Raw genomic sequence first — 72,089 nt, forward strand, 5'->3', positions numbered from 1 at the left:
GGATAGGTTTTCCCGTGGGGAATCAGGCCTGCAATGTACCTAGGATGCTATGAGTCTTGCTTTTTGCTAAAACTCTCTCACCCTGAATTGAGGACATTTACTGCAAAGCATCTTCCTGAAAACCATGCTAAACCTTCTAAGGATGAGTGTAACTGGTCCAACCACTTTTGCCTTTTCATTTGCAAATATCCCTCTTCTATGATGTGATTACCAGCATCCTCTCCTTTTTTTTCTGTATAAGGTAACCACCTAAAGCAAGCCTGTGCATAGTTAATGAGGACCTTCTTATAATATGCCCAGTAAGACAATAAAAGCTAATTGGAGCTAGGGCCAAGGCTTTTGCTCCCCTTGAGAGAAAAGCCATGCCGTCCCTTTTCCTCCACTGGATTCAGTAATCCATGTCAATATCTCATATTCATCCATAATGACATGGACCCCACGAGCTGGAGTCCGCATCACTATGGACCTCACTGAGAAAGGCCATCTACAAAAGGAGCATATACCCTTAATGGAAGGTGGGTGAAAATAATGACTGCAGAAAATATTTTTTAAGAAAGAAGATTCAGTGCCCTGGCCAGTGTGGCTCAGTTGGTTGGAGCATTGTCCCATAAACTGAAAGGTTGGGGGTTCAATCCCTGATCAGGGTACATGGCCTGGGTTGAAACTTGGGTCCCCCAGTCAGGACCCTTATGAGAGGCAACTGATCCATGTTTCACATCAATGTTTCTCTCCCTCTCTCTCCTTCCCTTACCCTCTAAAATCAATAGGCATGTCCTCTGGTGAGGATTAAAAAATAAATAAAATAAAATAAATTGAAAGAAGATCCAAATCCCTACTGTTTCCCATCATACTCCCCCAAACCCACATGGGCTACGTCACAATTTGTTCCACATAAAAGACCTGAATGACGACTTTGGAACCTATGGAAGTGTTTGGAGAAACCTGCTGCTGCTGGAAGGCTACAGAGCTTGGAACTGGGGTGGTGCACAGAGAAAGGGTGTCATTTCCCTCGCACTGTTACCGACAGTCCGTGACTCTCAAGTGACAGATCAGGGAGCTCTGGAGCACACACCTCTCTGATGTGAATGTGCTGGCACATGGCATATTTTAACAACACAGTGTGGTGACTATGTGAGTTAATCAAAAAGGAGTATAAATATTTTCTCAAATTATTTAAAGAATGCAAAAATATGTGAAGTTAATTTAGTCCTAGAAATAGTCCTCTGAGGCTTAGCTTTAGGGTAAACAAGTTGAAAAACTATCCTATTGCCAGAAATAGCAAAAATGTAAAAAACAAGGGAGGCCCCTGCTAACAACATACACTGTTAAAACTGTAGCCTATTGTCATTACACCTGCAGACACACTGTGTGGAAGGACAGGTGCAAGAGAAGGGAACTTCAGAGGAAGAAACCAAACCAAAAGAGGTTTGGAAACTCACCCAAGGACTCACATAATGCAGGCTCGCTCTTCATATTTGTTGACTGAATGAGTGAACAAATTTCTTCCTCAAACTTTTCTAATCACCTTTGTGACATATATATTTGCTGACTCTAGACTCCATCTGGCTCAACTCCCCTCAAATGGCAGGTACCCAGGAAATATCTCTAGAGCATGTTGTAATACATATAATATGAAACTGATGCACACAGAAGGTGGTCTGCAAGACAGACATCATTTTCCTTCACTGCTACTACTTTCATCATCCTACACCCCTCTGCAAATCACAAATTCTGTAAAAACTTTGGGAAAATATGGAAAGCATGAAGACAAGTAATACTGCCAGGTTGCAGCTAGACCGTGGAGCATTCTTTTCACCTGAAGCAATGACCTCAGTTAACAAAAACGCAAACGCTCACAACATGAGAGCCAACCCAGAATCATTATTCATGAACCCAAGGGTCACTGCTTAACACAACCACCAAAAAAGAGCATTCAGCTGCTCCCCAGCCTTGTGTTCTACAAAAGGCAATTTTGGTTAGATCTTCCTGAAGAGATCTGTTTTACCAAATGACATCATCACAGAAGGTTTTCAGACAAGGTCTGATAAAAGAGTGGGGACATTCTCTGTGTTTGTCATGCTCTTATCGGGAAAACACTCTGAAACTACTGAGGTGCCAGCATTGGTAGTAAGTGATTAATGAGTAGAAGCAGCCCCAATGGCTGCGACCACTGGCAGAAGTTAATCAGGTTTTTAAATGTGAGTACGAGCAGTTATAGTCACCAGAGACTTCGAGCAACATTTTCCTCTTGGCACCAACAGGAGTCATTTCCAGCTCTGGTAGACCCTTACCTGTGACAGGGAGAAATGCCTGAAGGTCAACTTGGGGATGAAAAAGCAATCTATAACCACTACAGTAAGCACTTATTTTCTTCCTCATTGTAGGTTCAACTCCTGGTTGCATTTATTTTACTTATTAATTACACTCTGCCTACTTTCAGACAAGAATGGTGGTGCACAAACAAAGGGACAAGAGTTAAGTAATTATGGTGATGAAACAGAAGTGGTTATTCTGGCAGGACACTTAGTCTAAGCCAGTGATTTACTGCAATTGAGATAAGAACAGGTCTGAGCATGCTGGCAGCCAGGGTAAAAAGGGAAACACAAATTGCACACTTTTTGTGAACTGATTTAAAAAAAAAAGAATACATATCTGTCCGAGAGAGAAAATATTCCTTTAGCTTTGGATTCCAAATTGGTTAAGTATATCTCTTTCAAAAAAGCCATGGCTGGGGTGGCTCAGTAGATTAAGCACTGGCCTGTGAACCTAAGGGTTGATGGTTTGATTCACAGTCAGGGTATATGCCTGGGTTGCAGGCCAGAGTCCCCAGTAAGTGGCGCATGAGAAGCAACCACACATGGATGCTTCTCTCCCTCTCTTTCTCCCTCCCTTCCCCTTTCTCTAAAAGTAAATAAATAAAATCTTTTTCAAAAAAAGAAACTGAGTGATATATAACATAGATAGTATCTTCCACTGTGTTCCAGTTAAGAATGATAGGTTTCCCAGACTGCATCAGATCCATGACTCCCTTGGCTGAGCCTGGCAGACTGCCTCTGACAGGAGTCCACAGCAGTGTGTCTCCAGGACAGTATGACTGTGCTCTGACCTCAGCAACAAAGTGCAGAGGAAGCTCCTGAGGACCCCACCCTCCCTCTGAAGACAGTGTGGAAGAGGAGAAGGGATGTGGGCTCTGAAGCCAAAGAGACATGACTTCAGGGTCTAAGGACACATCTGCATGTACTTAGGGTTGACAGCAGTGGTCTTTGCAGAGCTGTTGTGGGCGTTAAATATGATTGTATTTGTTTTTTGCTTTTTGGTTTTTTTTTTTGGAGTATCATTGGGTGGATTTATTTTTTCTAAGTACTTTTTATGGATTATGCTATTACACTTTTCCCAACTTTCCCCCCATTATCTCCCCTACACCCTGCCCCCGCAACCCTCCAGCATTCCCTGCCCTTAGTTCATGTCCATGGGTTGTACATATAAGTTCTTTGAGTCCTCCATTTCCTATACCATTTTTAATCTCTCCCCATCTATCTTATGCCTATGCTTCTTCATCCCTGTACCTTCCCCCTTATTCCTCCCTTCCCTCTCCCCACTGAAATCCCTCTGTGTGATCTCCATTTCTCTGATTCTGTTCCTGTTCTGGTTGTTTGCTTAGTTTTTCTTTTTGTTGTTTTTCTTTTCTTTTAGGTTCATTTGTTGATATTTGTGAGTTTGTTGTCATTTTACTGTTCATATTTTTTATCTTCTTTTTCTTAAATAAGTCCCTTTAGTGTTTGATGTCATAATGGCTTGGTGATGATGAACTCCTTTAAATTGACCTTATCTGGGAAGCACTTTATCTGCACTTTCATTCTAAATGATAGCTTTGCTGGAGAGAGTGTTCTTGGATATAGGTCCTTGCCTTTCATGACTTCAAATACTTCTTTCCAGCCCCTTCTTGCCTGTAAGGTTTCTTTTGACAAATCAGCTGATAACCTTATGGACACTCCTTTGTAGGTAACTCTCTCCTTTCCCCTTGCTTCTTTTAGGATTCTCTCTTTACATTGAATCTTTTGTAACTTAATGATGATGTGGCTTGGTGTGTTCCTCTCTGGGTACGACTTCTTTGGGACTCTCTAGGCTTCTTGGACTTCCTGAAAGTCCATTTCCTTCACCAGACTGAGGAGGTTTTCCTTCATTATTTGTTCAAAGAAGTTTTCAGTCTCTTGCTGTTGTTCTCCTCTTTCTGGCACCCCTATAATTCAGATATTGGAACATTTCAGGTTCTCCCAGAGGTTTGTAAGACTCTCTTCATTTTTTGAATTCTTGTTTCTTCATTTTGTTCCAGTTGGATGTTTATTTTTTTCCTTTTGTTCCAAATCATTGCTTTGACTCCTGGTTTCCTTCCTGTCACTGTTGTTTCTCTGAATATGTTGCTTTATTTCACTTTGGGTATCCTTCATTTGTTTTTTTCATTTTTCAACCAATCTCAATCAGTTCTGTGAGCATTTTGATTACCAGGGCTTTAAATTCTCCATCAGATAGGTTGGCTATCTCTTCCTCGCTTAGTTCTCTTTCTGAGGTTTTGCTCTGTTCTTTCATTTGGGCCATATTTCTTTCTCTTGGCACACCTGAGACGTTGTAAGGGGGCAGGGCCTTAAGTATTCACAAAAGCAGGGCAACCATCCTCGCTGTGCTGCAGCACTACTTGTGGGGAAGGGGCCAGAGAGGGAACAGTGCAGCTCACCTGCTCTTCTCTAGCACACTTTCCAAAGGACTCTCATGTGAGACTGGGAGTTTCTCCAACTGGGGCAACTACCATAGTCCACAGTCAGCTCTGAGTCTGTTTCACCATCAGCCAGCCCCACCCATCTGGTCTGCCACTTCGCTGTGGTTTTTCTGAGTCAGGCCATGCTGTCTGCTGCCTAACTGGTCTGGTTGTTCTGGTTGGCTTTTTCTTTAATTCCATGGTTGTTGGAGTTCCATGCAGTATGCTTTTTGGGCACTTTTGGTTGTTTATTGATTTTAGATTGGTTGTTATCCTCCTGTTGGTTGTGGGAGTAAGCAAAGGGTCTTTACCTACACCGCCATCTTGGCTAGAACTCAATATGATTGTAGATACAAAGCAATAGGCTCACCAAAGGGACAGAATAATGGGCAGCTATGGTGAGTAATACTGTATATACACATAACTGGCCAAGCAGCTAAATAAATCTTCAAGCTGTTTAAGATAAATTAAATCTAACAAGGTTACTTAATGGGGGATTCTTGTTAGGTCATATCTTAATATTAGAAAATATTCTAAATAAAGGAACCAGCACCAAATTTCAACACACCTGAAAACAGTAAAATATCCTTCCACTCAAATTATAAGAAATTAATTTAAAATTTTCTGTTTTGACTTAGAAGTTACATCCAGATCTTGAAAACCATTTTGTTTGTCATTTATCATAGTTATCATTTATCATAGGTCTAGAGCTATGTTTTTAGGGATTCTGTTTAATGAGGGCTCTATCTCAGGCATCCCCAGACTCTTCTTAAAGGACCAGACAGTAAATAGTTTAAGCTTTGTGGGCCATATTGTCTCTGTTACAACTACTCAGCTCTGCTCTTTAGCTTGAAAGCAACATAGACAACATGTAAACAAATAAGTGAGGCTGTATCCCAATAAAACTTCATTTACAAAATCAGGTAGCTGGTCTGTAGGCCATAGTTTGCTGACTCCTGCTCTAGCTAATAAATATTTAAGTCTCCCTGGATTCATATTATTATATTTTATTCCTCTTTGAAATATCTGGCTAAGAAGTATCTAAAATAAATTTATTTATATGTTTCCTCAAATAGGAAATAAATATAGATTAAAAAAGAAAGGCAGAATATTACTGAATAGCATCTAATCTCTCACTTAGAGACCTGTTTCTGGACAAGTTAAAATACCTCTTCCCTTGAACTTCTCAATCACCCACCTTTATCTAACCAGCAAGACTAAATAGAAGCAAGAAGATGGTGTTGTGGTAGGAGGGAGGAGATTCCACTTCCCCCTACACACGGGAGAAAATCACAGCTGATCTATGGAGTAAAAAAGCAAACAGTCAACAGTACCTCAGCATAGACGAAAATAAGAGACCAAAAATTGTAGCAGACACCGAAAAACCAGATGTGAGAAAAAAATTAAAAAGCCTGGAACTGTGAAAAGACCAGCACTGGACCCAAAGAAGGGGCATCACAACAGCTGAAACAGTGAGATAAATTTCACTTTGCTATTACAGAGAACCTACAAGTTATTGCATTTGTATTATTAGTATTTTTTTCATTACTCTTACATCTTATATTTTAATATTTTTGTATTCCACTTTGTTCAGTATACTCTGCTTTGCTTGGTTGGTTATATTGTATCATTTGACAGGTTTTCCCTGATCTCTCTTTCATAGTGTATTGCTAACTTACTGTCCTTCACTTCATTTGTGTCCCATTAGCACACTACTCAAGGTCCTATACTCCCTATTCTTATTATCCAGATCATATAAATTGAATCATGTGATTGTTGCTCTAATATTATTGTAAATAATAGCTGTTCCATACCATTGCAAATGCTTCACAACACCCCTCATGGATCTTAGCCCACTTCACAGTTTCCTGAACTCTATTACTGTAGTGGTTAACTCTATTGTCTAACACACAACACCTATTTACTATCCTTTACTCTCACCTTGCCTCAGAATCTGATCTCCCACAACCTCACTGCTTTCTAGATCCAACTCACAATCCTTCCCTCCCCAACAAGAATCTTATCTTCTTTCCATCCTTTCTAAAAATCAGCCACTTGGGTGGAAGATCACAGTTAACACTATACATAGCCAAAGGATCTCCTGTCTCTTCTCTACTGTCTGCTACTGTAAATATCATAGAATATTCTCTTTCTGTCTTAAACCATTTTCCCTTCCCCCTCCAAATGATCACAAAAAAAGAGTAGGTAGAAGTGGTGAACACCAGGATACCCACTGGAAGAGGAAACCCAACAACATAGGAACCACCAACAGATAACAACAGAAGAAGGTGAAGGAGGGAGTGGAAACCACACAAACCTCAATCCAGGACCTATCTGGAAATACAACTAAATAGTGGAGAAAATGCCTAGTACGAACAACTGAACAAGAGCAAGAGAGAATCCTCAAAACCTTGTACACATGAAAGAACCCGCTTCAACACAACCTGTCTTCAGCAGCACAACGAAATACAAGACGTGGTGGACAGAGTGACCCTCAGTTAAGGACCTGGTGGGAATGATCCACCAAAGAAACACCCAACAACAATCAAAACCCAAAGACAAACACAGAGCCAACTTAAATGACAGCCCAAGGCCAGTGAGTTTGGGAGATCAAGGAGACTGCACCGCTAAATCTCATAGGTTTCAACAAATGAACAAGCTCATGGAGCAAGAACAGATAAATTTAAGAAGCTGAGGCTAACAAGAAGAGTCTCACAAACAATGGGAAGACAAAGAAACAATCCCCAAATTAAAGGAAAGGAGGAAGCCTCAGAGAGAGTGCTAAATGGAATAGAGGCAACTCAACTATCAGATACTAAGTTTTCAAAGCAATGGTTACCAGGAAGCTCAATGAGTTCACAATGAGCTACCAGAAACTATAAGGAAACTACAATGAACTCACTGCAAACTACATCAACATGAAAAAGGAAATAGAAACTATCAACAAGGGTCAAGAGGTAATGAAGAATACAATTTCTGAACTGAAGAACACAGTAGAAGGAATCAAAAGCAAGCTCAATGAAGCAGAAGATCGAATCAGTGAGCTAGAGGAAAAAGTAGAAAAAAAACACCCAGAAAGAGCAAGAAAAGGAAAAGAGGGATTCTCAAAAAGAATGAAGAGGGATTAAAAGGAATGCAAGACAATATGAAACGTAATAATATCCATTTAATAGGGATGCTAGAAGGAGAAGAATAAAAGCAAGGGATAGAAAACCTATTTTAAAAAGTAATGATGGAAAACTTCCTTAATTTGATGAGAGAAAAAGCCACACAAATCCAGGAAACACAGAGAGTCCCAATCAAGAGGAACCCAAAGAGGCCCACTTCAAGACATATCATAATTAAAATGGCAAAATACAAAGACAAACAGAGAATCTTACAGGCCACAAAGGGAGTTAGCAGCTAACTTCTCAATGGAAATCCTCCAAGCCAGAAGAGAATGGCAAGAAATATTCCAAGTAATGAGAACCAGAGAGTTGCAACCAAGGGTACTTTACCAGAAAGGCTCTCAATAAAGATAGGAGGCCAAATAAGGAGCTTCCCAGACAAAAGAAGTCTAAAAGAACACACCTCCACCAAATCACCTCTGCAAGAGATACTAAAGGGACTGGTTTAAGGAAAGGAAGTAAGAGAGAAAGAGAGACAGAGAGAGAGAAAAAGAGAGAGGAACACAGGTACAAAAATGGCAATGAATAAGTACTTATCAATAATAACCTTAAACATAAATGGATTAAATGCTCCAATCAAAAGACATAGAATAGCTGAATGGATAAGAAAGCATGACCCACACATATGCTGCCTAGAGGAGACACATCTAAGAACAAAAGACCTACACAGACTGAAAGTGAAGGGCTGGAAACAAATATTCCAATCAAACAGACAGAACAAAAAAGCCAGGGTAGCAATACTCATATCAGAAAAAAATAGACTTCAAAAAAGGGCCATAAAGAGAGACCTAGAAGGTCATTACATAATACTCAAAGGAAGAATCTACCAAAAAGACATAAATATTGTAAATATATATGCACCCAGCATAGGAGCCCCAAAATACATAAAGAAAATCTTAGAGGACTTCAAGAAAGATATTGACAGCAACACAATTATAGTAGGGGATTTTAACACCCCACTGTCAAAAATGGACAGATCTTGCAAACAAAATGTCAACCAAGACATTGTGGCATTGAATAATGCCCTAAATGAAATGGACTTACCTGCTATCTATAGAGCCCTTCATCCCAAAGAAGCTAAATACACATTCTTTTCAAATGCATGTGGAACATTTTCAAAGATAGACCACATGATAGGACACAAAACAAGCCTCAACAAATTCAAGAAATTTTAAATCATATCAAGCATTTTCTCTGACTACAAGGGACTGAAACTAGAAAACAACTCCAAGGGAGGAAACCCAAAACAGTCAAAATCATGGAGATTAAATAGCATGCTATTAAACAATGAATGGGTCAAGAATGAAATTAGGGAAGAAATCAAAAAGTTTCTAGAAACAAAGTAAAATGAACTCATAACAACCCAAAACTTATGGGACACAGCAAAGGCAGTCCTGAGAGGGAAGTTCATAGTGATACAGGCCTATCTAAAAAAGATAGAAATATTTCAAACAAACAACCTAAACTTATGTCTACAAGAACTCAGGGAACAACAACAAAGACAGCCCAAAGCAAGTAGAAGGAAGGAAATAACTAAGGTCAGAGCAGAATTAAACAACATAGAGACTAAAAGCACAATTCTAAGGATCAATGAATCCAGGAGATGGTTTCTCGAAAAGATAAACAAAATCAACAAACATTTGAGCAGGCTCATCAAGAAAAAAAGAGAGAGGACCCAAATACACACAATCAGAAATGAAAGAGGAAAGATTACAACTGACACCACAGAAATACAAAGGATTGTAAGAAATTGCTATGAAAAACTGTATGCCAAGAAATTTGAAAACCTAGGTGAAATGAACAAATTTCTAGAAAAATATAATCTTCCAAAACTCAATGAAGAAGAAGCAGAAAGCCTAAGCAGACCAATAACAGCAGATGATATTGAAGTGGTAATCATAAAACTTCCGACACACAAAAGCCCTGGACCAGATAGTTTCACAGGAGAATTCTACAAAGCATTTAGGGAAGAGCTAACCCCTATCCTTCACACACTATTACAAAAAATCCAAAATGATGAGAGACTCCCAAACTTTTTATGAAGACAGCATCATCCTAATCCCAAAACCAGATAAAGATACAACAAAGAAAGAAAACTTCAGGCCAATACCGCTGATAAACATAGATGCCAAAATCCTCAACAAAATATTAGCAAACTGCATCCAACAATATATTAAAAAGATCATACACCATGATCAAGTGGGATTCACCCCAGGGATGTAAGGATGGTTCAGTATTCGCAAATCAGTAAATGTAATGCATCACATAAACAAAAGCAAAGACAAAAATCACATGATCATATCAATTGATGCAGAAAAAGCATTTGATAAGGTATGGTACTCATTTATGATAAAAACACTCAGCAAAGTGAGAATAGAGAGAACATTCCTCAATGTAATAAAGGCCATATATGAGAGACCTACAGCCAACATCATACTCAATGGGCAAAAATTAAAATCTTTTCCACTAAGATCAGGAACAAGACAAGGTTGTCCACTTTCACCACTTCTATTCAATATAGTACTGGAAGTTTTAGCCACAGTGATCAGACAAGAGAAGGAAATAAAAGGCATGCAAATCAGAAAGGAGGAAACTAAGCTGTCATTGTTTGCAGATGACATGATAGTGTACATAGAAAATCCCAGTCTCCACCCAAAAACTGCTCGACCTAATAAACGAATTTGTCAAAACAGGGATACAAAGTCAATATACAGAAATTAAAAGCATTTTTGTGTACCAACAATGAAACAGCAGAGGCAGAAATCAAGGGGAAAAAATCCCATTTGATATAGCAACAAGAAAAATATAATACCTAGGAATAAACCTAACCAAAGAGGTAAAAGACCTGTATTCAGAAAACTACACAACACTGAAGAAAGAAATCAAGGAAGACACAAACAAATGGAAACATACTGTGTTCATGGATCAGAAGAATTAACATCATCAAAATGTCCATACTACCCAAAGCAATTTACACATTCAATGCAATACCTATTAAAGTACCAATGGCATATTTCACAGACATAGAACAAACACTTCAAAAATTTACATGGAACCATAAATGACCTGGAATAGCTGCTGCAATTTTGAGAAAGAAGAACAAAGTAGGAGGGATCACAATACCTGATACCAAACTTTATTACAAGGCCACTGTAATCAAAACAGCCTGGTACTGGCATAAAAACAGGCACATGGACCAATGGAACAGAACAGAGAGCCCAGAAATAAACCCAAGTCTCTATGGTCAATTAATATTTGACAAAAGGGGCAGCAACATAAAATGGAGTAAAAATAGCCTCTTCAAATGGTGTTGAGAAAACTGGACAGCTACGTGCAAAAAAAAAGAAACTTGACCACCAACTTACACCACATACAAAAATAAATTCAAGATGGATAAAAGATTTAAATGTAAGCCATGACAGCATTTAAGTCCTAGAGGAGAACACAGTCAGGAAAATCTCAGGTATTTCACACAGCAGCATGTTTACTGATATGTTCCCTAGAGCAAGGGACATAAAGGAAAGAATAAACAAATGGGATCTCATCAAAATAAAAAGCTTCTGCACAGCTAAAGAAAATAATATTAAAATAAAAAGAGAACCAACTGTATGGGAAAACATATTTGTCAATGATACCTCAAACAAGGTTTTAATCTCCAAAATATATAAAGAACTTACACAACTCCACTCTAAGAAGACAAGCAACCCAATTAAAAACTGGGCAAAGGACTTGAACAGACACTTCACCAAGGAGGACATACAGAGGATCCAGAGACACGTGAAAAGATGTTCAGTATCACTAGCTATCAGAGAGATACAAATTAAAACCACAATGAGATACTACTTCACACCAGTCAGAATGGCCATCATAAAGCAACAAACAAGTGTTGGAGAGGTTGTAGAGAAAAGGGGAAGCTAGTGCACTGTTGGTGGAACTGCAGACTTGTACAACCACTATGGAAAACAGTATGGAACTTCCTCAGAAAACTAAAAATGGATTTACCTTTTGACCCAGCAATTCCACTGCTGGGATTATATCCTAAGAACTCTAAAACACCAATCCAAAAGAACTTATGCACCCCAGTGTTCATAGCAGCACAATTCACAATAGCCAAGTGTTGGAGGCAACCTAGCTGCCTGTCAGCAAATGAATGGATCCAAAAACTATGGTACATTTACACAATGGAATTCTATGCAGCAGAAAGAAAGAAGGAGTTCCTACCCTTTGGAACAGCATGGATGGAGCTGGAAAGCATTATGCTAAGCGAAATAAGCCAGGTGGTGAAAGACAAATACCGTATGATCTCACCTTTAACAGGAACCTAAACAACAAAACAAAGAAACAAGCAAAATATAGTCAAAGACACTGAAATAGAGAACAGACTGACAGAGTTCAGAGGGGAGAGGAGAGGGAATTTCAGGGGAATTTCAGGGGAAAAGGGGAAGGGTATACAGGAACAAGTATAAAGGGCACATGGATAAAAACTAGCGGGTGTGGAAACGGGAGGGAGGAGAGGAGGGATGGGTGCATGGGTTGGGATGGGAGTAAAAGAGAAAATTGTAGTGCAACAACAATTAAAATAAAATTTTAAAGAAGAAAAAAAGAAAAAAAAACGATGGTACATTTACACAATGGAATTCTATGAAGCAGAAAGAAAGGAAGAGCTCTCACCCTTTGCAACAGCATGGATGGAGCTGGAAAGCATTATGCTAAGCGAAATAAGCCAGGTGGTGAAAGACAAATACCATATGATCTCACCTTTAACAGGAATCTAAAGAACAAAACAAACAAACCAGCAAAATATAACCAAAGACACTGAAATAGAGAACAAGCTGACAGTGACCAGAGGGGAGAGGAGAGGGAATTTCAGGGGAATTTCAGGGGAAAAGGGGAAGGGTATACAGGAACAAGTATAAAGGGCACATGGACAAAAACTGGGGCGGAGGGATGTAGATGGGAGGGAGGGAGGTGGGGAGGACTGGGGGGTGAGCTGGGATGGGAGTAAAAGACAGAAAACTGTACTTGAACAACAATTAAAATAATTTTTAAAAAATAGCTAGTAAAATATACCCCCAAATGCTTCAAAAATGTTTTTTAAAAAAGACTAAATGAAAGACTAAATAAATGCAATTCCTTGATGACTTCATGATGAAAATGTTATTCAACTTACAAAATCCTTGGTTAAATGAACAATAATTTCAATGTGGGGAAAAGGAAACAACATTAATGCCCTAAAATCCAATATATGCATAATAATCTTTTGGGGAGGGCTATAGAAAGAGCAAAACAGTTTAGCAACCAAACTCTAGTAATTTGGCCATGGGAAATACCTTAAGTTTACGGTACAAAGTACCTAATAAAAATTATAGATTCTTTATTCACCGATACATTTCATTGACTTAATCAGATGTTTTCTAAGATAAAATAAAACCAAGGAGCATCAAACTTGCACCAAATAGATATATTTATAGAACTCTTCTGACTTTGTGTTGCACTGGGTTAGCTGTACCCTTTAATGTGACTGCATTCTCAGAAAGAATTGTGCTCTCATCGTTGCGCCAGTGCACAGTGGCTGGGCTGATACGTTGGGCCACAGCTCAGGGTAGTGAAGGCTCAGAAGGTGCCTCAGTTCTGTCTCAGTTTAGGCAAAACCCAGACAGTAAATCCATGAATGAATGAACATGTAAAGAGAGCACATTATTTTCTGTGAGAACAGACTTCAGTAACAGGACTAGAGTGAGGTCAAAAACAACCATAGGTATTTATTTCAGGTGCTGTTATGTACATTAAGTGCCACAAATAAGGATAATAACAGATTAAAGAGTGAAATTATATTAAATACAGACCTATTGCTGACCTTGGGGGGTTATGAACCAAAACGTCCAATGAAGCAACATGCTGATTAAGTCTTTTGGCTAAAACTGTTGAAGGTGTGTTTTTGTGAGTATCAGTCTCTATATTGCTGCTATCCTGTGTTTATTAGTTGCACTAAATAGAAAAATGAGATGATTTTTTGGTAGCAACAAAGTCAAGCTGTGAGGCTTGAATAAGTGCTCAGTGAAAGTCCCATCATAGGTCAATGAGTGATTTCAGTCTGGAAATTATCATACACACAACCCAAGCAAAGAAAAAAAATAAACAAACAGTGCCAGACCTCTTGTTACTAAAGACATCTGTGTATTTGCTCAGGCCCAGTCCACTGAAGGGCTTGGGGAGGTTGGGGTCTTTGAAAGAGCTGTTTGGGTTATAGCCATTGTTTTCTGTTGGCGAGGAAATGCAGTCCACATGCTCACTATGCTGAGAGCATGTCTGCTGAAAAGCAAGGGAGAGACAGGCTTGATGTGCACATGCTCAGAGAGAACAGGGCTTAATTAAAAGTTCTAATCACTCAAATATTTCACCTTCCTCGTTGGGATGGGTAGAACAACAGCTGCACAAATACAGCACTCCTGTATGGAAACACTGGCTCTTCCTTAAGGGATGGCTGGTGATGGATTTCAGAGAGGTTCTTGCCATTTAAAAAGTTGCACTTGGGAGGCAGCAATTCAGCCACAGGGCCTCTGTGGTTCATTATCATTCATAATTTTCTCCTGAAGCATTCAGAAACATTTTCTCCTTATGATTGATTGGATGAGAAGTAAATGAGGAAGCAGGAGGAAGAGTCCTGGGACACAGGAAAGGTGTGGAAATTTGCTGAGAATCCGGGCTCCTTTTGGATGTCAGGGTGCTCTCTGACTCCACACCTGTGCCTACCTGAAGTCAGAGGGGTTCTATGACATTGCACCATAAAAAACTTCTTCCTTAAGAAGTATAATTAGGCAGTGAGCTCACCAAAAAGGGTGCTTCCAAAATTAAAAGTATAAATTAAGCACGTAAATTGATAGGAAGGATGCTGGAATTCCCATATTTAATTTATGGCAGAAACAAATCTGTCTCTTGGAAAAATTTCTAAGACAGCAATGCTGAGCTTCGCCTGGGCTCTGCAACTGATTTGGTGGACAACAATTTCTCCACATTGTGGGTCTTAGACTCAGTGACATGCACAGCTGGGTGATGGACCAATGAGCACACCAAGTACTTAACTAAAAATGTAAACATGCTGCAAGACCTGCCTTAGAGATTGTAGCAGAGCTGTGAAGACATTCCTGCTTCCCTGGCCCACAACTGTCTCCAGTCCACAAGGGAATTCAGTCCTCTTATACCAAATGCACAGCTTTCCAGGGGTTCCCCCAGAAATAAGGGAGCAGGACACTCATCCAGCCAAGCAGGTCCATCTTATCTCCTCCAGGATCAATGTGTTCACCAGATCTAAGAATCATGTTCTTCATCGTGTTGGGTGCTTTAATCTCCCAATTGAGAAGTCCTTTATATATCTCAACTGGAAGGAATTTCTTGATAAGAGTTCTCTCTTGTGGAGAGAATGTACAGAAGATAGGGTCCAGAACCAAGCCCCAAAGGTATAGGGAACTGATCAGCATGGCAGTAGCAAATGTAGCCCAGGACGGAACTGGAAAACTGGTTGAGTGTGAGGCAGCACACAAGACCCAGGTGTGCGGATTGGCTTTCCCGTGGGGAGCCAGGATGGCATTGTACCTAGGCTGCTTTAAGGCTTGCTTTTGCTAAAACTCCCTCACCCTGAGTTAAGACTGCAGATGTTTAATGTATATCTCTGAAGTTACTCCCTAAAGTCTGTGCTAAGCCATCCCAAGGACAGAACGTAACCGGATCAGTCACTTTTATCATTCCCTTGCATTTGCAATGTTTCTTTGTTATCTGTAAGAACTAATCACTTAAAGTAAACCTAAATATAATGAATGAGAACCTTCTTTAATGTAATGCTACTGGAAAGCAATAAAAACCCTTCCAGGCAAGGGTCGTGGCACTCCTCTCTCAGGGAGTGGCCATGCCATCCCTTTTTCTCCACAGGACTTCTGCAGTCTACGTGAACTTGTTCATCGCATCCACAACACACAGACCCTGCGGGCCAGAGTCTGCATCACAAAGCCCTCAGCCCTGGGCCACTCCTCAATTTGAAGATAAATCATCAAAATCATCAAAAAAGATTATGGAGTGACCAGAGAGGTACCAGGTTAAGGCTAATGCAAAGCAGAATATGATGAGCACACTGGAGTGACCACTGGACTTGACAACATGGCAGGTTGGTCATATAATATATTGTCTAAATGAGAAATTTGCTTTTTTGAGAAAAAAAGAGAAAGTTATTGAAAACTAACACTGGAACAACTGGTGTAAATAGAGATGCCTGTGGAAATCCTAGACATTAGTAACATTGACAAAAGTATCAAGAGACTCTGTCTAAAACTGTGCTGTTTAGTACAGTAGCCATCACCATATGTGGCTATGGGGAATTACAGTGTTCTATATGTGTGAGACACAGCAGATTTTAAAGTCTTAGGACAGAAATATGCATAAAACCATCTTTACATAGAATACATAGTTAAATAATAATATTTTGCATATAGTGAGTTAAGCAAATATATTAATAAAAGTTGAAAAATAGAGTTCATAAAATAAAATATTCTTAGGGATAAATATTAATTATGATACACAAGTTTCTTTACATTTCTTTTTATCTTAACTTCTTACAGAATCTCTATTCTCTTTTAAACTCCCTAGTCTCTTAAAACATCTGGCAAAAGTGAAATATCTGGGTTTCTTTAATGATTCTTTTTTTAGTGAATCTCCAATATTTTAACCCTGGTCTTAAATGTCAATGCAGCTAAGTTTTAGGGTCAATTTTAATTATCCAGCATTAATTGAAGGGACAGGAGATAAACATAGAAAAAGAGAGGCACAGAGCTAATTTATAGTGGGCTTCAGGACAGAAATCAGTTCCCCTGGAACTGCACCTTGCTGCAGCTCACCTCTCAGTTCCATTCTCTCGTCACTGATGGGGATCCAAACCCCACTGAGAAGAAGTGTCCAGGCTACTGCAAACAGCATGCTGGGAATGAAAGGGTGGACTGTGCTTCCTTATTCACATGTGGTTTACACCACACTGGTCTTTTCACAGCTCCAACTTCCCACAGCACGGCTGACTTGATTGATGGTGACAACTGACCTACTGAGTGTCTGCTATTCTCATTTACACTGACTTTCTCTAAGCAGTCTTCAAATACTCCAGGTTACATGTTTCAGGATTCCAAATTTGTCAGAAACCCTGAAAAAGGCAGTAGGGGAATTTCTTGTGACTATTCTTATCACTTCTTGCCTGTACCTTTTTATACTGCCTGGAAGTATGGGTGCTGTTACAGACAAAACCACTGAACTCATGCTGAGTCTTAACCATATTTGTTCAAAGCCAGAACTCTTATGCTTTGAAGTTTTTTCTATTTATGTCAATTCAGCTACATCTTGCCAATGTAAAAACCTAGGTGTTGCTCCTTGCCTTCAGCAGCTGCCCACAGGGTAGACTGGCCTCTACCATCCAAGAGGTTAACGTGATCACGTTCTACTCAACAGCTTTTCATTTCTGTCTTTTCTTATTGAGGAAAAGCATTTTATGGATGTTTGTGTGTGCATGACATGCATACATTCACTCAACAAGCATTTACTGAGCACCTACTAGGTGCCATGCACTGTTAGACATTGGGGAAGAAATAGCAAGTAAGGTATAGCCTAACAGAATGCCAGGCATGTGGGCACTTGAGTGTTTACTGAATGAATAAATATGGTCCCTGGCCATGGAGCTCAAATTCTCCAGGAAGAGACAGTTGTGTAAATATGCAATTACACTTCAGCATGACCAAAAAACAAGGAAATCTTCACAGAGGATGCAGCATGTAAGTTACAAGACACACGTCAAAGCCTGGAGTCCAGAACTTGTACTTGAATGAAACCCTCAACCAAACCATTTAAAGCTGATTACATCTAAAAGTATGATTAGAAGTCAAAGCTCACTTGGTCTGTTTTGTACATGCTTGGGCCTGCAAATTCACGATGACTCGCAGGCCCCTAGTCCACTTCGATCTCTTCAGTTATCAGATTACCTTCCACTTCCCAAGTGCTTGCAACTTTTGGACCTTGAGAGGGACATTGATGAGCCCTGTAAACAATCAAAGCCACATAGGGAAATATTTAATAAGGTGGGTTCACCGTGGTGGGAGGGAAAAGAATACCCATTAGACCACCACCATTTACTTGGATCGCTAACCAATGCATGGCCCATGAGTGCTGACTCTCTCGGGAAGAGGCCGTGGTACCTGTCTATATTCTTTGTCCTCCAGCCACCATGGACCCTGGGTAATACACACAGTGAAGTATTTTTTTAATATATTTTATTGATTATGCTATTACAGTTGTCCCATTTCCCCCCTTCACTCCCCTCCACCCTGTACCCCCTCTCCCACCCACATTCCCCCCTTTAGTTCATGTCCATGTGTCATACTTATGAGTTCTTTAGCTTCTACATTTCCTGTACAATTCTTGCCCCCCCTATCTATTTTCAACCTACATTCTATGCTACTTATTCTCTGTACCTTTCCCCCCTCTCTCCTCCTCCCACCCGCCTGTTGCTAACCCTCCATGTGACCTCCGTTTCTAGTGGTTCTGTTCCTGTTCTAGTTGTTTGCTTAGTTTCTTTTGGTTTTGCTTTAGGTGTGGTTGTTAGTAATTGTGAGTTTGCTGTCCTTCTACTATACATGCTTTTTCTTTAACTTCTTTTCTTAGATAAGTCCCTTTAGCATTTCATAAAATAAGGGCTTGGTGATGATGAACTCCTTTAACTTGACCTTATCTAAGAAGCACTTTATCTGCCCTTCTATTCTAAATGAGAGCTTTGCTGGATAGAGCAATCTGGGATGTAGGTCCTTGTCTTTCATGACTTGGAGTATTTCTTTCCAGCCCCTTATTGCCTGCAAGGTCTCTTTTGAGAAATCAGCTGACAGTCTGATGGGAATTCCTTTGTAGGTGACTGTCCCCTTATCTCTTGCTGCTTCTAGGATTCTCTCCTTCATTTTTACCTTGGCTAATGTAATGATGATGTGCCTTGGTGTGTTTCTTCTTGGGTCCAACTTCTTTGGGGCTCTCTGAGCTTCCTGGATTTCTTGGAAGACTATTTCCTTTGCCAGATTGGGGAAGTTCTCCTTTATTATTTGTTCAAATACATGCTCTATCTGTTGCTTTTCCCCTTCCCCTTCTGGTACCCCTATAATTCGGATGTTGGAACGTTTCAAGCTGTCCTGGATGCTCTTAAACTTCTCCTCGTTTTTCTGAATTCTTATTTCTTCATGCTTTTCTGCTTGGTTGATTCTATCTTCCTTCTGGTCCACTGTATTGTTTTGAGACCTAGTTTCCTTCCCTTCACTATCGGCTCTCCTCCGGGTATCTTCCTTCATCCCTTTTATGGTGACCTGCATCTTTTTATCTAATTTGCACCCAAAATCAACCAGTTCCGTGAGCTTTCTGATCACCAGTGTTTTGAACTGTGCATCTGATAGATTGGCTATTTCTTAGTTGCTCAAAAGGATGAGTCCTAGGGGACTGATCTGTTCTTCTGTTGGACACATGTCTCTCCCTGTCTCTCCTTTTTTTTTCTATTTTTTCTGGTCTGGTCGTTCTTGTTACGGTGGGGGGCAGAGCCTTAGGTGTTCACCGGGGCTGGGCACCCCAGTAGCTAGATTATGACGTTATGTGTACGGGTGGAGCGGGGACGGGAGGGAACAATGGCGGTAGTTCCATTCTCCTGGGACCTCAGTCCCTTCTCTGGGATCCTGGGCTGCGAGCTCTGCCCTGGTCCACAATCGCCACCTCACTGGGTGCGCCAGCCACAGTTTGCATACTCAGGGACCACCGCTGCGTTCTTGCACGCCCCAGATGGTCCACGCGCTGAGTTCGCACCAAGTTTTCCCCCGACCTCCGCATGCCACTGACCTGCATGGGCCTGGCTCGTCCTCTTCTACCAGTCTGGATGTACGGGTCTACTTCAACTTCTCGGCTGTCTGACTTCCATTCAGATAAATCCTCTATCAGTTCTGGGTGTTACTCTAGCTGTAAATTGTTGTTCTAATCTTGGTTTTGTGTGTAGGTGCGGTGCGTCCACCTATTCCTCCATCTTGCCGGAAGTCCCGTGAAGTATTTTTTTAAATGTATTTTTAAAAGATTTGTATTTACTTATTTGTAGAGAGAGGGGAAAGAAGAGAGAAAGAGAGAGAGAAAATCAATGTGTGGTTGCCTCTTGCATGCCCCTCACTGGGGACCTGGCCTGCAACCCAGGCATGTGCCCTGACTGGGAATCCAACCAGCAACCCTTTGGTTCGCAGGCCCATACTCAATCCACTGAGCCGCACCAGCCAGGGCCACAGTGAAGTATTTTTCCTTCATTACGAGGGTGCCAAGAAGAGTTCTGAGAGCCACCAGTAGGAGGAGTTACTCCTTTAAGAAACTACAAGAGATTCTCTGCCTTGTATCACAGAAGAGGCACAAGGGGGAAGAGGAGTAGCCAGACCCACTACCTGGCAAAAATCAAGCTCCCAGGCTAATAGAGTCAGAGGGTGAAGAGAGTTCTGGCATTTCCCCTGTGTTTGCTCATCCAAATTGGATCTTCCAACAAATTACAAATACCTGGGAAACTCTAGCTTATGTAATTCCCCCAAATCAAAATAAAAGTAATAATTTAAAAGACCTCAAGGTCTGCACTGGACTTGAATTTATTCATTTACTCCATCACCACATTACAGGCACCCTACTTTGCACTGTGTCTAGAGTACTAAAGTCAAGATTCTCTGATTTTTGTTATTGGGGAGACCCGGATTAGGGGGATCCCCCTCTTCTTGGTTCTTGTCTCACTCATGAGAGATGAATGAATTCAGGTGAGAGACAACACAAACAGTGGAAATGAGGTAGCAAAGTTTCTTTATGAAACACATGAGCAGGAAGCGGCAAGCAGGCACCCAGCTAGTGGGCTTTAGGGGGTTGTATGCTTGCAGCCAGCCTCCAGATTTTCTCTCCTCCTCCCCTCTCCAGACCTTGGAATGAATACAGTTTCAAAAGTTTTCTTTTCCAGATAGTGGAAACATGCACACAGAATTTCAAGAGCTCTCCTCCTCCTGCACTATTATGGTGTTTCTTGTGGATTTTGGAACACCTGGCAATCTTATCTGACCAAGCTCAGACTGCTGAATTAATGAGAGAGATACATCTCCCTGTCCCTCTCTGCCTTGGTTTGCTATCTGTTCTGCCTAACATTTTTCAAAAGTTTCACATTCACTGGGGAATTCCAAAAGAATCCTTTACTATTCACTTCAATAATTTTCACGTAATTCAGTCTCACAGAAGCTGGCCATGCCCTTTCTCCTGCTCCAGGGCATCAGGCACCACCCCACCAGGGTTTCCAGCTACCTCTGGAGCCTGGCAGGATCTTCCTTCCCCTTTCCTCTCCAAAGGTCCCATTGCCCTGGGGCTTGGTCCTAGCATTCCTTCTCACCTCCCTACATTTTTTCATTAAGTAATCTCAACCACTTTTTAAGGTTCAACAACAGCCATGACTCCAAAATTTGTACCTCCAGATTTGATTATTATGTTGAACTTTAGAATCATGGACTTGCCAGCCTGACAGCCTCACAGGCACTTTAAGATTAGAGTGCTTGAAGTGAAACTGTTGTGTACCTGTCCCCACCAGCTCCACAGGAACCTGCTTCTCCTTCAGAATTCCTACATCTCAGTAAGTGACTCTGCCGCACACCCATTAGCTCGAGCCAAACTTCTAAGAGTTGTCCTCATTCCTCTCTCCCTCACCACATCCAGTTGATCAGCAAGTTCTAGCACTGCCATCTCTGAACATACCCCAATTCCACCTGCTCCTCTCCATCTCCGCAAGCATCACCAACAGCCTCTTTAATGGACATTTCTGTTTTTCTTTTGCTTCCCACCTCAATAATCAATTTTCCATAAAACAACTAGGTTGATTTTTAATACAAATTAGAACAAATCATGCCTCTGTACAAAGTCTTCTAATGCTTCTCCAGTACTTTACACTGTGTTGAGTTGCCCCATCATTGAGCCTCTGCCAATCTCGCCAACCTTATCTCTGATGCTCTACCACTCCATCTACCTCTGCTCCATGAACTTATCAGCTGCTTCTGACTTCAGGATGTTCATACCAGCTGATCCCTTGTCCTGATACTCTTTCTCTAGACCTTCACGAGACTGCCCTTCCTTGTCATCTAGGTCTTAGCTTGAATGTCATCTCATGAAGACCAGCTATCACTGCCCATTCTAAAGCAGGCTCAGTTTCATATCTATCAGGAAGTTTTATTAACTAATGTCTTCTTGTTTTCTATCTCTCTCTACCAAGCAAAAAGAAAGCTCTAAAAGCAAGAATCTGGATTAAAGCATTTTATCTCCAATGACTAGAATTGTGTCTGGAACACAGAAGTTGCTTAATAAATATTTGTGGAATTACAGAATCTCATAGATGCCTTTTCCTACATTTATAGGATGCTATTTGCTGAATTCTCAAACAGAATACAGAGAAAGGAAGGCTCCTGAGGCTAGAAAAAAGGCTTTTCAATGAAAACCATCTTTAGCATTCTACTTCAAACAGATAAATCCAATACAGCAAGGGAAATAACAGCATGCTCAAAAGTGATAATTACCAGAAACATTACTGAGATCATTTATATATTTAAAAAATTCTACATCTAAACTCTTCTGACTATAAAAAAATCCACTCACCTAAGATCTAAGCTGATTTAATTCACACACTATGTCACACCTGGCTAAACGTGGTGATTTCTAAAAACACTAAGTAAAATATAATCTTGTAGTATCTACTAGTTTGTTATCTATTAAAGTATCACAAAGAGCAGGTCACCTGCACTCTTAGATTTATAAGACTTAAAATAATTTTTAACTTTCCTCCTTTTCTCCAGACCCTTCTCCATCCTATCTTGTCCCCCATGTCCTAAGCCAAACAACAATGCTCACTTCTGGCCCACTTTTTGATCCCTGTGAGTTTATAGCACAATAAAGGGAAAAGCATCTACCTGCAAAGGGTAACTGCTGCAGAATATTAGACCCTGCTATGTAAGGGGGCCCTTTAGCCCCTTTTAAATGGATTTCTGATGCAAGAGGAAAGGCTCAAGTCCTACACACCAGGGAGAATCTGGAACACCATTCCAAAAGAAAGCTTGATTTTGTCTTTTTCATCAGCAGTGTTTAAAGGGGCCATAAATAAATTCAAGTTACACAGAGAACACCCATGCACTGATCTAGTTGGTCATACCCTCCCCCCACCTTTCAGTGTGAATGGGCCACTAGACATCAGCCAGAAAGGTAGAACAAGGTTTCGTAAGGTGGACAAAGCAAGAAAAGCTACCAGAGGGGGTTTACCAACTGAGTGAGGACCCAGCCCACAGAAAGTGTCCTACATGTCACTGGGCAAGTGCCAGAGCAGAAGGGTCAAACTCTGACATCATTTCAGCATCATCCCCCTTACCACTAGGTCCCTGTAGTGCAGTGTTTCTGGAAGGGGACCTACATTAGAATCACACTAGGCTTCTGCAGAAAATGTAGGGTCCTAGTTTCTGCTCTCTACCTGATGAATGAGACACTGGAGGAGGGATCTGCATTGTTACCAAGTTCTCTAAGTGATCCTTATGTCTGTTAAGCTATGGCAACATGGCTCTTGGTCATTTACATGTCACCTTTCTATGTGCCTCTTGGGTTAAAACATTAGGAAGAGGAGTAAGGAAATCTTCTAAAATAAATTGAAGTCCTTTTTTGACACCTACTTCCATGACCTCAAGTAAGACACTTAACTGTTCCAGGCCCCCTTTCCTCCCTGGGAATTTTTAGAAATTGAATGAGCTTGCAGATGAACCACACAAAGGAATAGATGAATGTGAGTAAGATAATTATCACTAGTACACTATGTATTCATATAATACTCTGAGGCAGTCCTTTGGTTATAAAAAGCATTTCTGGTTTGAATGTGCAGACACACTTCCAGCAATAAGCATTCATACACATAATTGCATCTTCATTAGGCTCTTGGTTTTCTCCAAGGTAAAGTTCTCCAGTGGGAATAACAGGAACCACTAGATATCACTGAGCACTTACCATACTCCTTGCTATGCCCTGGACGTCCTCTCTCTTGTCATCTGAAAGCAACTCAAATAAGAAAATAAGCTCAGAGGACTGAAGTCACTTATCAAAGCTGTACATCTATCAGTGGTGGTTGTCATGTCACCATATGGGGGCCAGGCCAAGGCAGGTCTGCCCCAGCACAATCTGGAATGTGTGGGTTCTTGACTTCATGCAGGAAAGATTTCACAATATGAGTCCAGGTGATTTTGACAGTACATGTATTAAAGCTGGGGACAGTGAGACAAAGGGAGGGCTCAGATAGACAAGGCAAGAACACAGCAACAGGAGTGAGCCTAGGCAGAGCTGTCTTGGCCTCTTAAAAAGAAAGTCACGGAGGCAGAATGAGTGATCAAGCTGAGCCATGTGGACTCAGGAGGCAAGTTATAGAGGGAAAAGGGTGCCTTGGAGACAACCTCAGGAGGTATGCCAGGGATGAGCTGTTACTGCCCGCTGCTCCCCTGGTTGCAAGTCTCATGGGGACCCTTAATGCTTAGGAGAAAGAATGCAAAGATATATGCCTAAGGAAAGAATGGGGGTCACAAGCATCCTCAATGGAGAGCACACACTGGGTCCTTTGTCTTTAATCTGTTTTCTGAAGGAGGGTGTTTCAGGGGAGGTTTCAGGTAAAGGTCCCAACAGAATATTCAACAGCTTTCCAGGTGTGTCCTTTGATGTGCTGATGTATCAGATTGAGCCTACAGGGAGTTTGGGTTGGCTTCACATTTATCTTGGATTTGTCTGGCTCTAATCAGGATGTTTTTGTTATTTATTCCCCTGACTTCATCTGTCTTGGGGTTTGCCTGACACTATGGTACCATCTGGGTCTCTGTTCTCTCTCTCTCTGACCTGGGGGATTTAAGATGCTCACTTGCCAGTTGGGGAGGTGAGATGTGAACCATTTGCTCCTCAGTGTCCTTGGCTAGGGAAGATAACATCTTGTGATTTATCATCTGGCTATGAATTGCTTGGCCACATGGTCAGACATCTGTCTCAGTTTCCCCGTTCCACTAGGGAATGGGGAATGTCCCAGCTCCTTATTAACCTGCCTCAGACCCACCCCACAGCCTCTGCACCTGGCCACTACATTACAATGCTCATCATTTCAAACCACCAGAACTGAACTGAATTGGCATTTCTACAGTAATATAGTTTACATGTCAATCAACTACCTAACATTCACTCTACCAAGGCAAATGTGAGAAGACTGGACAATTGTAGATGAATCAGCTGAAAGAATTAGCACAGCAGTTTGAAGTCCCTGTGAACAAGAGGAGCCATTCCTCTCAGAGCTGTTATGGCAGAGAGCCACAAACCTAGGGCCTCAAAACTTTTCTTAAGGGGCTGCTCAGTGCTCAAGGCATCGGTGCACTGCAGTGTTTGAGTCTTGTCATGAGTGGGCCAGTGTGCACGTGCACCAACATGGCCTCAAACAACTATACCCAACAAGCAAACCTAAGTTATGGGGCCTACCCCACCCAGTCTGATCAGGGTTATTCCCAGCAGAGCAATCAGCCCTGTGGACAGCAGGGTTATGATGACTATAACCTATCAGGAGACACTTCCGGCTGTGGCCAGAGCACCTACAGTTCTTATGGACAGACCCAGAACACAGGCTCTGGCACTCAGCCAGCTCCCCAGGGATATGGCTCAGCTGGTGGTGGCTCTGGTGGTGGCCAGAGTTCTCAGTCATCTTATGCACAGCAGTGCTACCCTGGCTATGGCCAGCAGCCAGCTCCTAGCAGCATCTCTGGAAGTTACAGTAGCAATTCTCAGAGCAGCAACTATGGGCAGCCCCTGAGTGGGGACTATGGTCAGCAGTCTGGCTATGGTAGACAGCAGCCTAGCTATGGACAGCAGAAAAGCTCCTATAATACTCCTCAGGGCTATGAACAGCAGAAACAATACAACAGTAGCAGTGGAGGTGGCAGAGTGGGTGGTGGAGGTAACTATGGTCAAGATTACTCCTCCATGAGTGGTGGCAGCAGTAGTGGAAGTTATGGCAATCAGGACCAGAGTGATGGTGGTGGCAGTGGCTACCGGGGAGACCAGCAGGACCATGGGGGATGAGGCTGGGGCAGTAGCAGTGGTTACAACCACAGCAGTGGTAGCTATGAACCCAAAGGTCATGGAGATGGCTGTGGAGGCAGAGGCGGCATGGGCAGAAGTGACCATGGTAGCTTCAATAAATTTGGTAGCAGTTGGGACCAAGGATCACATCATGACTCTGAACAGGATAATTCAGACAACACCATCTTTATGCAAGGCCTGGGAGAGAATGTTGCAATTGACTCTGTGGATGATTACTTCAAGCAGATTGGTATTATTAAGACAAATAAGAAAATAGGACAGCCCATGATTAATCTGTACAAAGACAGGGAAACGGTCAAGCTGAAGTGAGAAGCAACAGTATCATCTGATGACCCACCTTCTGCTAAAGCAGCTATTGACTGGTTTGATGGTAAAGAATTCTCTGGGAATCCTATTAAGGTCTCATTTGCTACTCAGCAAGCAAATTTCAATTGGGGTGGTGGCAATGGTCGTTGAGACCGAGAGTGAGGAGGACCCATGGGCCATGGAGGCTATGGAGGTGGTGCCAGTAGTGCCAGTGGCTGGGGAGGATTCTCCAGTGGAGGCGGTGGCAATGGAGGACAGCAGCAAGCTGGGGACTGGAAGTGTCCTAATCCTACATGCAAGAACATGAACTTCTCTTGGAGGAATAAATGTAACCAGTGTAAGGCCCCTACCCCAGATGGCCCAGGAGGGAGACCAGGAGGCTCTCATATGGGGGGTGGCTATGGAGATGATCATCACAGTGGCAGAGGAGGCTATGATCGGGGTGGCTACCAAGGCTGAGGCAGAGACCATGGGGGCTTCAGAGGGGGCCAGGGTGGTGGGGACAGAGGTGGCTTTGGCCCTGGAAAGATGGACTCCAGGGGTGACCACAGACAGGATCTCAGGGAGAGACCATATTAGCCTGCCTGCTGAGGTTCTGGAACAGCTTTTCTTCTATACCCAGTGTTACCCTCACTATTTTGTAACCTTTCAACTCCTGATCACCCATGGTTTTTTGTGTCAGACTATGTAATTGTAACCATATCTCTGGTTCCCATTAAAAACCATCATTTTAGTTAAATTTTCTTCCTCTACCCCCTCTTCAGAGGATTGATGTCTGGGTCAGGAATGTGGGGTGTTTTTCTTCAGGTCATCCTGCTTAGCAGGAACTAGAATAAAATGTCTGGTGCTTGGTCTAAGGGAGAAAAGATCAAGCGGTCTCCTTGAAAGTACAGATTAAACTTTTTTTCTCATCACAAAAAACAAACACCTTTTCATAATGGTTTCCACATTCTAGCTGCTGACAGTGACTTCAGTCTTTACATTCAGCCTGCCAGGTTGCTACTGTAGGGCTGACAAACTCACAGGAGTCTGTTCTTTTTAGCATTTCAATAGTATTTTCTTTTCCACTTTCTCAAAAAGGCAAAGAAAAAAACTCCCATGTTTGCTTTTACCCTTTATCAACAGTCTAATTTACTACAAAGAAAATGGGTGGAGGAAAAATGTTACTCTACTATTGCTAGTTATTAGACTAATAATTACGGAGCCCTTCGCCAGTATTTTTTCTGCAGTCTCCAGTATTCTGTTGGAACAGTGTGATCCTTGGATCCATCCTTTTCACCCACATTTGGGTTTGCATGGCACCCCCAGTGTTGGGTGTGCTCTTTCTTACTCCACCCCACCCACAAAAGGCTTGTAGCCAAAATCTGATGCTCTCAAATGAAAGGCCTTTCTGAGTGAGCCCCATGTGGCCTGGCAGGGAAGAGGGGGCTCTGGATCCCTTCCCCATGTGGTGCAGGTGCCACATTCCTGTCCCACCCTGAGCAGTGCAGCCAATATCTGGGAAACATGAAACATGGTAGCTCTTGTTTGTGACACTCCCTGCTGTGTTCCTAGCACATCTGAATACACTGAATTTTTAACTCATTTCTGAACCCTTGATTTTGTTGATTATTTACCTTTTCCCCCGATGATGGGCTTACTAGTGATATTCTTGAATGAAGAGATTCTTTATACATTTTATGGAACATTATACCTGTCTTTTGCTTAACCTCAGCCCTGCTCTAGAATTTATGACACTCGCCCCCTAATAAAAGCACATGTATCTAAAATTCAATCTCTGTAACAGCTGATCAACATATTTGAGAGATGATACATGAAAGACATGTTAGCTTGTGTCAATGTTATAGCAATGTGTTCACAAGAATAGAAATTAAAACCAATTCCCATTAGTGACTTTCCTGTGTAAATTAATGGGAGGGGAGAGATGATTGTTCTCTGTTGCCAAGAGTATAAACAGGAAGCATGGGTCAGGATGACTCTGCAAACCTCAAAAGTGATCATCACTGTGGGCTTATAGGACATGATCAGCCCTTCTCAGCTCCTGAGAGTTTCCACTAGCATGGGTTCAGGAAACTCAAGTCCGTGCCAGGTATTTGCAGGTGTTCTGAACTCTGTCACCCCTCATTTTTTTCACATAGCTTGGAAAACAGAATAAAATAAATGCTTGTTTCTTTTAATATGGTTCTTAAAATATTGATGAGTTTTGCTTCTTTAATATATGTAAAAAAATCATAACTGAAATTATTTCTTAACACAAAATATCTTATTAGATATGTTATATGTTATAAAGATATGTTATAATATGTTATAAAGATATTTTATAAAATATTTTATACAAAGTAATGGTAAATTTTAAAATGCTACATTATTTTATAATTGATCTAATGACAATCCATTCAACAAAACAAACATTCCACCTCAACAAAATTTGTGCAATTTTGAACCTAAATATTATGGGTTTTTTAATGAAGGTCCAATTTCACAATTCAACATGAATACTGAAAAACCTTTTATGAGTCTAGTGAAAAAAAATCAAAGTATAGATCATTGATGTATCATATATCTTTGGTTACCAATAGCTCCTTTGTTCATAGTCAAATGCCTGAAAATAAAACAGAAAAAAAAAACTTCATTGGCAGTTTTTCCAAATCTCATACCAATATTCCATGATTAGAGAAAAAGGATTTTGACTACAGTCCATCAGTCTGCCTGAGACACATGCTAAGCTTTGTACCATAATGTGTCATTAATTCATTGCAAGTCTGATCAATTTAAATGTATTTTAAAAGCTAATTAATTAGAATAATAAATTACTACTTCTGGCTTCATGCCAGTGACAAGAGCTAGAAATTTTCCTTCAAAAGGAAAAAAAAACCTATTTACTATGAATATTTAAAACACCAGGACAAGTATATGCTAACGTATAGTATAACTTAATAGCTATACTAAATTTCAAAATAATGCATTACAAAAATGCTTTCACATTACCTACTGCCCTCCCTTCTTTCTCAAAATCTTCTCTTCAAAGTGTGGTCTGAAGTGGTGTGATGTCCAGACAACTGAAGAAAATATTTAGCCTAATTGGCACAGTCTTTGCTTTTGAAGTGAAATAAATAGTAAATGTTCATCTTTAAGCTATATTGCCATTAAGAAATACAATAAAATCAACCCTAGTTGTCTTTTATTGCAAAAGAGTATAATGGCACTATCCAATCATTCCAGTCACATTGAATAAGTGACTAATTGTAACAGGGTGCAGCCAAAGAGGGGGCCCCAAATAGGGATTTGGAATGGGGCCCAGAACTCAAGGTGTCCAGGAAATATTAGGATGTCCTCACTGCCCCCCCACCACCACAGGTATGAGCTGGGGGAAGGGACACATGGAGCAGGGCCTTTGAGAGCTGTTTTGCATAGCAACAGCTTTGCAGCTAACCTCTGGCATGGTGATTTAACATATCTATAACCTTTGACTGGTTACATAGATATGTTAAATAGCTGTGGCCATGCTCTGAGCCAGGGGAATAGAAGTAACTCCCCCCGCAAGACGTACCTGGGGGCAGGTCTCCCGAGTTACAGTGCTTGCATGGGAGCTTGCAGATGATTGGCTCCATGACATGGGGCCACACCTGCCCAGACTTACAATGGCAGCCCAGTAAAGCTGGAAGGATATGAGAGTGCTGGCAAATGTAGCCAATTGAGGGAGGATCACTTGGCTGTGGCACTGCAGAGGACCATGTGGCTGTGGCAATAGAAAGGAGAGCCACGCAGCTGTGGACATGTGAGAGATCCACTCGGTCTTTAGCAGAGTGGGGACTCCTTCGGCCCTGTGAGATAGAATCACCATGTGGCTTTAGCAGAGAATCAGCACTCGGCTTTGGCAGAGTGGCAACCCCCCCTCCTCACAGCCATTTGAGGGAGAACCACACAGTTTTGGCAGAGTGAAGACTCCAGAAGCCATTGTGCAGGGAGAGAACCACGCGGCTTTGCCAGAGTGGGGACCCCCACAGCTTTAGAAGGGGGAACCACCACCCAGCTTTAGCAATCCCGGCAACACAGCTGATGGTGCCAGGGAACTGAGAGAGGCCTACCAGCCGAGACAGATTACTAGGAAGAACTGGGGGCTGCCTGAGCCACGTACTTCTATTTCTTTTCCTAAGATATGGTACCCCAGACTGGGCAAAGGGGGGAAAGAAGGACTGTGTGTGTTTGTGGGTGTTTTAAGGGACTTTGGGATTTTGATGAAGACATTAGGTCACTACTTGAAGTCTGTATAGCATTAAATAAACATTTCCTTTCCTTTTCATGAATCTCTGGCATTGAGAGACGTCTTTCCTCTGGCGGCAGACATAACAAACCTGGGGGGTTCCTTTCAGTAATAGTATATTGCCCTTTGCCCCCCACCTTGTTGTTCTGTAACATAATAACACAGTCAGGTCTACATACACAGCAAGGAAGGTGGTCATGAAGAAAGTAGTCTGGATGTAGTTGCATCTCAAACACTAACTCAGAGTTCTCAGCACCCCAGCTCAGTGACAAGCTAAGCCTCAATTTAAGAATTTGTTAAAGGCCTACCAGGAGGGTCAAGAACCAATTGGCAGGAGCTCTTTGCCTTTTTCTGAGGAGGACTACATCACCACATGCAAGGGGCATGCCCAGGTTGTTTATATTCTGAGAGTGAATGTGCCCCCAGTATTAATTAGGTCCAGATAATGCAGATCCAGATAATCCTGACCCAGACAAATCAGGATGGGTGAACACAGCAGTCAATCAGCAAAGCCAGATTTTTAGAGAACACAGTTTGATGATATTTTTGAAATCCTAAAATAGCACTGGGATTTAAAATAAACTTTTAATGAGTAATGTCTAAGGGCAAGGTGTGGGAAGATCCTAACTTCGCTTTACTGAGTGCCTCTGATTAAAGAGACTGGCTGCACTTTGGGGAAGAAGATAATGACTCATTGAAAATAACCTATAGCCTCAAAGCAGGTAGAGTCTTAGTAGGCATGCGTAAGAGAAATAAGTACAAAATAAATCAGGAGGTGAGATATGTATGAGGAGAGAACTGGAGACATGGCATTCCAAGAACAGTTAGGAGTCAGAGGTGGCTTTAGCCAGAGGCTCAAGGACATCTCCCATCTTTCTCCCTGTGAGTGCTCTGCGACTATTACCATTGATTTCTCAGTTGTTCTAAAAGTCAGCTCTTTACTAACAGCATAAGTGTAGGAGACCATTCTGTGTGGCATAAACCCAGCTTCCAGTGGAAAGCAAGGTCCAATGCACACGACCCAAGCCCACGGATAGGTTCTCCCATGGGGAATCAGGCCTGCAATGTACCTAGGCCGCTTTGAGATTTGCTTTTGCTAAAACTCCCTCACACTGAATTGAGACAGCAAGTGCTTACTGTAACTTCCTAAAATCCAAGCTAAAACTCCCCAGTATGGAGTGTAACTGATTCAACTACTTTTCCCTTTTCATTTGCAAATATCATTCTTCTGTGATGTGATTAGCAGCATTGGCTCCCTTGTTTTCTGTAAAAGGTAACCACCTAAAGCGAACCTGTGCATAGTAAATGAGGACCATCATACAATGTGCCGAGAAACCCAATAAAGGCTGGTCGTGGCAAGGGCCCAGGCTTTTTGCTCCCCTTGAGAGAAAAAGCCATGTTCGCCCTTTTCCTCCACAGGACTCGGTAGTCCATGTGAATGTCTCTCCCCCATCCACAATGTCACAGACCCCATGAGCCGGGGTCCACATCACATAAGCACATCTATTTAAGTTGAAACCCTATCACTAAGAATATTTCTTATCCATCCTAAAAGAAAAATAAGTGAAGATGGTTCAATTTACATATAAAACTGATAGAAAAGAACCACAAGATGGACAGAAACCATAAAGGGATCATAAAGTGAATTTGACGCTTCTTAGACGAGAGAACTTTAATTTATATTAACTGAAAATACACCAGAGAAAATATAACAAATGTCTTTTTTGTTTAACCTTGACACTTAGAAAGGCCATGGCTTTTGTAAGACCATTCATCTAAAAACTCAAGGAAATGTTCAAATGCAAAGTCTCAAAAAGAAGAGACAAGGAGGATTGAGCTGTAGTGTTTGCTGGAATTATAGAAGTATAACTTAGTTCTATGAATTAATTTCTTCTTCATATCTGTGACAGCTTTATTTCTAGGAGTTTGAGAAAAGTTTTTCCCTTTTTTAGAGGTAGGAAGATGGGGATGATAAATCTCTTACAATGAAGCAAGTAAAGTCTACCCAGTAATTCTGATACTGGAAGCAAATGTTTACAGGAATCTCTAAAAACCCAAAGCACAAAATCCTTATCTTTCATATTGTGATCCATATGGAAATCAGACTTCTGAATTCCATGATTAATAGCCTGCTTTGAGTAATTAGCCTCATACTTTGAAAATGGAAATAGAGAAAATCCCTGCTGATGAAATTGTTTAAAATAATCAGGAAAATCCGTGGTCCAGTATAATCATCAATAATATTTATCATTTACATTCAAAAAACTATAGCTTCATATTAGTTATTTTTATAACTGTCTAAATGACACAAATTTATCATCTCTACTTTACAGAAAGAATAATATCATATATATTAATCCAAGACTATGTCAAAAGGTAGTAACACTTAGAAACAGCAGCTCTGACATTTACCTAAAATTTTCAAAACAACAAATAATGTCATTTGCATAACACACAGTGACATAGACCATTTATGTCATTTTTCATGTTATTTTTTTTAATTTCTCACTTAAGATAAACCCTGCATTTTAAAGTTTGAGGCAAAACCAATTCCTAACTACTGCATGTATATAAATCAATTTTACTTTGACTAGAGTGCAAAAGAAAACCTAATTTCTTCTCTACCGCTAAATGCTCACTGAATTCCTCATTCCCTAACCCGAGTACCCAACACTGGGATGACATTTCCATTTTTTTTGACCACCCACATGGCGACATCTGATGGCTGGGAGACCAGGCAGGCCTTTGCAGAGTCTGGTGGGCAGCTGTGGCCATCTCTGTTGCATGCTCACTCCTTGGAGCCTTCTTGTCAGCCAGAGGGCTTTCTGTAGCACTTAGTTCAGGATCAAGAGTGACCTGTTAGTGCTGCTGTGAAACAGAGTTGAGAATTAACACTCCCCTATTGAATGCAAATGTGCAGAATGCCTCTTATGTGCCACATTTACTGTGTATGTCTACCATTGTTAACAATTTGCATGCATTATCTCATTTGATCCTCACAACACTGCTATGAAGTAGATAGCATTATGATCCCCAATATACAGAGGATGAAAGTATCTTGTCCAAGTTCATACCTCTGGTAAATGATAGAGCTGGAATTTGAACCCAGGCATTCTTATTCTAAGAGCCAAAGGTGAGATCTTTTCATGACATATATTCACACACATTATAGATAATATATATGGTATATTATAAATGGTGCAAATGGAACAGACATACAGACAAGGTTTCTAACTTGTATACATCAAGGAGAGATCAATGACCCATATATACAATATTGAGTTCATCTGAAGGCATGCAGATGATCCAATTCATGTTTGTAAAATGTATGTGATGTTTCTAACAAATATTCTATAGAAAAGGAGGAAGCTAATAAGAAACATTCTCCAATACCTGTTCAGGGTGTATGGGAAGAGCATGAAAATGATTCTTAAAATCAGGAACAATTATCTGAATTATAAGACTTGATAATGCCCTATATGTACATCTCAAGTTCAAATCCAGTTACTCAATTACAAGAGAAATAAGAAAGAGTATTAGTCAAAAAGCTGGTTGATTCATTCTTTCTTTCTTTTATCATTCATTGAAGTGTGCCAGGAAAAACTGGAGGAATTTAGAAAGGGCTATGGGAACACTAAAAGGAAGAGCAAATTTTGCTTGACGAAAGTCCACAGAGGTTTCACAGAGGACATTTAAACTGGAATTTAAAGAACACCTGCAGGTGCACCAGTGCAAAAGACCAGGAGAGCAGAAATGGGGAGGGAACAGCATAATAAAGAAAAGGAAGCACGCGAACCCTGGTGTTTTTGGTGCCAAAGTGTGCTAAGATCAGACTCATGCTTCCATATAATTACTGGAACAAAATAAAGGATTGATTGAGACTGGAGGCAAGGAGACCATTCTGGAGGGTGCAGCTGAGTGACAATGATAAGTTTACAACACCCTTGATGAAAGGAATAGATAATATACTTCAAATGCTTCAAGAGAAGAAAAAGCAAAATCATTTCTCTAACCTATACTAAATAATGCTATTTGGGGTATTAGCACCATGTAAAGAAAAACACAGATAAAGGAGATTTGGACAAAATGGGAACTATGGTAACTAATCAACCAAAGAGTTTATAAAAGCAAATCAGATTTTGGTAAGAAAAAGAAAAAATAAGAATGCATATGCTATATTTGTCTATAGACATTCTGCTCTGTAAGGATGTACAGTTGATCCTTGAACAGCATGAGTGTGAACTACATGGGTTCACTGATTTGCAGACTTTTTTTCAGTAAATATACAGCCAGCCAGCCATATCCCCAGGTTTTACATCTCCACATTCAACCAACTGCAAATTGAAAACAGTATTTTCAATTCATGGTTGGGAATCTGCAGATGCAGATGGCCAACTGGATGCATCATTCTATGTCATTCTATGTCATATAAGGACTTGGGCACTCTTCGATTTTGGGGGGATCCACAGGGACTTCTGGAACCAATCACCTGTAAGTACCAAGGGATAACTGTAATTAAGTTTGGGGGGAGTGAAAGTCATACACAGATTTCTGATTGTGCAGGGAGGGGGTCTGTGCCCCCAATCCCCACACTGTTTGAGAGTCAACTGTACAAGAAAGCTAATAAGGCAGTAGAGGAAACTAGGTAGATGGAGATGGATGGAAGCAAAACCTTTCAACATGGAGGCATTCCATTGTTTTTAATTTTTTTATATTTTAATTTTTTCAATTATAGTTTCAATATTATTTTGTATTAATTTCACATGCCCATCATAGTAATCAGTCATATACTTTACAAAGTGGTCCCCTTAATATTTTCAGTACCCTCTTGACACTCATACCCAGCTATTACATTATTGACTATATTCCCCATGCTGTACTTCAAATCCCCATGACTATTTTATAACTACCAATCTGGACTTCTCAATACCTTCATCTTTGTTTTTCTCTTTAAAATCAAGAATTGCCCACCTGAAACAAGAAAATAAATGGAAAATAAAATAAGGATAACACATGTATAATTATCCAAGGAGTTATATTTAATACAAAGTATGTATTCGTACTCACTGTGATTTGTAATAAATGCAATCATGATACTGTCAAGTACTTATTACCAAAGTTAGCAGTTAACTACTTAGAACAAGGGAGCCATAATTTATGTTAGAAATTCAAAGGTAAATAAAAAGTATTCACAGCAGGAAAGTATCTAACAGCAATAACCAGAGAGTCACAGCTGCCCTGCTGATCACTGAATATTAGAGTGTCAGAGCAACATAGATGGTTTAAACAACCCAGATATAAATTCAACCAGCTGAAGAGGGGAGGGACTATAGATAAGACATAAGGGTGAAAATTACCAGACAGTATTCCTTAATAAAAATTTTACCCACAAAAACATTACTAAGATTGAAATAGAATACTACTCAGCCACAAAAAGATGAAATTCTACCATTTGCAACAACATGGATGGACCTTAGGGTTAGGACAAGTACCAAATCATTCACTTACATATGGAATACTAAGACAAAACCAACAAATAAAATGAAAGACAAAAATCTACTCACAGAGGCAGACAACAGATCAATGGTTATCAGAGGGGAAGTGGGTGGCAGAGGGACAGAATGGGCAAAGGAGGTCGACTGCATGGTGATAGATGAAAACTGAACTTTGCTTGTGAGTGCAATGTGATATACACAGATGTCGAATTATAATGTTGCATACCTGAAACTTACATAACGTTATAAACCAGTATCACATCAATAAAATTTTTAAAGGGAAAAAAGGTAAGTATAAAGAGAAATTTAAAAACTCATGGATAAGATCAACTCATTTGAACCAAAGAGCATTAACTGCTGAATAAATCTTGTTTTGTTCCTCTAACTTAAAACAAATCCAACCTGTACAATTTCTTCCAAAGGATCAAGGGCTTTTCAAGACGAAAGTACCTACTGTAAGGGGGAGTTTTTGTGCCTTGCAGAAGTTCTACTGTCTGCCCCTGGCACAGGAAACTTTGGAGGAACCCAGCATCTGTTTCATGTTACCAGCATTCCCAGAACAGGAAGGGCTTCAACGCATACCTACTTCAACAAAAGCACCATTACAACTCGCATTGAAGGGAAAAAAAGTAAAAATCCAAAATGTCACTTTACCATCAGCAATCATCTGCAATGGAAACACACCAGAATCCAACTCTAGGGAGACACAGACATACCACAGTCAGCTGCAGAGGTGACAGCTTAGCCAGTTCAGGGACCTCAGAAACTCAAGATGAAATCTGAAGAGAAGACCTCATATTTATTTAGAAATTGTTAGGAATGAAAGCGTTATAAAAAGATATATTCTATGTAGGAAATATATATATATATATGGTAAGTGGCTGCTTTCCTGCTACCCAATTACATTCACTTTAGTTTAGGAAGTTTCGATGTAGTAGGAAAGTGATTCTTTCTGTGAAAAGGTTACCTGCTTTTTAGTTGATCATTCACCATGTTCTTTGGAATTTCACTCAAGATGTTGTCTTTCTCCATACTTAAGGCAGGATGAGTCAAACCCAGTTAGCAAAACCAGTTCAAAATCACTGCATGGACTTTCTACAACTCCCTTTATCCAAGTCACAGACCATGCTGAAGGCCAGAAGCAAAGATGCCTTCTGCAGGGCTTCATTTGGGAGATACCTCAAATCCACTCATTTGTCTGGGTGGATCACGGTGAATCACATTCAGCACCTTTTCTCCAAGTGATGAAGTAAATATTACACTCTTTTATATTCAGTACTGGAATAATAACAGAAATTAACATGCAGATATGATCATAATTCTAATTCTGACTTCAGCTGAAGTTTTTACCAGTAGCTTATCTCTTACAAACACCATAGGTCACATTATTCTACCCAAAGGGCATTAACTGTGCATGTCCATTTAGATATTTTTGCCTTCTGTCTACATAGTGTTGATATCAGCTTCAACAGGAGTCCAGCCAGGAGGGGAAATGGTGCTATGTGCCCTTATACAGGCATTCCAGGCAACAAAATATTGGTTAATGTGGCTTGAGTAGAAGAAATCATAAGGTGTATATAGTATAGCAGAAAAACCTAGAACAACATTTCATGAAAACAGATATTAGAAAAAAAACTCAGAATCAACAAGCCTTATATTATTATTTTCAGTAATAATAAAAAAATCATTTTTGCCCTGGCTGGTGTGGCTCAGTGGACTGAGTGCTGGCCTGTGAACCAAATGGTCACCAGTTCAATTCCCAGTCAGGGCGTATGCCTGGGTTGCTGGCCAGGTCCCCAGTGTGGGGTGTGCGAGGGGCAACCACACATGGATGTTTCTCTCCCTCTCTGTCTCTCTCCCTTCCCCTCTCTCTGGAAATAAATAAATAAAATATTTTTTTAAATATCATTTTTTGCTGCAAATTAAAAATTCAATTCTGATGCCTCTCTACAAATAGGTTTACAATCACTAGGTAAAAGCATGTTACAAAGGAACAACACTTTAGAGAATATTTAATCCAAGCTCCTCACTGTACAGATGAAGAAACTAGCTAGACTTAGCAGATGCAAGTCTAATCTCTCCAGCTGGAACCTGCGTTTCCTCACAACCAAGTCAGGACCCTTCATGTGACTTTGCCACTGCCCACTGCCAACTGCTTTGCATTCATGTCACTAGCCAAGATGAACAAAATACTGCTCAAGTGGACACTCAATTTTATTTGTCTGCATTACTCAGTTGTCCTATGCTTTCAAAAAAAACTTTTCAAATACAATAGCAGTGACTAAAGGAATGTTTTTCTTTAATATAATGGCCCCTTGTCTGGCCCCTTGCAGATGGACCTAGCTACCTGCATACATAGTATGGAGTAGTTTTCATACTACTATGTTCAAATACACACATGACTCTGTGCTCCATTTTGATGCATATGAAAGCTTTTCTCAGGAAAAATTTTGTTTCTCTTGTTTTAAAATGTTAATGCTTGTTACAGGTAATGAATATTTCTCCTAACATTTAAAATATGTTCTAAAGTAAAATGTGGATTTGTGTACAAGTTTCCAGAAATACTAAAAGCATTAGTTATTATACGGTAGGGGGAGCCAATGAAAACATTTTAAAAATTGAGTCGCTCAGAATCTCTGCTTAACTATTTTTTCTCTCTAGTGTGGCAAGAAGTCTTCCTGCTAAGTTGTGACTGGCATTTCCAGATGCATCACTGTGTTACTATGACTGTGCAGAGTTCCAGTGGAAGGGAAAACTCTGGGATATTATGGGCCAAGGAGAAAATAATCTGCCTTTGTTGTGACAGTGTCTAAGCAGGGCTCCTTGGCATAGTAATCCTATTGTTTAAATATGTTATATTTTTTAAAGCAAGAATATCTGACTTTTTCACCATCTTGAAGCCTGTGGAGCCTGCCAGGAACCAGACTTCTATAACAACAAGTATGTCTGGAAAGCTGTGGTCCAAGGCCATTTTTACTGGCTACAAACAGAATCTCCAGAACCAGAGGGAACACACAGCTCTTCTTAAAACTTAAGGTGTTTATGCTCAAGATGAAACTGAATTCTATCTAGGCAAGAGATGTGCTTGTGTGTACAAAGCAAAGAACAACACACTGACTCCTGGTGGTAAACCAACCAAAACAGAGTCACCTGGGGAAAGATAACTTGTGCTCATAGGAACAGTGGCATGGTTTGTGCTAGATTCTGAAGCAACCTTCCTGCTAAGGCCATTGGACACAGAATCTGTGTAATGCTGTATCCCTCAAGGATTTAAACTTATTGATAAATAAATAACAACCTTGATTGTATGGCTTGGTTAGGGGTCCTCTGGCAAAGCAAAGAATTCTGGGTTGGGGGACATGGTTGGGTTGCAGGTTCAGTCCCTGGTCAAGATACAAAGGGAAGCCAACTAGTGAATATTTCTCTCACGCATCGATGGTTCTCATCTTATTTTTCTCCCTCCCTCCCCTCTCAAATAAGTAAATAAAATCTATTTTAAAGAGTTTTTAAAAAGCAAGAATATCTATTAGGAAAAAATTAAAGACTGCTGAAAGTATTTTTTCTGTCTGAAATCAACACTGAATTGGGCATAATGATTTTCTTGGGTTATTGTATTAGCTTTTTACATAAAGGCTACTAAGAAAATGGCCAAAAATGTAGCTAGCATTAGCATAATTTAATACAGCAACTAACTTCAGCCTATGACATGGGACTCCATAACAGAGGCAATAAATGACACCATGACTATTAAGTTGCTCACTCCATTATGTTAAACGATGAAAGCACTGAGCCAATGATCTTTCATCTTCCTGTTCTTTGCCCTCGATGTGGATACAGGTTCATTCATTCCCCTCGGACTAGGCCACAGACTAGATTTCCTTTGTGTCTGAGTGAAGCAGGCATAACTGCTGAGAGTGGGGGTTCTGCTTGTTCTCACCTCCCCCTCAGCACACACCTCACACAGATCTGCAATTACTTTTGAAAGCAAACTGGCTCATCTTTATCTCTAGGGACTGATGGCAATATTGCAGATGCCAAAAGAACAAACCCATAAACGGCAGTCATCCTGCTGACTCCACTCTTGATGGCCTTCTTAATTTAGAAGAGCAAACACAGCCCCCGAAAATAAAATGGTCACACTTTGATTATTTATGCCAAAAGAAGAAGAATCTGGAGAAAAAAATCTACAGAGTCTAACAAAAAAAAAATGGATTGATTTGAGTCTTGTTACTTTTCACCTGATTTTAGGGCCCAAAAAGGAAAATCATAGCCTTTCTAATGTAGTCCCAAACACAGAAAGAAAAGGAAGTGGGTCCACCAATGACTGAGAAGTGCTATAATAATGTTTTATACATAGTCCAGTGAGTCCAAAGCCTGCTAAGACTAAGATATCCAGGCAGGGACAGCCAGGTGGGCAGGGAATAATGCTTGGAGGCGGGGGCAGTTGCTGTGGTAACCCCCCCAGCTTTCGAGTCTGAGGAGACTTTTCCTTGCTTTGTACATATTTAAGGCATTTTGCTCAACATTTTTCACCATCACAGACTATGAAAACACATCAAGAGGAAAGTGACATGCAAGTAGTTTACAATGAATTGGGGAGATAGGTGGGAAAATAATATGGTAATAAGAATTCCACTAAGGGAATTTATTAATACTGCTTTAAAGTCAGCTGCTAATCCTAACTACATATTATGTTTCCTCCTTCTGGTAAACCACAAAAAGTTAGTTACCATTTATTTAGTATGTCCCATGTTCAAAGCACTGTGGTGGAAGCTGCCCACATATTCCAATTCCCACCAAAACCTTATGATTGGCTGGAAATTATTATTCCTATCAAATGAAGATAAGGGACTTAGCCTCCATGACCACAGAGCTGTGGAGGGCAGCAGAAGGACTGGAGCTCAGGCCCATCTCTAAAGCCATCCTCGCTTACATCCTCTTGTCATTATGTTAAAGCTCTCCCCTCTCCCCACTTATCTCATTTTTACAAAACAAATCAAACTTGTCTCCATATAGCATATAGACTGCATTATAATAGTCACTTATGCTTGACATTTACAACCTACTAGTTAAGAGACCTTGAGGTACCACTATTCCTCACTAATGGAAAAGCTTATAGTAAAATGAATTCTAAACAATACATTTTTCTCTCACTGGATCCCTCTAGAAAATTGGAAAGGGACACCCAAGAGAGGAAGCCTCTGATGAACAATAAAGAACGTCTGAGGCTGAGAAGCAGTTAAAGCAGTAGTGAATGTGGGGCCAGTGAGGCATACTTAAATGGTCCAGGATGCTGTGAGGCTTACCATCCATTTCCTCTGACTCCTGCTCATTTCTTACTGAACTCCTGAATTCTTCCTGTGTCTGTCCATCTTACATGCACAGTCTTCAAGTCTATTCAACCTTCTTTCAGTCCTAAAATCTGTGGTGACCCTAGTCAACTCAAATTAGCCAAGCATGCATGAAGCTTCACAATACATAAAATTAATGCCCTATTCTCTAAACTTGTTATATCAAGTTCACTTATAATCAATGCTATCTTTTCACTGAAGTTTTCTTTTGAGGATTTCCAGTCAAGATGGCAGGATAGGCAGATATGGCTCACCTCTTCACACAACACCATCAAAATTACAACTAAAATATAAAACAACTATAACTTAGAAATGTCATAAATTGGGCTGAATAGAAGTATGACAACTATAAAATTAAAGAAACCACATCCATCCATACTAGCAGAAGGGGTGCAGACATAAAAGAGGCTGGTCCCACACCCATGTGTGGTGGATAAAAATTCCAGGGGAATATCTCAGGAGTGAGGAGTCCCAGCCCCCATCAGGCCTCCCAGCCCAGAGTTCCAGTGCCAGGAAGACAAGTCCCCACAACTTCTGGCTGCAAAAACCAGCAGGGATTGAGTCAGTGGAAGGAAATTCTGGAGCCCTCTTAAAGAACCCACACATGGACTCACCTATTCAGACTCACTCTCTCAGAGCTCCAGCACCAGGGTAGCAGCTTGAAAGTCACCAGTGGTATACAGCGAGGAACTAAAATGTCTGGCATCAAGGTGGGAAGACACTATTGTCCCTTTACTAAACCCTCTTCCCACAGAGCCGGTAAGCTGGTGCCATATCTGAGACTCCATCAACCTGGCTAATGACTAACACACTTTACCCCACCCTGGAGATCCCCAGAGACTCTGCCCTACCCAACTTATAGGCCCACTCAAGCTGCTCTTCCATATGAATGGCTGGTCTTGGTTCATGCTTCACAACCTCCCAAATTCTATCAAACAAGCAGCAGTTGGCCTCAGTGAGCCCCAGGCCCAGCACCTGCAACAGCCAGACTAGAGTCACAGCTTGGCTTCACCTGGGAATCTACAAGCCCATCATAAGTAGGAGCCATATCAGATTGCTTTATAGCTCAGGCAGGATGGCCCAAGGCAAAACACAGGTAGTGGCTGACCTTGGCCTGCACCACCTGGGAACCCCAGGGCAAGCACACCTAGTGTACAGCTATAGACCATGTCAGAGCACCACCAACCTCTCCCTGCACAGCTGATCCTCCATGGAGAGTAGAGGTTGGTGTTAAATGGCCACAGCCAATCCTTACAGCTGACTTACCTAGATAAATTCCTCTCATTGATTTTCTAATAGCAACCAAGACTCAACTAAAAAAGGAAGGTGTGGTAAGCCTACACAATGGACACCCATCGAGTACCCAGCTTGGGTGATAGGGGAGGCTGCGCCACTGGAACCTTCAGGACACCTACAACATTAGGCCACACTGCCAAGATGTGGAGTCAAAGCAACCCTATTCAATACATAGAAACAAACACAGGAAGGCTGACAAAATGAGGAGTCAAAGAAACATGGCCCAAATGAAAGAACAGATGAAAACTCCAGAAAAAGAACTAAACAAAATGGAGATAAGCAATCTGTCAGATGCAGAGTTCAAAACACTGTTTATAGGGATGCTCAAGGAACTTAATGAGAACCTCAGCAGCATAAAAAAGGTCCAGTCAGAAACAAAGGATACAACTGAAATGAACAGTAAGTGCAGGGTGGAGGGGGTATAAAGGGGTAAAATGGGACAACTATAATAGCATAATCAATAAAACATATTTTAAAATTTTTTAAAGAATGTTTAAAAAAAAAAGACGAGGATTTTCAGCCAAGATGGAAGAATAGGTAGATATGCTTTCCTTCCTTACACAAACAAAAGAAGGACAATAACCAACATGAAAACAAGAAAACAGCCCTGGCTGGTGTGGCTGAATGAGGTAAGCATCTGCTTGCAAACTAAAGGGTTACAGGTTTGATTCTCAGTACAGGCACATGCCTGGGTTGTAGGCCAGGTCCCCAGTAGGGGGTGTATGAGAGGCAACCACCTATTGATGTTTCTCTCTCTCTTTGACCCTCCCTTCACCCTCTCTAAAAATAAATAAATAAAATCTTTAAAAACAAACAACTGCCAGAACTGCCAGAAAATCAACTGTATGGAAGTCGAACAATCAAGTAGCTAAAGAAGAAACATTCATTCAGACTGGTAGGAGGGCCAAGATGGGCAGCCTGGGTGGAGAGAACACCAGGCAAGGAGGCAACTGGTGGGCCTGGGAACCCCACATCGGTATGCAGATAAACCAGGAGAAACAACTGGGGAATAAGATGGACCACTGCAACCCAAGGTTCCAGAACAGAGAAACAAACCCTCAAAATGTCTGGATGTAAAAACCTATAGGAATTGTGGAGGTGGGAGAAACTCCCAGCCTGACAGGAGAGTCCATTGGAGATATCCACAGGGTCCTAGAACATACAGAAACCCAGCCACTGGGAATCAGCACCAGAAGGGCCCCATTGCTTGTGGGAACTGGAAGAAGTGACTGAAAGTCAGCCAAGAACTGAGGAAGTGACATTGTTCCCTTTCCAACCCCTCCCCCACATACAGTGCCACAAAAAAGAGATGTGGGTTGCCCCTCCCTGGTGAATACCTAAGGTGCAATGAGAAAAAAAAATTGGCCCAAATGAAATAACACATCAAAACTCAAAAAATAGAACTAAGCAATGAACAGATAGCCAACCTGTCACATGCAGAGTTCAAAACACTGATAATCAGGATGCTTACAGAAATGGTTGAGTATGGTTGCCAAATATAGGAAAAAGTGAAAGCTATACAAAGTGAAATAAAGAAAAATGTACAGGGAAGGAAACTGGGTCTCAAATCAACAATTTCAACCAGAAGGAAGAAATAAACATTCAACCAGAATAGAATGAAGAAAAAATAATTTTTTAAAAGATTTTATTTGTTTATTTTTAGAGGGGAAGGGAGGTAGACAGACAGAGAGAGAGAGAGACATCAATGTGCGGTTGCTGGGGGTTATGGCCTGCAACCCAGGCATGTACCCTGGCTGGGAATCGAACCTGGGACACTTTGATTCCCAGTCCACGCTCAATCCACTGAGCTACGCCAGCCAGGGCAAGAAAAAATAATTTTTAAAAAATGAGGAGAGGCTTAGGAACATCCAGGACAACTTTAAACATTCCAACATCAATATCATAGGGGTGCCAAAAGGAGAAGAGGAAGAGCAAGAAATGGAAAACTTACAGGAAAAAATAATGAAGTAAAACTTCCCCAGTCTGGCAAAGTACATAGACTTCTAAAAACTCCGGGAAGCTCAGATGTTGCGCGTGGGTCACCGGCCAGCAGTGACCACGGAATGCTGTGGATGGCTCGCCGAAACACACGCGAGAAAAAACAACACATGCACAGAGACAAGCTAGTTTCTGTGGGGAAGTAGGGACGAAATGGCCACCCCCCTAGTGGGGAGCGCGCTGATTTACCGTCCATACCTGCTTTTATTGGGCTCATTTTGCATAATAATTCAGGTAAAGTACAGTACTCATTAGGGGAAGTAAGGAACTATAGAAAACAAAGAACTCTGCCGGTCTATTGAGTTGGGGGTCAAAGAGCTGTAAGACTGAGGAACAAAATAACTTCCTCCTAAGACCCTTCTCATTCAACTGAGAGCATTCTAAACAAAGAAGGTTTCACAGTAATTTACATATTCTTTCTTAGGCCTGATCACCCCGGGAAATCCACACTTCTCAGTACCGAGCTGTACTACCCTGTCATTGTTTTAGGCTTAGGTGGAGCAAGGGAACTAGGTAACCAAGAGATAAGGAGATTTTCTCCCAGACGATGAGAACTCAGACTTTGTCAAAGCCGAGGAGCGAGGGTCCATCACCCCCCTTTTGCTGCAGCCCCCCCAAGTCCTTCTTTTGGGGGGCCTCCCAAAGTGATCGTGCCTGGCTTAGGTCGTTCCCCGTGGGGAATCTTACCCGTCTTTGGCTAACTGACCAAGCTTTTTGGGGTTCAGTCATGAATAAAGCAGCAGAAGCAGCATTCCTGCCAGGAAGATAAGCTTTTATCTCCTTGCCGGCTTACGGTTCCAAGGGCGTTCCCTTAGCTTTAGCCTAGGCGGGGGTTTCAGCCTCTGATACCAGTCAGGGCAGTTCCCAACACTCAGAGTGTTGCAAAAAGTTGGGCCCAAGGAAACACACACCAAAGCACATCCTAATTACATTACCCAAATTAAAGATAAGGAGACAATCTTAAAAGCAGAAAGAGAAAAAGAGACAATTCCTACAAAGGAGTTCCCATAAGACTGTCAGCAAGTTTCCCAAAAGAAACTTTACAGGCAAGAAGGCCTGTAAACTTTACTGGAAAGAAGTATTTGAAGTTATGAAAGGCAAAGACCTACATCCAAGATTACTCTATCCAGAAAAGCTATATTTTAGAATGGGAAGGCAAATAAAGTACTTCCCAGATAAGGTCAAGTTGAAGGAGTTCATCATCACCAAGCCCTTATTATATGAAATATTGAAGTGACTTCTCTAAGGGAAAGAAGATGATCAAAAATATGAACAGTAAAATTACAGCAAACTCACAGCTATCAACAATTGAACCTAAAAAAAAAAAAACTAAGCAAACAACTAGAACAGGAAGAGAATCACAGAAATGGAGATCATATGGACTATCAGTGGAGAGGGGAAGGGGGGAGAAATGGGGAAAGGGCACATGGAGTAAGAAGCATAAATGGTAGGTACAAAACAGACAGGAGAAGGTTCAGAATAGTACAGGAAATAAAGGATCCAGAGAACTTATATATATAACCCATGGACATGAACTAAAGATGGGGGGAATGATGATGGGGCGTGCAGGGCAGAAGGGAATAAAAGGAAGAAAACAATGGGACAACTGTAATAGCATAACCAATAAAATATATTTTAAAAAGGAACAATAAATACTACAGTAGAAATAAAATAGATAATAGGAAATAATATATACAATTGATACACTTCTTTTGAAAAATTGAAAATCTACAACCCTTTTAAAGAAACAAAGCAAAATTTAAATAAACTCAAAACTACAATGGATACAACAGAAATGAAATTAATAATAGGAAACAATTATGAAATATTTCACAGCAACATTTTGGACAACTGAAGAGAAATGTATAGCCTTGGCTGCTGTGGCTCAGTGGATTGAGCACTGGCCTGTGAACTAAAGGGTCATTGATTCAATTCCCAGTCAAGGCACATGCCTAGGTTGCAGGCCAGGTCCCCAGTAGGGGGCACAGGAGAAGCAACCACACATTGATGTCTCTCCCTCTCTTTCTCCCTCCTTTTCCCTCTCTAAAAATAAATAAAATATTTTTTTAAAAAGAGAGAAATGTATAAATTCCTAGAAATATTCAATCCACCAAGTCTTAATCCAGACAAGATAGATCCATCCATGCTGTTGCAATGGACCTGGAGGTTATTATGTTCAGTGAAATAAACCAATCAGAGAAAGACAAGGACCACAGGATTTCACTCATATGTGGAATCTGGTGAACCAACTGAACTAACAAGCAAAATATAGACAGACTCATAGACAGAGAGCAGGCTGACAGCTCTGGGGGGAGTAGGGGGCAGGTTAGGAAGTGGAGGGAGGGATAGAGCAAAAATGAAAAAAAACTCATGGGCACAGACATGAGTGTGGTGATTGTGGAGGGGGTTGGGGGTGAGTGAGAGTGGAAGAGAGTATAAGGAGGATAAATGCTAAAGGGAAAAAATTTTTAACAATAAAGTCTATTTTGTCAGATATAAAAAAAGACAAGATAGCTTGAACAAACCAATAACAAGTAAGGAGATTGAAACATTTTAAAAACCTTCCAACAAAAAAAGCCCACAACTGGAAGTCTTCAAGTATGAATTCCACCAACTTTTTAAAAAGGATTAAATAACAATTCTCTTAAATTTACATAAAATAGAAGAAACCCTAAAAAATTATTCTATGAGGTCACAATTACTCTGTTTACAAAGATCAGATGAAAACACCAGAAGCACAGAAAACTACAGACCAATACCCCTGAACACACAGGGTGGGGCAAAAGTAGGTTTGCAGTTATTCTTGTGAAAAATAATACAATAATAAGTAATAATGTAAAAATAAGCTCTGCGTTTCATGTACTCATAACTGTAAACCTACTTTTGCCCCACCCTGTGTGCAATAATCCTCAACAAATACTACCAAACCAAATGCAACAGCACATAGAAAAATAGTATAAAGTATAACCAAGTATAACTTATTCACAGGATGCAAGGGTATTTCAAATTATACAAATCAATGTAATATACCACATAGTAAGATAACAAAAGTAAAAATTACAGAATAATTTCAGTACATGCAAGAGAAGCATTTGACACAATTTAATATCGCTTCATCATAAAAACTCTCAACACATTTAGAAGGGGCCAGTGGGAGAGACTGTTCTGTCCTGTAACTCACCAGGCTCCCTGGGGGCTGTTGTCATGATCCCAGTACTAGGTGCAGACACATCTCAAGACAAGTGCTGTGTGTGTGCATGGAGTGTGTTTGCATTGTGAGTGTGTATATGGTGTGAGCGGATGGGTGTGATAGAAGGTTATAAGTTTGTGTGTATATGGTGAGTGTGCTTGGAGTGGGGGTGCATGTTATGTGTACCTGGTGTGTGTGTATGTGTACATGGTATGTGTGTGTCTGTGTGGTGTCAGGTGTATGTTGGAGGGTGTGGGTGTGTGGGCATGAGTGTGTGTGGGCATGTGTGAGGTTTTCAGTATACAAAGTTGGGAGTGTATGAGGGTCTGAGTGCATACATGTGTGGGTATGTGAAAACTTAGGATGTGTAGTTGTGTTTCAGTGTATATGTGTGTTTGTGAGGGGAGGCCATGTGCAAGGCATCTGGGTGGGTGGGTGTGCCTGGTGAGGGTGTGCTCTGCCAAGCCCCACCTCATGATGGCAGAGGCACTCATGTCTGGCAGCATATCCAGGGGAAGCTGTGCAGCCGTGGGCAGGAGCAGCTCACTCACAGGACATTAGTTGTAACAGGTGAACCAGAAAATGTGAGTCTTCTCAGAGAGGACAGTGAGGAGTCTGGGCACTGTGTGCCCAAGTCATTTAGCACGCAGCTCTCACTGCACGTTGGCATCTCTTATGGGAACGTGTGAAGGCAGAAGCCCCGCGGTCTGGTGGGGAGGGGAAGGCTCTTAAACAGGGCCTCCCCCTGTGCCACCAGCCCCCTCCTCACCCTCTGCGAGAGGCTACAGAGGAAGGGGCTCTGGGTCCCCTTCTTTCTAGTGGAAGCCTCCCTATTGGTGACTCCACACACAGCGCAGCAGTGAATCCAGATGGCGTGCAAGACATCACGAGCCTAGGCCAGATGGCCAGCAACTGTGGGAGGCTTCAATCTGTGCCCTGTCCACCCGGCACTGGACAGTGCGGCTTCCACCTGGTTTGGTGGTCACCATACCGACTGATTTTGCTCCTCTCCTAGTCCTCCACGAGCGTCACCAAGCACCTGGTCCTTCACACCCTGAGGCGCTTCCCAGGCCACGGCCTAAAGCCAGGACGGTGCTTCTGGATCTTGAACTTGAGGAACCCCAGGGAGTGCAGGTCCACGTGGTGCCACTGATAGGATCAGAGGTCCCCCAGCAGATCCAGCTTTCCACCTTTTCCCAGGTAAATTCGGGCGGGCGTATCCTGGGACTCAGTGTTAGCACCCCCCTCCCCTCCCCCCCCACCCGCCCCGTGCCCCACTCCCATAACTCCGCCCCAGCCTCTTCCTCCTCTGGGTATGCTGGGCTAGAGGGGTGGTCTCAGAGGGAGTCTTTGTGTGAGATGTCTCAGTGTAGGTCTCTGTCAGAGGTCTCTGTAGGAGGTGTTTCTGGGAGGATCTGTCTGGGTGAGGTCTCTCAGTGGGTGCCTCTGTGTGTCCTGTCACAGGTCTCTGTGTGTCATCTCTGTGCAGGGCTCTCAGTGTGGCGCTCTCTAAATCTGGCCTTACTGAACCTCATGGCAGGAGATAGGAAAAGGGACTTGTTCCTTCCTGATTCTTGCTGTTCCACCAGCATCGTTATCTGTTTGTGGCACTTCTCCTGATGGGATTGTGGGGTCATTACCCCCACTCCCAGAAATCACCTCTTGGTGATTTTTCCCAAGAGGACCAAACTGCAGCCAGGCTCAGGGGCCCAACCCTGTGGCACATGCTCTTGAGCTCCTGAGCAGCCAGGGCACTCCTCCTGAAGGTCCCCACAGCACTGTCACTGCTGCACCCACCCTGGAGGCAATGCTGGATCTGGGCAAAAGGCAGGACCTGGCTCAAGGGAGAACCTGTGGCATGAAGAGGCTTGTGCCCACTCTGCCCCTCCATGCCAGCTCTGGTCCCCCATGGGCCACGGGTGTAAGTAAAGGTCACAAACTGCATCCCAAGGTCCCCAGTCCTATGCAAGCTGATGAAATAGATTGTGGAGAGGTGTAATGAAATATGTCTTCCCTGCTTGAGCGTTCTGCTGCCCCTGTGAGCCTGGACTTCTGAGTAGCAACTACAGGTGGCTCCTCTCATTTTGGCTCTGGGAGCTGCAAGAAGTGGACACCCTGCCCCACTGGACCCCTAACTTCTCCTCCAGTCTGGGTCTGTAGATGGTGGTGGGATGCCCATAAACTAGGCCTCAGGCACTGCCTAGTTTATGGGCGCACTGTGTCACTTTGCTCCCTTCCCCTGCATCTCAGCCTGGGTGCACTGTGTCCCACCATCACATGGTAACTGCACACACAGTCATGTCCTGCTCCCTTCCCCAGAAGGGAACTGTGGGTGCCCTCGAGCACATGGCTCTCTCCCCCAGGGGGGCTGGCAGGCCTGGTGCCCTTAGCAGCCCCTGTGCTCCCCACCTGCATGCCCACAGTGTTGCTCCAGAGCTTGAGAGGGGAGTGGATGGGACACTGAGCACTGACCACTTGAGAGAGAGAAGCTCTTCTGGGCAGGAGACACCCCTCTGGACTCAGGGCCAGCTCTGCCACCAAAGTCCCCTCTCCACTCAGTGACACTCTCTGGAGACTGAGGGTATTTCAGTGTCTGCAATCCCCTCCCCTGCAGCTCACAAGTTGAAGGTAGAGAGGAAGCTTGAGAGGACAGGCTGAGCCAGATCTTATAGTTTTGCTCATCTTGACAACTCCTGAAGGCTCCTGTTTGCCTTTGTAATGATGGATTATGAAAACAAGGTGCACTGAGGGAATGGAGTGGGGTGGGGGTGCCTTGCTGCAGTGAACTTCCCTGGGAAAGAGAGGGCCCTGACACCTTCTCTTGACCCTGCAGGCCACAGACAGAGGTCACCAGCTTCCATGAGGAAAAAAAACCATGTATATTTTGGGAAACAATTAGATTTTGGGTAGGAAGAAGCCATTAGTACATAGAGGATGATGTGCTCACACGAGAGCAAAAAGTCTCTGTCTGCCCGGTGTTCATTTTTTCTTGGAGAAAAGTGCCAGTAGGAAAGGCATGAGCAGCAGACACTGGTTGGGCAGAGGAGACATATTTTCGAAGGGGACAGTGCCGTGGGCAGTGACGGGGGTGGCCTGAGAGCCCTGCCACCATTGGCCCATGTTGGCAGGGTCTTCCTGGGGACCATGGGTCCCTGGGTGGGAAGGCCCCCTTGCTTTCCCTGTTTGTGGTCCACCCACTCTTGTTGGACCAGTTGTGGCCATTAGGGGTGGCTTGGTGACCATCAGCCATCCCTTTCATCATTCTTCTCTGCTCTTCATAGCAGAGAACCCTCTGGCGGCAGAGATGCAGGCCTACTGGAGCCTGGAGTTCTCCTCTGTGCCAATGGGACCGTGAGGCTCAGAGTCCATGGTGGAATGCTAGTTTTTCCTCAAGACTCTGCCTCACAGCTGTCATGAGCACCTGAGCCTCAGCAGCTCTGTTGTCCATAAGTGATCTGCTTTTGACTGGTTCCCAGCTCTGGTCAAGGGCTGGGGCAGATGTGCCTTTTTGCAGGGGATTTTTCTGTCCTTTGCCTTTTCCAGAGAGGATCCATTGCAGAAAGCACCTTCATCCCTTTTTTGAAGAGGTTTTCTGGAGGAACCTGTCCCTTCTGCTCGAGTTGGCAGGACCTGCTTCTTGATTTCTTTTGCTCTCCTGATTTCTTTTCCTGGGCAGTATGCATCCCACTGGCTTATGAAGGCCTCAGCCATCCAACCCTTCTCTGTGCTCTGCTAGGATAGGCTTTCTATTGTCCTCCTTCTCATCAGTAAGGACAACGCTCTCACTCTGGCTCTTATATTGGTCCTGCAATCTGAAGGAATCCTGCTGGTGGCTCCCTCCACTTGTTTTGAGGTCATGTAGCACCTGGGAAGCCAATATGTCCCCTTTGGAAACTCTCTAGGGAACAAACAAGAGATTCCTGAGAAGCCAAGATATCTGCAGCAAGGAGCACATCAGAGCTGCAGTCTTTAAAAAGCACACCAGTGGCTCAGCCTTTTGGCTGGTTTCCTGATTTTAGGAGGCCTTGGAGCTCAAACTCACTGAGCTGTACATGACTCTTCTGGGACTGGGGCAACCAGCTTCATAGGAGGTGACAGTCTTTAGCTGGACCTTGGAGACCCTGATCTTCTCAGATCAACGTTAATGGCTCAGGAACTGGATGGCACACTGGACTCCAAGGTGTCTTCCCAAACAGGGGAATCCTTGTCCTCTCTGGCCTCTTGAACCATTGAAGATGAGGATTCTGAGTTGAGTTCCAATACTGTCATGCCTTAGAGAAATTTTCTGAGGTCCAACCCACACCCTGCTCTTTTGGCTCACTCCTGGCTGCTGCTAAACTTGGACTTGGCTCCTGGCTGCCTTCCTCAGCATCTGTGGCAGTCTCACTATGCCACTTTCTGCCCACAGAGGTGTAGGTGAAGACAGAGAATGCAGCCTGCCCTCCTTTCTAGTCAGCAGAGCCACTGAGGACCCATGGCAGTTACCAGTTGGGATCCTTCCCAAGGGACTCTGGATTTCTTCCCATGCAAGTGAAGGGACAGGGAGGGGACCCACCAGTGTGGAAACTAATGATTCTGCTATCACCTTCACTCTTGGAAAAGAATGAACAGGTTTGTCCAAGAACTTGGCAAAATCGACATTCGGGAAGGCTCTGGATATGCAGATGGCTGAGCAGATACCAAAGGACTGTAGAAAGGTCAAGCATGGAGCCCATATTAACTTAAAGGCTTTCATAAGCTTGAGGATCCTGAGAGGCAGACCCCACCTATGCCTCACTTGAAACTTTCTAATATGTGCTTCTAGCACCTGTTGAATACATTGAGTGCATAAACCAAGAGGAGAAAGCTCAGGGCGGGAGTTCATGAAGGGTTCCAGATCCTTAGGAGATGCTGGATCTTTGGCTTCCCTGTGAACATTTGACTTTCCAGGAAGGCTGGCAGCAAGCCTGGGAGAATGGCCATCCACAGGTACCTGAACCCTGCCATGACCAGCACAAAGTGGAAGTCCCTGAGTGGGGGGTGATGGGAGACTAAGAAAAACACAACAGAGACAGTTTCAAGAAAAGTGGGGGCCAGGTGAGATACTCTCCTCTGCTGGAGAGACAATGAGCCCTAAACATGGTCTCCACATTTATTTTGTAAGGGTTGGTTTGATAAAGCTCAAGGACATTTTGCAAACTTAGGAAGATGCTGCAGGCACAGATTGTTCCATTCCCAGGCTATCTAACTGATACATATGTCTTCTGAAAAAGTTACAAGCACATTCAGCTGAAGCTTACTGCAATCTATTTCATCCTCAATCCCCACAGGTTCTGGTTGTGTCAGCTGCTGGCTTGATCCGCCTTGCAGATACAAGCAGTCAAGTGTGGCTTTGTTAAGCACTCAACCTTAGCTGTGATGAGAGCCTTCACCGTCCCTCACATCTCCCCCTTTTTTCTTTTCTAAATCTGCAGCACAAGGCACTGGTGCTGCTGTAATCAACAACATTATGCTATGCAGAGCAGGCTTCAAAGGACAAAACATACATTCTTTCTCAAGCCAGATTGACCCTGGGAGCCATTTATTCCAGTACAAGGCCAAGGCTGCCTCTGGCATTGTTTTCAGGCTGAGTCAGGAGAGGGGAGCAAAACAGTCAAGAGATTAGGAGACCTTTTACAGATAGAATGAGGACTCAGGCTATGACAAAGCCTAGGGGTAAGGGCCTTTTTGCCCCATCTCTATAAATCCCTAAGTCCTTCATGACCATGCCTGTCTTAGGTTGCCCCTCCCTTGAGGAGACTTACCCATCATTGGCTAACCAGTCATCAAATCAGGACCAGGCAGGAGGAAGTGAGGGAGGCAGGAGCTGTGCTTGTTCCATGAGGATAGGTTCTGTCTCCTTAGTGGCTCACGGCCCCAAGGCCTTTTCACTAAGCCCTAGCCATGGGACTCTTTAGTCTGTTAATGAGGCTACAGTCCTTGAAACCAGGCAGGACAGCTCCCAACATCAATTTTTCTTTCCTATTTCTTTTCTAAACGCAGGCAATGTACTTCTAGGTGAATTAGCTGGAGTTCCTCTCGGACTTGTCGACAGACTGACACACCAGAATGGCCATCATTGCCACAAACATGGTCCTAGGATTTTTAGAGGCTCCTTAACAACAGATCATTCTATTGGCCTCATCTACAAGTGTCTTCAACTGTCCCCATGTGGAGGGTTGTGCACGGCATGTGGACTGCACCAGGTGAGGCAGGGTCAGGACTGTCTCCAGACTCAATTTCTTCATTTGAGGCTCCAGGCACTCCACTGGATCCATGATGGTGTCATACTGCTCTCTCTGGAACCCAAATCAGATGGTCAGCACCTTCTGGAAAGACACAAACATAACTTCTTCCCACATTAATGCTGGATCCAGGCCTTTCCACACACCAGTGTTTAAATCCTTCCAAAATACTAAACCTGTAGGTTTTGTTGTGGCCCCCAGTTGAAGCCTCTCTGCTATAGTTAGTCCTTGTTTATCACAATTTAAAAAGCTTAAGGTATAGAGGGCTAAATTGAGGTGTGACTGGGGAGAGGATAGTATGTCTCCCCCTTTTTATTTTTCTAATAGTTGCTTTAGTGTATTATGGGATCGTTCTATTATGGTCTGTCCTTGTGCATTGTATGGAGTACTAGTCTATGCTGAATGTTATACTGACAGCAAAAGGACTGGAAGGCTGCACTGATATAGGCAGACACATTATCAGTCTTTAGTTCCTGGGCTTGCCCATGTATGGGGAGGCCTTGCTTAAATATGTTTTAGACAAAAGTGGCTACACGCCAAGAGCCTTTTGTGACTTGACTGACTAACCATTCCCTCTGGGAGTATAGGAAGTTCTTTCCTGAAGAAACAATCAGAATTTACAGGTAGTAAGTTAAAAATGGTGCTTAGTCTTCTGTGGAGAAGGGTAGTTCTCCCCAGGAGACAGTACACCTATATATAATTTTTACAATAAAAATTATAGGCTCCAGCATAATCAAGGAGGATTCCTTTTTTTGTACTTTCTTCTTCTTTAAATATATTTTATTGATTATTCTATTACAGTTATCCCATTTTCCCCCTTCACTCCCCTCCATCCTGCACACCCCCTCCCACCCACATTCCCCCCCTTTAGTTCATGACCATGGGTCATACATATAAGTTCGTTGGCTTCTACATTTCCCATACTGTTCTTACCCTCCCCCTGTCTATTTTCTACCTAGCATCTATGCTACTTATTCTCTGTACCATTTCCCCCCTCTCTCCCCCTCTCCCTCCTCTGTTGATAACCCTCCATGTGTTCTCCATTTCTGTGGTTCTGTTCCTCTTCTAGTTGTTTGCTTAGTTTGCTTCTGTTTTTGTTTTATGTGTGGTTGTTAATAATTGTGTTTGCCAAAATACAACCAAAGACACTGAAATAGAGAACAGGCTGACACTGACCAGAGGGGAGAGGGAATTTCAGAGGAATTTCAGAGAAAAAGGGGAAGGGTCTTCAGGAACAAGTATAAATGACACATGGACAAAAACTATGGGAGGGAGGGTTGGAAATGAGAGGGAGGTAGGGAGGGATGGGTGCATGGGCTGGGATGGGAGTAAAAGACAGAAAGCTATACTTGAACAACAATTAAAATTTGAAAAAAATAAAAAATATAGACATTTCAAAAAGATATACTGGAAAAAAATAATTGAGTTTGCTGTCATTTTACTGTTCATATTTTTTATCTTCTTCTTAGATAAATCCCTTTAACATTTCATATAATAAGGGCTTGGTGATGATGAACTCCCTTAATTTGATCTTATCTGAGGAGCACTTTACCTGCCCTTCCATTATAAATGAAAGCTTTGCTGGATAGAGCAATCTTGAATATAGGTCCTTGCCTTTCATGACTTGGAATACTTCTTTCCAGCCCCTCCTTGCCTGTAAGGTCTCTTTTGAGAAATCAGCTGACAGTCTTATGGGAGTTCCTTTATATATAACTGTCTCCTTTTCTCTTGCTGCTTCTAGGATTCTCTCCTTCATTTCAATCTTGGCTAATGTAATTATGATGTGCCTTGGTGTGTGCTTTCTTGGGTACAACTTCTTTGGGACTCTCTGAGCTTCCTGGACTTCCTGGAAGTTTATTTCCTTTGCCAGATTGGGAAAGTTCTCCTTTATTATTTGTTCTAACTTTTCCACTTGTTGCTCTTCCTCTTCCCCTTCTGATACCCCTATAATTCAGATGTTGGAACATTTAAAGATGTTCTGGAGGTTCCTAAGTCTCTCCTCATTTTTCTGAATTCTTGTTTCTTCATTCTTTTCTGGTTGGATGTTTCTTTCTTCCTTCTGGTCCACATTATTGATTTGAATCCCAGTTTCCTTCCCATCACTACTGGTTCCCTGTACATTTTCCTTTATTTCACTTAGCATAGCCTTCATTTTTTTCCTCTAATTTGCAACCAAATTCAACCAATTCTGTGAGTATCCTGATTACCAGTGTTTTGAAGTGTGCATCTGATAGGTTGGCTATCTCTTCATCACTGAGTTGTATTTTTTCTGGAGCTTTGATCTGTTCTTTCGTTTGGGTCATTTTTTTTGTCTTGGCATGCCTGTTATGCCACGAGGGGCAGAGCCTTAGGTATTCACTCAGGAGGGGTAACCCACGTCGCTTCGTTGTGAGGCTATATATGGGGAAGGGATCCGAGAGGGAACAATGGTGCTTGCTCCAGTCTCTGCTAGCTTTCAGTCACTTCCCCCACTTCACACAAGTAAATTGGGCCCTTCTGGTGCTGATGTGGAAGGGTTTGCATACATTCTAGCACCCCGTGGGTCTCTCCAAAGAATTCTCCTGTGAGGCTGAGAGTTTCTCCTTCTGCTGGCTTATCCCCCACAGGTGTCTTCAATCAGTGGTTTAAGGCTTTATTTCCCCATGCTGGGACCCTGGGTTGGGGGAGTCTGTCTCACTCCCCAATTATTCCTCCTGGTTTATCTGCAAGAGGATGTGGGACCACCCAGTCCACAATCTGCCACCTCGCCCAGTCTGCCTGCTGCAGCCTTGCGCACCCCACTCCACAATCTGCCACCTCACTGAGTCCTCTCCACCCAGCTGCCCATCTCCACCCTTCCTACCAGTCTGGATGAGTATGTCTTCTTTAACTTCTTGGTTGTCGGACTTCCATACAATTCAGTTTTCTGTTAGTTTTGGTCGTTTTTTATTTTTAAATTGTTGTCCTTTTGGTTGTGCGAGGAAGCACTTGTATCTACCTATGCCTCCATCTTGGCTGGAAGTCTCTCAAGGAGGATTCTTAATATTTCTTAAACCTGTCACACCCCTATCCCAGTTATAGAAATATCTGTTTTAATTAACAGCCACTCTGGGGACCAATATTGGCTAGAAGTAACAGGCACATCTGCTCCTGTGTCTAATGGACCACGGAATTTTTTGTCTTTTAATTTTATCTTTAACACAGGCTTTTTTAGCCCTTAGTGGTCATACTAGACCATCCTAAAATTAGTCCTACTAGCCCCAGGGGCAATGGCCCCCACACTTCTGTTGGAGCAGTGACTACTTCATCTTGTTCCTTTAAGATGAGTTTCACCGTGGTGACCAGGTCTAGCCCTGCACTCCCCCTAGTGGTGGTGTGGAGATCAGAGACCGGACATTTTCCTGAGCCCAAAACAGCTGCTTGCTGTTGTTGGGGTTCCATTTTGGTCCCAGGCACCAGAGCTCGCACCCCTCCTCTCATTTCCCCAGAGAGGAGGCAGTAATTTCCCATCCTTGTCATGGGTAGACCTTCAGTGACTGGCCCAATGTTTGCCTTTACAGCAACAAGGGTACTCCTTTATTGGGAGTTTTTTATTCTTACTATGACACACTCTTTCCAAATGTGTCCTGCCTTGCCACAATTAAAGCATTTGATATCACCTTTTAAGGCCACAGCAGGTAACATCGCCTTATGTTGTTCTGTTCCAACATTTTGACAGGCATTAATTTATGCCTTTCATTACTAAAACTATATAATTTTCCCAATTAAAATCCTCAACCTTTAGTGACAACTAAAAGCAAGTAATTAACATAGATAGACAAATTTATGAACACATTTATAACTTTCACAGTTTTTTCTCCACTGGAAAATACATTTATATTTTATATATATAATATATTTTGTATATGTATATGTAAATGTATTTGTATATGTATATGTATATGTATATATGTGTATATATGTATATTTGCATATATATATGTATTTGTATATGTGTATGTGTGTGTGTGTATATATATACACACACACACACACACGATTAATGCATTCCCTGAGTGTGCTCAAAAGTGAGCTGTCTCATTATCTAGTGCCCTTGACAACTTCAGGGAGGCTGGAGAAGGAGGATACTAAGCTTGGCACCGCTTCTTGCCAGGACTGAAGCAGCCCCTGGACCTCCAGAAGGAGGATTCAGAGTGGTAAAAAGACACATTTTCTAATTGTTTTTCTTCCTGAGCTTTTTGCTGTCTGAGGGAAGTCAGATTTTTTCCTCCTTAAACAATCAATTTAAATTCTTTTGAGTAAAATCCTTATGATGTAACAACATTACAGATCTCATTTCATTTACCAGAGATTTAGCAAAACATTTTGAGATTGAGACTGAGTCATTCTTGTCAAAACAGAAACAAAAACAAAACCTGAAGCAAAGACAAAATTCAAGCAAACTAATATTTTCAAATAGAATTCTCTAAGAGGAGGGAGTGAGACACTAGCCTTAGAATCTTATCTCACACTGCATGGTGCTACAAATGACCATGATGAGATTTAAATGGTGTAAAGCCCAAACAGCAAAGACACTATCTCACACCAACCAGCACAGTGAATAACTTTTAAAGGCTCAAATGGCACAGCCCTAACTGCAGAGGCCGAAGATTCTAGGGTTATACAAAATAACAAAGATCAAACCAAGTTTCCCAAAAGACAAGAAAGCAAATAGCCCTGGTTCCACTTATCTAAGGCAAAACTGTCACAACTGATGTCAATTAAGCAGAAGAGGCTTACAGAACCAGCTGGGCATAGCAAGGATGAGGGAGGGCAAAACCAAAAGTAAAGTGGCTGCAAGAGAGGCAGCCCTGGAAGAAATCCCCTTTCCCTTATTGTAGACACACCAGCAGAATAACCAAAAACTTCTTGGTACTGTTGGTCCCTTACATGGGATGAAAGACACTGAATCCCATCTGTCTAGGAATGCCTGTCTGCAGCAATGGCTCATAGCCTCTGTTCCAATAGTTTCTAACAATGCTAAGGCAAATGGAGAAGTTGGTCTATACATGCTGGAAGTGGTTTTTAACTTTTTAAGGGTCTTACAAGAAAAGGGGTCATGGACTCTTTGAACTTGATTTGGGTTATTTGGATCTGGTCTCTCAACCAGTGGGTAGGAGGCAATATCTGCTACCTCTTCACCTTCTTCACGAACCTTCCACAAAGCCCTTTGCAAAGAAGATGTTTCCCAGGGCATAGGAACCCCAGACCTTGTCTTTTTCCTCTGTCCCTTAGGTTGGGTGCCCAGCCCCGTAGGGGATGGCCTGATGGCAGCCTCAAGGAGGCCCTTGTCCTTCACGGACAGCACCAATAGTTGGTGACCAGTCCCTGCATATGGGAATTTTCAGGGTCTGGAAAATCATTTTCCTCCTCCCCAGAATCATCCTCCTCTCTCTCCCTCTCCAGTCTCTGAGCCTCCTCCTCAAGCTCCTTAGCATAATCTGAAAGAAGAGGCTCATCATCACTCTCAGCCAGGGGTGCTGGTGGAGCCACTGGCAGTTTTGGTAGGAGGGAGGTGTACCCTCCCACTGTTGAGGCCAAAGTATCTGCTATTGATTTTTTACTTAAAGTTCCTCCTTCTGCTGATCGAGCACATCACCAATGAGAGTCCACAAAGTAAAAACAGGCATGTTTGCTGGCCCCTCAGCAGCATACCAATTTCACACTTTCTTACCTACTTTTGCCAAAGTAGTTTCATTAACAGTTCCCTCATCTGGTAAGCAAGGGCAAATCTGCTGGACAGATCCAGGAACTGCTCTGATTGAGAACTACACACTTAGTTCCTTTTACTGTAAGCATAAATTTAAGCATTTGTACATAAAGCCATCTCTCCGTGGATCCTGCATTCCCCATGTTTTACACCTCACACGACTCTGCTCCTTACCTTGCTTTGGAGTGTGTGCCTCTCACAGAAGCATATTCTCGTCTCAGCTGATAGTTCCCCTGTACTTAGGGCCCCTGTTGAGCTGCCACTTGCCATGACCACGGCAGAGTGAAAGTCCCTGAATGGGGGTGATGGGAGACTAAGAAAAACACAACAGAGACAGTTTCAAGAAAAGTGGGGGCCAGGTGAGACACTCTCCTCTGCTGGAGAGACAATGAGCCCTGAACATGGTCTCCACTTTTATTTTATAAGGGTTGGTTTGATAAAGCTCAAGGACATTTTGCAAACTTAGGGAGATGCTGCAGGCACAGGTTGTTCTATTCCCAGGCTATCTAACTGATACATATGTCTTCTGTAAAAGTTACAAGCACATTCAGCTGAAGCTTGCGGCAATCTATTTCATTCTCAACCACCGCATGTTCTGGATGCATCAGCTGCTGGCTTTATCCACCTTGCAGATGCAAGCAGTCAAGTGCAGCTTTGTCAAGCACTACCCTCAGCTATGACGCCAGCCTTCACCATCCCCCATAAACCCCCACTAACCTTCCCCACTGTTCTGTCCAAATGGACTCTCAGGACATTTTTGTCCAGCCCGCTTGTTGAGGGCCCCATCAAGTCTCTTCCTGACTCTTCACAGCTCACCCCCAGGCCCTTCCCTGGGATGCTGGCTGAGCCAGAGCACAGGTGTTTTAGGCTCCTCCTTTCACTGGGCCCCACATCCATGCCCAGGTGTGTCCTTGGTGGGATCCTTGCTGGACAGCTGGACCTCATCTTCTCTGCATCCTGACTAGTTTTGCCCATAAATGCAGAGAGATGCCAGGGACCCTGCCTTCCCTGTGCCTGACCCACCCCCTGGAAATTGGCCATCAGGCAGCCTCCGTTGCAGAGATAACTGGATGCTGCAGGGGCAGGCCACCCCAGTGCTCCAGCTGCTGCAGCAGGAACCTCTTCTGAAGGTGCTGCTCCAACTGCTCCCACACATCAGGGCTGATCAAATCCCCATGAACGGTGGAGACTGGGCTGCAGGGGTGGGAGGCCCCTTTGTCCTGAGGAACGTGGGGAATGACGTTACCCTTTCTGAGGTTTTTTTTAAAACAGAAAGGGTAAAGGTCTCATACTTTCTGGCCGCTTCTTCAAACAGTGGCATTCTAGGTTTGAATTGCAGTTGGTGTGAAAGATTGTGGGTGGGTAGGGCAGGGGAGAGTAATGGAGGGGAAATGGGGACAACTGTAATTGCACAACAATAAAAAAATTAAAATAAAAAAATATAAAGTAAAAAAAAACATTGTGCCATATTCTGAGCCATAGAGCAAAGCTCCCCAGAGAACCTTGTCTGGGGCAGAGAAGAAGGCAGTCAGATTGGGAAGTAGGAGAGGAGGTGGGTCTGAGTCTGGCTGTGAGCCAGAAGTGGGGGACTTGAATTGGGGCATGGTCGGAGTCGAGAGTTGGGGTGGAATCTTGGGCTGGGGCAAGGGCTGGGCCAGAAGGGTTGGTGACTTACTGTGTCTTGTTCAGAATTCAAGTGACAGTCTGACCCCTCCTTTTTTTCATTTTCCTTCCATATCCCCACTTCTGTTTTCTTGGTGTTCAGTAACTGCAGCACCTTCTGGACAGGAGGGTTAAGCAATGAGGGGCTACCAGCTGCTACCTGTCTGTCTGTGGGATCTCCCAAGAACAAGACTTCAGGTGGGTGGTGGGACAGGTGCTCTTGCTGGGACTCACACTGTGAAGAAGTTGGGAAGCACATGGCTATGGCAGTTGCCTGACACCAAGACAGGGCAGAAATGGGACTGCTGGAGAGGCCAGGGCCCAAGGCAGCTGGTTTGGGACAAGCTGACTCTGGTGGGGCAGGGCAGGGGAGGCTGTTGGAGGTGGCAGGTGGGCCTCTGAATCAGGGGCACATGAAGGCAAATGGGAAAGTGCAAGTGACCGAGGCAAAAGGCTGCCCAGGGGGAGGAAAGACTCTAGTGGCTGTGAGGCACTCAAATGTGACAGTGGAAGAACCAAAACCGAGGAGGCTGTCGGTCCTGGTGATGATAGGGTGCAGGCCAGAGGTGCTGGGCACTCAGTCAGAGGAGCTGGGGAAGCCGACGTGGGGTCATGGTGGGAGCAGCCTCTCCCACAGGGCTGTGGCAGGGCTGGTGGGCTCCAGTGGGTGCTGCTTTGCACACCTCACCAGCGGGATCTTGACATGAACACAAGGACAAAAATTGCCCTTGTCCAGGAGTCTGCCCAGGTGGCTGCAGGAAACGGAGGCACAGGCTGCAGCTAGGAGCAGAGGGACAGGCCCGGCCCCCGAGGCCCAGGACTCTCCTGGGCCCAGTGCTCCTGTTGTCCCTCACACCCCCAGGGCTACAGCCCCACCCTGTCCCAATTCCTCCTTCCACAGTACCCAGGTCAGTCCCACGTGGCCTGCAGCTCTGGGGGTCACATCCCAGGTTTGGGAGGGAGGAGTACCCAGGAGAAAAGGGGGGAAGATTCTTAACCTTCTCAGATGTGAAATCAGGTCCCAAGCCTCTTCCAGTTCTTGCTGACCATCTCTGGGGGGCTGGAAACCAGGAGACAGGTCACATGGTGCAGCAGGGCCTGGGGGGTCTCACAGGAGGCTGAGTGCAATGGCCCTTTAGGGGAGCTGCCTGGCAGAGTGGACTTTGGAGCTCAAGCATCCAGGTCAATGCCACATGATTCCTGACAGTGATGGCAAGGCTGGGACAGGCAGCCCTGTGTCATTTACAAAATGCTTCCAGCCACTACCCCCTACAGCCCTCACAACTTCCCTGTGGGCCAGAAAGAGAAGGGGGTGCCTCACAAAGGGATCTGAGCAAAGAGAAACCTTGAACCTGCAGTTGGACTGGAGTCCCCACCTCCCAATCAGGCACTGTGGGTCCAGAACAGCAGGATGTCCCTGCTGGGCCCTGCTGGGACATCCTGCTGGGGGAACACCCATTTCTGGGCCCTCGAAGCCTCACTGTGGACACAGATTCTGGGAAGTACTCAGATTCTGACCCCCTTCCCAGGAGCCTCCCAAGGGCTGTTTCCTAAGAGGCAGGCTCTGCCGCCAGAGTTCTCAGGGACCTGGCCCTGGACCCTTGGGGACAGGACAGATGGAGGCAAACTCTCAGGCTCAGGACTGAGGGGCTGTAACTCATCTTTCAAACATTGACTTTTCTTCCTTCTCCCCTACCTCAGCTTCATTGGATGCTGAAAGACAAGAGAAAACAGGGTTGGGGGCTGGGACCCCACTCTCACTCCACTCTCTTAGATGAGCTGCAGATGCACAGTGCTTGGGAACAATAGGACTTTCTACACTGAACTAATGGGCTCTCTGGTTGTCCCCTTTTAGTTTTGAAGTGGGTAGAAATGATTTCTGGTTTTCCTTCTTTGGAAAACATAAAGAAACGTTTTCTATATGAGACTGACCATGGATTTCTTCTGTCACTGTTCCTCTGCTCAGGAAACACGCACCTTCCCAGATATAGAGCCCATCTGAGCTCACTGAAGTAGGACTCTGCTTTCCTGAGGCCACAGCCCAGAGGCTTCTGCAGCTCTGCAATGCCCTGAGAACAGCCCAGAAGATGAGAGACTTACCTCAGACAACTGCTATGGGGAGACAGCTCGATAACCAGGGCTCTGAGCCTGTCTCCCCCACCAACAGAGACCCATCTCATAGTATTCAGTCCTTAGCCACTGGTCACTGGTCCATGTCAAGACCAGCAAGGACACTAATTGTATGTCCATACCTCAGCCCCTGATCTCTTTGTTCTGCTTTCCTTCTCCCTCCTTATAAAACCTCTGCCTACACTGAGGTGTTGAGATGGTCTTTGAGGTCTGAGCCCGTGTAGGGTAAATGGAGGCAGTGTTGCTTTCTCACCCAGGTGTCTGGGTAACTAAGGGAAGCAGTGTTCCCATAAACTTGAATGGGCCTGAGAAGCAGTGTTCCCATAGCCTTGAGACTGGATCTGATAAATGGGTCCCATAACATGAAGTGAGTTCCCATGCACAGAATCATGCTATGTTATATTATTCTTTGGCTTCTTGCTGGGGTTTTTTTTTGTCTGTAGTACTTAAGCAGGTAGGGGCTTCTCACTAGAGAGGCACACAGCTTGCAGTGTGTATGGCTCAACCACCCGTGAATGAAGGCATGTCAGACATCCTAATGGCTCCGTGAATATTCTTCAGTCTGCCCAAATACCGTAAACCTGACAGTCCTTGAATGGTTGCAACACACCTGTCATCTTCTCAGGGTGTTGACTCCGTTTCCTTCTCAACCAGAACCTGTCTCAGGAGTTTGGCTTTCATTGCAGCAAGCAGCTGAAACTTGGTTTCTGTTACAATACCAGGAAGCACACAGAATCCCAAAAAAGATGAACCCAAAGAGGCCAAGATACACCATAATTAAAATGGCAACAGTAAAAGAAGATGAGAGAATCTTAAAAGCAGCCAGAGAAAGACAGTTAGTTACCTACAAGGAAGCTCCCATAAGTCTGTCAGCTGATTTTGCAAAAAAACATTTCACACTGAAACAGATTGGTGCAAAATATTCAAAGTGCTCAAAAGCTAGGACCTACAACAAAGACTGCTCTACACAGCAAGATGATCATTTAAAATTGAAGGATGGATAAAGACCTTCTCAGACAAGAAAAAGCTAAAAGAGTTCATCACCACCAAACCAGTATTACAAGAAATGTTAAAAGGACTTCTTCAAGAAGAACAAAAAAATAAAGGGACATAAATGTGTATCATAAAATGACAATAAATATGTACCTATCAATAGTCACTTTAAATGTGCAGATATAGGGTAGCTGAATAGGTAAGGAAACAAGACCCATATAAATGATCTGTACAAGAAACCAACATCATATTGAAAGGCATACACAGACTGAAAGTAAAAGAATGAAAAATATATTTTATGCAAAATGAAAAAAGTTGGGGTAACAATACTTAGACAAAATAGAATTTAAAACAAAGGATATAAGAACAGACAAAGAAGGACATTACATAATGATGAAGGGATCAATCCATCAAGAGTATATAACCCTTGTAAACATTTATGCACTTAACATAGGAGCACCTAAATATACAGGGTAGAGAAAAAAATAGGTTTACCGTTCTTCCTATGGAAAATAATATAATAATTAATAAATAATAATACTAGAATAAACTCTGTTTTACATACAACTGTAAACCTACTTTTTCCTCGCCCTGTAATGAAGCAAATCTTGGTAGACATAAACAGAAATATAGTCATAGTAGGGGACTGTAACACCCTGTTGACATCAACAGAGAGATCTTCCAGACAGATAGTCAACAAAGAAACAGTGGCCTTAAATGACATAACAGACCTGATGAATTTAATTGATATTTTCAAGAGATTTCATTCCAAAGCAGTAGAATATACATTCTTTTCAATACACATGAAACAGTTTCCAAGACAGACCAAAAAAAAGCCAGGAAATTTAAGAAAACTGAAATCATATAAGCATCTTCTCTGACCACAATGGTATTAACTAGAAAGCAATTTTTTTAAAAAAAAGTAAAAAACACACAAACACGTGAAGTGATATAACATGTTGCTAAACAATGAATGTGTTAACAATGAAATCAAAGAAGAAATTAAAAATTACTTGAGACAAATAAAAATGAAAATACAACAAACCAAAATCTATAGGACACAGTCCTAGGAGGAAAAATCATAACACTACAGGCCTACCTCAAGAAATAAGATAAATCAGCCCCGACTGATATGACTCAGTGAATTAAGCATAGATCTGCAAACAAAGGGTCTCTTGTTTGAGTCCCAGACAGGGCACATGTCTGGGTTTCGGGACAGGTCCCCAGTAGAGGTTGCAGGAGAGGCAACCACACATCCTCGTTTCCCTCTTTCCCTCCCTTCTCCTCCCTAAAAATAAATAAATAAAATCTTTTTTTGTGTGTGGGTTTTTCATACATGTATTTATCTTGGCTCTGGGTGGTGTGATTTCAGTACCACCCGAGCACCCTGCAGTATCAGCCACATCTGAGCTGGGCACCAAGACACATCTGGCGACGTGGACGCAGCTCTCGCACTCTGGGCTCAGGCCGTCACCCTCACCCCACAACTCCCGCCCTGGACGCTGTACTCACCTACAGCGCCCCCATTGCCGCGGCCCCCATTTGCTTCTCGCTGTTGAGGCTGGTGTCAGTCCCCAGACCAACCGCAGGGACCCGCCAGGATTGCCTGGGTAAGAGCAGCGGCCCTGGGCAACTGATAGCAGAAGTAGCAACGGTCATAGTTCCTGGTCCACCTCCTCCAGCGCCCCCTCCTCCAACAGTTCTCTGTCCTGCTCTGCCTCCTTCCCACCTCCACCCCACCCTGCTCCCTGCCCTGTCCTCCTCCAGCTCCAGTTCCTCAGCCTCAGGGCTCAGGCAGTTAGACTTAATCCCAAAACGTAGGCAGCAGGTGCTCCCTGGGCAGAGACCAGGGCCAGGGCAAGCAAACACCTTGCCACTCTGTAAGGAGCACCAGGGCCACCCCCCACCCCACCCCATCAAATGCGGCAGAGTGGAAATTACTCATTTTATAAGAGACATTTTTCATGAAATGCTTCACTCAAACGACTTACAACAGGTGAAAACACCATTCAAAAATGACCTTATATATATGCTAATAGGAGTGCAGAACTAAGATAATAGAAAATTAAAAACAAAAATAAATCTCAAAGCTGAATAAAGAAGTATTTACACACATTTCCATAACTTTGATCAATATATTACTGCATATCAAACTCTACCAAGTAGGTCTATTATACACTTCAGTGGGAAGAAGAGCATGGAAGAGATCACAAATCATAGCTTAAGGAAACCAATACAAAGTATGAGATTAGTTATATTAAAGCAAAGTGTAAAATTCTAAGACCTAATGAATAATTATGGTCATACTGGGATCCATGTATTTAATTTTGGGAAATTTATGGTTATAAAATTATAAATACTGACATGAAATCTTGTCTAATTTACAAGATTGATATTGAAATACTCCAGGCCTTAGGAAGTAAAATTAAAAAGTCAAAAGACAACAAAATCTTAAAAACATCAATTGTTTCACATCTTTTGAATTCTTACAATTTAAATATATTCATTAAATAGTTTTATTCTTAAACTTAGTTTTTCTTTTAGCTTAACCTTTGAAATTCAGGCAAAAATATTCTTTGGGGAGAAATTCTAAAATATTTAATAATTTTAAAGTAAATAATTCTTGAAAGTAGAAAACAACAAGAAGAACAAGAAAAGGAAAGGAAAAAAAGAGGAAGCAACCAGTAATCATTTTAGTGAAATATCAGGTAGTAAAGCAAAGTGGGGATAAGATTCAGGCAGCCTGAATTTAAATCCCACCTCCCCACTTACCAGCTATTGGATCCTGGTGAAATTCCACAATCTCTCTGTTCTAAGTTAGTTTTGATGATTAAACAAATTAATATTGAGGAACTAAGAGATGGCAGCGAAGTATGTGGGAGCCAAGTCCACTTCCCCCTGTGCACAGGTGGAACACCTGGATGATCTTATAAGGAACAGAGTGAAGAGCCAATGGTAAATCAGCATAAATGAAGGTTGGAGGCCAAAATTATAGAAGACATTGAAAAACAGATGGTAAGGAGATTGCTTTGGGACCAGCACAGGGACCAGGGCTACTGAAGCCCCAGGCCCAGCAGGTGCCTGGAGTCTTGGAAGAGGGCTAGGTCAATGGCTTCCTCCCCTGACAAACATGGAGGTTTGAGCAGCACCAGGATGGACCTGGATGCTTGAAGTCACTGAGGGGAATAAAGACATAGTGGCAGACACACAGGGGCAGTGTTCACCCACTCAGACTGTGGAAGCCACCGGGTCATTACCAGAGAGATTAGGGGGCCAGGTGACACCTGGAGAAGGGAGAACAGTTGGGCTGTGAGGACCTTGACCAGGATAGTCTCTGGCCTGGTTGGAAAGTTGGGTTGTGTGAGAGGCCCAACGCTTGTCAGGAGCGGCATCCTTGAACAGGAAGATTTTATTCCAAAAAATTTCTTGGTGGCTGATTAGGGAAGTCTCTCCCACAGCAGCCATCCATGCCACCCCAGCCCTGCCCCCACAGCTGCTGCAGCTGCAGCCTCAGCCACACCCCCACCACACTAGCAGCAGAGGCAGCACCCACTTAGCTGTGGCAGCCTCAGCCGCACACCCACCCCTGCCGCTCAACTGCGGTTGCATCCCTGCCCCAGCAGCAGGACTGGCTCACTAAGAGGAAGGAGGAGGTGCCCGTCAAGAGGAGAGCAGCAGGGCTCAGGAAGTTAGCAGTCCCCAGAAAGACATAACTCAGTGGGGTAGCTGAACTACCCTTAAGAGAGACTTTGAGAGTGCCTAGCACCTAGGACAGCAAAGAGCCAGAAGGTGGTATGTGAGTTACCCCTGATTGGTGCACCTCAAGGACAGCACAACTAGTGAGATGAAGGTGCCGGCCTGGCACAGAAGAGCACTTGGGGCCTGGCAGCAAACTGAGGAACTGGGCCGGAGCTGGGCAACTGTGAAGAATGCCGCCCAGACCTGGCCCTCCTCCTCATAAAACCATAAGAAGAGAGAAAAATGAAACCCACCCCCTCAGCCTGCTACAGCCAGGAAGACCAGCAGAACTCACTTGGCCAGTTTAAAGCCAGCAGGAGGCCCTTCTTTCTATATTTTTTCCTTCTTTTTATTCTTTCCCCCAAGTGAACCAGTAAGACCTGGAGCTCTGAAAGGACAAGAGTCAGACCCAAAGAGGGATCACAAGGCTAATCCCAACAACTGAGAAACTGAGACAAATTTCATTTTGCCGTTCCAGAGAACTTGCAAGTTACTGTTTATTTGTATTATTATCATTTTTTCATTATTTTTACTTATTTTACTTTATAGTACTTTTTATTTCTCTTCTTTCTGTTTAGTTTTCATTTTATTTGTTTGTTTAATTGCATTGTTTGGTTTCCCTTGTTCTCTCTTAGTGTATTTTTAATTTTCCTTCTTTCACTTCACTTGTGTTCCAATAGCACACTACTCTAGGTCGTGTGCTTCCTATTCTTGTTATTCAGATATCATAGATTCTATCATATGATTGTTATTCCAGTATTATTCTAAATAATTGTTGTTCCATACAATTGTGAATACTACACCACACCCCTCCCGGATCATAGCTCATTTCACTGTCTTCTGGAACTCTATTACTTTTGTGGTTAATTCTATTCTCTCACATACTACATCTGTTTTCTCTCCTTTACTCTCACTATACCTCATAATCTGACCTCCCACAAACTCATTGTTTTCTGAATTCAACTGGCAATCCTTCTCCCCTCAAACAAGAGTCTCATCTTTTTTCCACACTTTCTAAAAAGTGGCTAGTTGGGTGAAATATTATGGTTAACACTGTACTTATCCAAAGAACCTCCTATCTCATCTCTACAGGTTGGTACTTTAAATCCCATAGGATACACTCTGCTACCTTAATCCATTTTGCCTTCCCTCCTCCAACTGTTCACATAAAAGAGTAGGTGGGAGCTGTGAACACCATTATACCTGGAGGAAGAGAGAACCCACCAACAAAGGAGCCATCAACAGGTAATAACGAGAGAAGGTAAAGGAGTGAGTGGAAGCCACACTAACCTCCAACCAGGACCAATCTGGAATTACAACTAAACAGTGAAGAAATTACCCAGAACAAACAACTGAACAATAGCAAGAGTGAAGCCTCAAAACCTCAGACAGACAGAAGAACCAACTTTGACACAACCTGTCTGCACTTGCACAACAACATACAAAATGTGGTGGGTGGAGTGACCCTCAGTTAACCAACTGGAGGAAAGGACCCACCAAAGAAACAACCAATAACAATCAAAACCCAATTAAATCCAGAGAGCCAACATAAAAGACAGCCCAAGAGCAGCATGTTCAGGAGATCAAGGAGACTGCACCACTGACTCTCACAGGTCTCCTACCAGAAAATTCACACTACAAACACAGGGAGTCAGACCAGATAAATTTAAGAAGCAGAGGCTAACAAGAAGAATCTCACAAACAATGGGAAGACAAAAAACAAACCCCAAAAAAGGGAAAGGAGGAAGCCTCAGAAAGAATGCTAAATGAAATAGAGGCAAGTCAACCATGACATATTGAGTTCAAAGCAATGGTTACCAGGAAGCTCAATGAGCTCACAGAGAATTACCAAAAACTACAGGGAAACTACAATGAACTCACTACAAACTATATAAACATTAAAAAATGCAAACTATCAACAAGAGCTAAGAAGAAATTAATATAATTCCTGAATTGAAGAAAACAGTAGAAAGAATCAAAAGCAGGCTAGATGAAGCAGAGGATCAAATCAGTGAGCTGGAGGACAAGGTAGAAAAAAAAACTCCCAAAAGAACAAGAAAAGGAAAAAAGACTCAGAAAGAATGAAGAGGTGTTAAGGGAACTGCAGGATAACACAAAGTGTAATAATATCCCTATTGTAGGGATATCAGAAGAAGAAGAGCAAGGGATAGAAAACATGTTTGAAAAAGTAATGATGGAAAATTTCTCTAATTTGATGAGAGAAAAAGTTTAGAACATCCAAGAAACACAGACAATCCCAATCAAGAGGAACACAAAGAAGCCCACTGAAAGACATATCATAATAAAAATGGCAAAATTCCAAGACAAAGAGAGAATCTTAAAGGCAGCAAGGGAGAAACAGCAAGTAACATACAAGGGAGCCCTGATAAGACTAGCAGCTAACTTCTTAATGGAAACGCTCCAAACCAGAAGGGACTGGAAAGGAATATTCCAAGTGTTGAAAAACAAAGGCCTGCAATGAAAGCTACTTTATCCAACAAGGCTCTCAATTAAAATGGAAGGCCAAATAAGAAGTTTCCCATACAAAAGGAGCCTCAAAGAATGCACCTTCTCCAATCCAGCTCTGCAAGAGATGTTCAAGAGTCTGCTATAAGAAAAGAAAAGAAAAAACAGTGAGAGAGGAACACAGGTATGAAGGAAGTAAAATGGCAATGAATAAGTACCTATCAATAATAACCTTAAACTTGAATGGATTAAATGTTCCAATCAAAAGACATAGAGGAGCTAAGAGGATGAGAAAATATGCCCACCCATATGCTGCCTACAAGAGGCCTACCTCAGAACAAAAGACCTACACAGACTGAAAGTGAAGGGTTTGAAAGAAATTTTCCAAGCAAATGGACAGAAAAAAAAAAACCTGGAGTAGCGATATTTATATCAGACAAAATAGACTTCAAAAAAAGGGCCATTAAGAGTGACTCAGAAGGTCACTTCATAATACTTAATGAAAGAATCCACCAAAAAGACAAAAACATTTTGAATATATATTCACCCAACATAGGAGCACCAAAATACATAAGGAAAATCTTGGAGTACTTCAAGAAAGACATTGACAGCAACACAACTATAGTAGGGAATTTTAACACCCCACTGTCAAAAATGGACAGATCTTCCAAACAAAATATCAACAAATATATTCCAGCATTGAATAATGTCCTAGATCAAATAGACTTAACTGATATATATAGACTTTTTATCCCAAAGAAGCAAAATACACATTCTTTTCAAATGCACATGGAACAGTTTCAAAGATAGACCACATGATAGGACACAAAACAAGCCTCAACAAATTCAAGAAAATTGAAATCATATCAAGCATTTTCTCTGACCACAAGAGACTGAAACTAGAAAACAACCTCAAGGAAAAACCTCAAAAACACTCAAACTCATGGAGATTAAATATCATACTATTAAACAATGAGTGGGTGAAGAATGAGATCAAGGAAGAAATCAAAAAGTTTCTGGAAATAAATGAAAATGAACTCACAACAATCCAAAACTTCTGGGACACAGTAAAGGCAGACCTGAAAGGGAAGTTC

The 72,089-nt window shown here is 42.6% G+C and overlaps 2 pseudogenes; both read left to right on the forward strand.

Moving 5' to 3' along the window:
* Positions 1-25,446: 25,446 nt before the first annotated feature.
* On the forward strand, positions 25,447-27,000 carry LOC123826590 (annotated as a pseudogene).
* Positions 27,001-39,122: 12,122 nt separating this feature from the next.
* LOC123826587 lies at positions 39,123-39,454 on the forward strand (annotated as a pseudogene).
* Positions 39,455-72,089: the final 32,635 nt, after the last annotated feature.

The sequence above is a fragment of the Phyllostomus hastatus genome, unplaced genomic scaffold, assembly GCF_019186645.2.
Source record: "Phyllostomus hastatus isolate PE091 unplaced genomic scaffold, TTU_PhHast_1.1 phas_contig_81, whole genome shotgun sequence".
NCBI classification, from domain to species: Eukaryota; Metazoa; Chordata; class Mammalia; order Chiroptera; family Phyllostomidae; genus Phyllostomus; species Phyllostomus hastatus.